The sequence below is a fragment of the Lagenorhynchus albirostris genome, chromosome 13 (genome assembly GCF_949774975.1).
Source record: "Lagenorhynchus albirostris chromosome 13, mLagAlb1.1, whole genome shotgun sequence".
Lineage (NCBI taxonomy): Eukaryota > Metazoa > Chordata > Mammalia > Artiodactyla > Delphinidae > Lagenorhynchus > Lagenorhynchus albirostris.
This window is the reverse complement of record NC_083107.1, coordinates 13,106,429-13,158,459: the sequence shown is the minus strand read 5'-3', so window position 1 is coordinate 13,158,459 and position 52,031 is coordinate 13,106,429. Positions and strand designations below refer to the sequence as shown.

The window sequence follows — 52,031 nt, the reverse complement described above, 5'->3', positions numbered from 1 at the left end:
TGTTCTGATAAGGTTGAGACTCAGTTGAAGCTAAAGCACTGGGTTTGATGCTCCCTCTCTCCTTCTGACTTGTGGCAGGTAGAGTTCCTCCTTGACCCTGGCTTGGGCTGAACCTGTTCCAGGGGTATAAGTGTCTAGAGAAGAACGACACCATCCCTGCCAGGCTGAGCTGCTAGCTCCCAAGGGTGGACTCTGGCTGTTGCCAGGCAATGTGGATGCAGCCATTCTTTTGAAACTAACTAAAAGAACTCCTTTTTAATCATTTTTTTCCCCTGAGAGCATGTGATGTTTACTTTTGGGGGGCACCCAGTTTTAAAGGTCTTAACGTGTTTTGGTCTTTCGGATACATCAGAAGTCACTGAGTTATCCTCTGGTTCCAGGGGCTATGCGTTATGACCTAAAAATTGGGATACGTGGTCTGACAGAGGATTCTGCATCTGCTTCCAAGAGTCAAGTCTCAGGAGATGCAATTTGGTTAAAGACACATCAGAATTTCTAGCATATCTTGATGGTTTGGGGAAGATAACGTGACAGAATAAATAAAATAAATTTGCTATCATTTAATAAGTTCTGTACTAAGTACCAAGTGCTGTGCTATGTCCTTTGTATATATTATCTCATTTACCAGTGAGGTAGAAATTATCACTCTTGTTTTACAGGTACTATCTCAAAGTTGTTCTAGTAGGCTCAAAAGTCAAACACAGATCTATCTGACTCAGAAGCCAGTGCTTGTAGACTACTACACTCACAGAAACCCGGAGCACAGAAATCTGTACACAGATGCATCCCTGAAACTAAAAATATTACCTTGAAGGTAAGCCATAGCTCCAGATCTGCAAATGTCTTTCTTTTCAACATCAGTGAGAGCTGCCTGGAGATCGAGATGAGTAGCATTTAGTTCAATAGAGATTTTAGAATAATCCTTCCAATGTCCTCATTCCTGGGAAAGAACAAGGTATTGGTATTTTTCTGGCAGCGGACACCCATTTAAGGGAGATTTGATAGAATGATAGACATGAGGGTTTTCATTTTCAAGGCCTACCCCTTCTCATAATACAGCCTGAGTAATACATCATCAGGGAACGCTCAGACCTCCATGCCCCAGGTGGGGATGTTGTGGGAGCCCCAGGTAATACTGGAGAAGAGGGATGTCCCTTGGAGCCTAAATAGTACTGTTATATACACGGCAAAGGGGTCAATTTAGCATCTGCTGCTCTCTGCCAACAATCTACCCGTGGGGGAGGGAGTAGGGAAACAAGGGGCCCATCTGACTTGAGAAAGTCCAAGCCTGACAGCTGAAGGGTCCCAGAGCAGCAAGCATCACCTCGCCTCTTCTCTTGGACCATGTCAGCTGTCTGCTTTGGATTGACAGAGGCATCTGGCTTCTAAAAATACCCTACTGACCAAGGGCTGCCTATTCCAACTACAGCTGGGCATGACTGCAATCCAGGACTTCACGACTCCTTGCAAAGGAACTTTTCCAAAGTTTTCAGGCCCAATTTGAGAAGCACACCAGCCCATGGTCATTTTCGACTTTGTCAGTTTTGCTGGGCGGTGAATGGGACCCTTCCCAGGTCACTGTCCTCTGGCCTGGCCCATCCCCGTCTCCAGGAAAAGAGGCAGAGGGGGGGTGAGGGCCCGGTGGCTGAGAGGGGGTAGGGAAGGGGAGGTGCCTGTCCATTTATAGTCTTGCTGTTGGGATGTTGAAGGTGCTGAAATAGCAGCGAGGACAAGGGACTTGGCTCAGTGTTAAATATCTGCCGAGCTGCCCGAAGCTTCTGAGATGACAATAGGGGGAATGGAGAACGTGGAGGTCTTCACTTCTGAGGGCAAAGGCAGAGGTCTGAAGGCCACTAAGGAGTTCTGGGCTGCTGACGTCATCTTTGCTGAGCGGGCTTATTCCGCAGTGGTCTTTGACAGGTACGGAATGTGGGTTGTCTTCTTTTCTCCCATTGGTTTGGCCGGTGCCGCATTCTCGAATACTTTGCTCTCAAAATCAGCAGGGAAAGGGATACAATCCATGTGACCATTGATAACGCAGGGCACTCGGACAGCTAAGTGTTTGCTGGCATGACTGTTTCTGCAAACAGTCATGGCCAATGGGGTTCGCTCTGGTGCCCGGGAGGGTTGCAAAGGTGAGCAAAAGCTTTGAGGCACGCTCTCAGAACACCAGTGAACTTGGCCGAGTGGGAGTGCTGTGTGTGGAGAGGGTGGAGGGACAGGGAGTGGAGAGGTGGGTGTGTTGCCCTAGGTAATGTTCTTGTATGGAAGCCTCCATGTTTTTAGTTTCTGAGGTGTAATAAATATATTAGAGGATTAAGTCATTGCTAAGACTTTAAAAAAGTAATTGTAAATACACAAGTAATCTGGAATCCACTTACCTTTAAAAATTAGAATATCTCCAATGAACTGGAATCCCCTTTCACCTTTCCCACCCCATGTCCCCGTCCCCTCTGTCTTTCCTCAGAGGTAACCCTTGTTATGATTTTAATGTGTTTCCTTCTAGAATGTTCTTGTACTATTACATATATCTCTGTCTATCTATCTATCTATGTATCTATGTATCTATCTATCTATCTATGTACCTGCCTGCCTATGTATATCCGTACTTATCAAGAAGTATGGCTGTCATTTGTCTGTTTTTTCTTTTTAACAGAAATGGTGTCATACTTCTTTTTTCTTCTGGCTGCGCCATATAGCTTGGGGGACCTCAGGTCCCCGACCTGGGCTTGAACCCGGGCCGTGGCAGTGAAAGCCTGGAATGCTAACCACTAGGCCATCAGAGAACTCCCAATGGTATCATACTTTGGATGTCATTCTGGAAATTGCTGTTTTCACTCAACGACATGTTTTGATATATATCCTTATGGGAATTATAAGTCTATAGCCACTTCTTTTAAATCCTCGAAGATCTGTGTTTTTCCTGCCACACGTAGATCTATCCATGTTGATACATGTGCTGTATGGACTGCTGTGGATTTTAACTGCTGTGGACTGTCTACCCTATAAATACATGAACTTTTGAAAATCTGTTCCCCTATTGAGAGACATTTGGTGGTTTCCAATTTTTCATAAAAACAAACATTTCTGTGATCAAAATCCTTGACTGTGTCCACTTGTATACATGTGTGATTATTCTCTAGGATAAATGGCTAGAAGAGGAATCACTGTGCCATAGGGTGTGCTGTTTTCCATTTTAATAAGATCTCCAAAGTGGCTCTATTAAATTACATCTCCATTTCCCCACAATCCTGTCCATACTTGACCACCAAACTTTTAAAGTAGTACTAAATCTTTCTTTATTAACAAAACAAAACAAAACCCTGCACTGTGATAAAATCATGACAGTATCCTCTGAGCCCCAGAACTGGGGTGACCTGCCTGATGTTGAAGTGGTCTGAATTAAGATGGCCTCTGATAATCTAGGCTTTGTGGTTGGCTCACTGTATGACCATCCTGAGAACAGGCACGGCTTTTCAGAGATAATTTGAGTAGCATTCAAATTCTCATTTCTTCCAGTTTACCAAGACCTTCAGGGAAAAGGCAGTGAACAGAGTATACGGCTAGCTACAGCTGAAGAATTTAGGGGGGCTAAGATGACAATAATACCTCTTCAAGGGGAGCGTGTCTTTATTTAGTTGTGTGTGTGTGTGTTGGGGGCAGTTGAGGAGTCAGTTGGATTCAGAATTAAGACATAAAAAGCTAGAAACACAGGAACTCTGAACAATGATCTTGTTACTATTGCTGACTTGCCACTTTGCCTTTTATGGAACACCTCTGTGGGTGTCTCCAATTCCCTAAAAGCCAATATAGCCAATCACGTTTCGTTTTCAAGAGCGTTTGGAATTGAGCAGGTTTTCTTTCCATTACAAGAGTAAAACTTAGGAAGAAAAAAAGTGTATCTTCACGCGAAGCTAACATTAACAGTGTTGTCTATTTCCTTCCAGCTTATTTTAAAACATAGGTTTCATTTGTACTATTAGCTGGGATCTTATAAACTATCGTGGCTTTTCATTTAATGATTTAAGTACCTTCTGCGTTACTATACTCTCTTCATAAACATAGTATTTAACGGCTGCGTGCTTTTTGACCACTCCTTTATAACTGGACATTTAGGTTGTTTACCTGTTTTTCTTACTATAAAGAATTCATCACTCATTTGAAGTAATAACTCTAAAAAACTTTAGTGTATGTTGTGGATAAGATTCTAATAAAATCTTATATTATTGTTACAACACTAATAAAAATTAGGATGATTGGAGTAAACAATCTTTAAAATGATTAAAAACAATCTAAAAGACTATTTTAAAAAGTGATTTACCCAGCACACCTGAAATTAACACAACATTGTTCATCGACTATATTTCAATAAAAAAGAAAGATAGATATTCAAATTACTGTTTCACAATTTTAAAAAAAGTGATATACTCAAACTCATCACTGCACAGATGAGGGAACTGCTCGGGCGCACCTGAGACAGCCCAGAGAGGCATCAGAGGAAAGCTTTGCTCATCCTGTCTTCACTCCAATTTTAGGCTCCTGTGGAGACTCAGCACTGTAGAGGAGAAAACTGACTGGAGAGGGAGGACCAGGTGACCCACAAAAGTCACTCTATAAAAGAGGCACCTTCTAATCCATGTTATTGCAAGCCATGTTATTTCTGCCTTACCCTCCAAACACAAACGTGAAGAAAGATTTTATCTTTAGCTGAGTACTGCATTAAATGAAAATCTCTTCTTGCAAACGATACATGACATGTACATGTACGTATATATGTATGTTATGAAGCATTACAACAAAGGAACCCCTGTGAAACCACCATCCCACTTAACTAGAACATTCTAATACGTGCATCTTCCCTATCTTTCCCTATCCTGTCTCATACTTGTTGCAAAGGTAACTACAGCAGTATCCTGAATTTTGTGTTATTTATTCCCCTGCCTTTTGAATACTAGTTTTATCACATATGTACATAGTCCTAAACAATATACACTTTAGTTTTTATAGTTTATTTTTCATCTTTTCTATATAGCTTTTTTTTTAAGATTTAATTTTATTGATTTTTGGCTGCTTTGGGTCTTCGTTGCTGCGTGCAGTCTTTCTCTAGTTGTGGCGAGCGGGGGCTATTCTTCGTTGCAGCGCGTGGGCTTCTCCTTGCAGTGGCTTCTCTTGTTGCGGAGCACAGGATCTAGGCACGCAGGCTTCCGTAGTTAGCATGCGGGCTCAGTAGTTGTGCCTTGCAGGCTCTAGAGCACAGGCTCAGTAGTCATGGCGCACGGGCTTAGTTGCTCCACGGCATGTGGGATATTCCCTGACCAGGGACTGAACCCGTGTCCCCTGCATTGGCAGGCAGATTCCTATCCACTGTGCCACCAGGGAAGTCCCTATTTATCATCTTTTAAACCATGGTATAATGTTATATGTGGTTTTATGCCTCTTTCACTCAAATGTAGTTCTATTATTCATCCATATGGTTTTGTGTTACTAATAAAACGAATAAGCTCTGTGTGTGTAGGTACCACAATTTATTTTTCCATTCTCCTGCAAGTGGTTGCTATGGCCATTTTTGTTTGTATCTCTTGGTGAACAGATACATGAGGTGAGTATCCTAGGAGTGGAATTACTGGTTCATAATATATGTGATATTCAGCTTTAAAATATAATGCTGCTGGGCTTCCCTGGTGGCACAGTGGTTGAGAGTCCGCCTGCCAATGCAGGGGACGCGGGTTCGTGCCCTGGTCCGGGAAGATCCCACATGCCGCAGAGTGGCTGGGCCCATGAGCCATGGCCGCTGAGCCTGCGCGTCCGGAGCCTGTGCTCCGCAACGGGAGAGGCCACAACAGTGAGAGGCCCGCGTACCGCAAAAAAATAAATCAATCAATAAATAAAATATAATGCTGCACTGTGTCATGCTGACTTACAAGTTGAATTGCGTCTTTGCTAGAATAGATGGGGCTTAGCATTAAGAGCAACAATCCAGGACTTTATAATATAGTCCTTAGTCTGGTTAGGATCTCTTTAATTTTGCTTGTTGGAAAAACAGCTGGTCTGCTTAAACATAAAGGAGCAAGAATAAAAGAAAGATAATCCATTCAGACCTGGCAAATGTGTAGCACTTGGGCTACCATGATCCCTGGCAGACATGGCTAATCAATCAGGCAACTCCTTTCTTCTGAACTCCAATTTGTACTCCAGGGAGTACTCCAGGGAGCCACTGCTAATCAACCAAAACTGTTATTTAAAAGAAAGCCTATTTGCCGTCCCTTTTAGGTATTTTGGGTCGGGTGCTGGAAAGGGATGAAGGCGAAGTAAGTGGGTAAGGTCAATTTACCAAGGAGTTGTTTTACATGGATTTGGTCTTTCAAAATGGATGAGACCCCAGGGGTGGTGAAGGGGCTGTTCAAGGTTTCTCTCTGTCCTTCTAGCTCTGTACTTTGAGGGTTCCCAGTTCCAGGGAGGACAGAGAATAGGAGCTCCATGATTCCTTAGCCTGACTGATCTTGCTTATTTCTGCATGAGGTGGGGCTAATATGGAAATTCATTATGCTCTCGTATAGATTTTTTTTAAAACTTATTTTAGAAAATATAGGAGAACCAAAGTAAGAAAATAAAAATTCTCTGCAACCTTAGCATTTACAGAAAACTACTGTTAACCTTCTGGTATATATCATTACAACTTTTTTTTTCTTTAAAAATTGAGGTATAATTGGCTTCTTACAATTCTTTTATGCAAATATGATGCATATAAAATATTTTCTTGATCCCAGCGATTTGTAGGTGGAGGGTAGTGGTGGGAGAAACACTGTATTAAATGTATACCTTGATCATAAAATGCTTCCCTAAATTCAAGATATTAAAATATTTGGGGGAGGTTATTTTACAATGAAAGGAATGTGACACAATATAGTATTTTATCAATTCTAGAATACACGTTTCATTTTAACACCTCTGAAATCATGATGTATCCTAAAATCTATGGCTCATTATGATTTAATTGGGAGCATTTTGATGCTGTTGTTTCTTAATGGTAAAAAAAAGTAGTGCATTTAATAATTGATGATATCTTAGATTCAATGTAATTAACATATACATTTTTTCTTTACACGAAAGTGGAAGTATTGTGCAACTTGTCTTCTTTACTTCACGATATATTGTGAGCAACTTTCCAAACCTTGATTATCCTTTCAAAGCATTTTTAATGACTGTATAATATTCCTTTTGTTGACTGTTGTCCATCAATTTGACAAGTGTTATATTTTGGATATCAAGGTTCTTTCCTACTTTTCCTAGTAGATCTCTCCTTATGTCTCTGATTATTTATTAAAAATGAACTAGAAATGTATATATTTTGGATTCAAAAGACATTTTTAAGTCTCTTATTATAGATCTCCAAATCACCCCACCAGAGGGGATCAAACCAGTTTTCTCCATGAGTAGTAGAGCATTTGCCTCTCCTTCCCAACTCTGGCCAGCATGGAAAGTTATCTTTTACTTTTGTATTTTCCACCTTAACCTTTAAAACTTATTTTAGCATTATTTTGTTTTGAAATTTTTTATTATTATTAGGGAGATGAAAGGTCCTTAAAAATATGTTTATTGGGGAATTCCCTGGACGTCCAGTGGTTAGGACTCCAAGTTTCCACTCCTGGGGGCTCAGGTTCAGTCCCTGGTTGGGGAACTAAGATCCTGCAAGCTGCACAGTGTGGCAAAAAAAAAAAAAAAAAAAAGTTTATTGGTCGTTACATTTCTTCTTTTGTGATTTGTCTATTTTATATTGATGCCCTCATTTTAAAATTATGTGTAGTTCGTTTGTTTATTACTTCTTAATGTTCAAGACTTCTAAATTTTCTGAATTCTTTTGCATCATTTTGGTTTCTTAGCTCATTGGATTTCTTTTCTTTTTTAATATTTATTTATGTGTTTGGCAGCACTGGGTCTTAGTAGTGGCAGGCGGTGTCTTTAGTTGTGGCATTCAAACTCTTAGTTGTGTCATGTGGGATCTAGTTCCCTGACCAGGGGTTGATGCCAGGCCCCCTGCATTGGGAGTGTGCAATCTTAGCCACTGCACCACTAGGGAAGTCCCCAGCTCATTGGATTTCAATTCTTTTATAGTCCTCAATTAGTTTTGACTTTCTTTAATTTTTCATGTCTTTTATATTTAAAACTATCCATTTTTCTCATTTTACATGTATCTTTTAAAATGATGTCTAAGCTTTAAGTTTCTTTTTTTTTAGTTTACTTTTATTCCAGTTACTTATTGTCATTGCATCTTTCATTTTCCTTTTTTAGCTTATTTAGTTCATTTTACATCAAATGGAATGAGAAGATAAATGGTTTTAGTCTTAAGTGTGACTCAGGCCTCAGCAAGGAGATTGGATCCTTGTCTTTTCTGTGCTTGGTCTTGGAAGGACCCTTCCAGCCCTCTGAAGTACAACCTCCATCTTTTCCAAACTGTAAAATCAATCAGTTGGTTAACCCAGTTGACCCACAGACTAAGGTCCATGGGGCACAATTTATTACAATATGAATAAAGTCACATCATCACCATCACCTTCAAACAATACCCACAACCAAAAGATACATGCTCAGCCTGGAATAGATTCCAAAGAATTCACCAGGGGCATGAATTTGAAGCATGTTTTACAGGAACATTGAAAAACTTCTCCTAATAGCCATCTACCGATAACAAACTGTTATTTGCAAGAAAGAGGGTTCTGAACTTTTTCTTTTTTAATTGACAGAAGAGTAAGAAATGGGCACCTCGAGCAGAAGATACGGAGTCATATTTCAGGTCAAAATGGGAGAGATAAAAAGTCCTAGCCAGAGCTCAAGCCATTTAAGAAGCTCTTAGATATCCTTACCTTTAGAGACACCAACTCACAACATGTCCAAGTGTAGTTTTGCTTACCACTTCTGAATGGACTTTCATAACGCTGCTTTTGAAATTGTTATTAAATTCCAGTTTGCATTTTTGTTTTTGTTTTAAAAAAAACTGGAACTATTAAAAGGTGTTATCAGTCCCAATCCTTTTCCTGGGGCTCCTGCAAGCTTTTAGGCCTTTGACACTGAGCTTCTATTGCCTGATAGGTAGAACAGGGCTGTTGGCACAGTCTGGAGATGGAAAGCGCTATTTTCAAGGTTGTATATTTCCTGGTGACAACCTGGCAGAGATGATGTACACGAAGAGTCGGGCCATAGAGGGGAATTGAGTCATATGACCCTGAGGATCTCTTCCAGCCTGAGATTTCTGGGTTGCACCATTTCTTCAGTACATGCAAAGGACTCCAGTTCAGGAAGAGAAGGGTGCTAAGCTAATATAGGAATAAAGCTTGTTCTGATTATTATTCTATTTTAGCATCATATACAAGATATGGCATAGGAAATGTGCTTGTGGGCATCTCTAGAAGCCAAAAATACGATTTGATTATTCTTTTTTTAACAGTCCCAGATGTCTTGAATTTAGAGTATATCTAGCCTACTGGTTCCTAACCTGAGTCCACGGATCCTTAGCTAAGGAAACACCTATAATTGGAGGGTCAAAGTTTATGTGGATGTGCATGCATGCTTTTTATTTCTGGGGAGAAAGTTATCTCTTTCAAAACGATCCTCAACCCAGAAGAAGGTCAAGACCCATTGAATTCATACAATCGTCTCTTACAGATGAGGAAACTGAGGCTTTCGCCAGGTCACAGGAGTGAGTCATAGGGCAGGTATGAATCTCCCAGGATCTCGTCTGTCATCATTTCTCACTGCCTCCCATGCCCTGACACACAAGTGGGCCCAGCATTGCCTACTTAATTTTCTTCTGTTCTTGTCAGTCCAATGAATATTATTTAGCCTTAATAAAAGAAAGAATACACACCCATCAATTTCAGAAGAATAAACATCTGGTTCTGGGGCTTGAGAATGGTTAGATCCAAAAACTCATAGGTAAGAAATAGAACTATACATGTGATTATACAGGAAAAAAAAGTGTTTATAATAACAAACCAATGTATTAGTTTCCTACTGTTGGTGTAAAAATTACTACAAATTTAGTGGCTTAAACAACACATTTATTATTGTACAATTCTGGAGGTCAGAGATCTGAAATGGGTCCACAGGACGTTTCCTAGACTTTTCTAGCTTCTACAGAATGCCTGCACCCCTGGGTTTTATCTTCAAAGCAGCTACGTAGCACCTTCTCCTCCTCTGACCTCCTGCCGCCTCCTTATTAGGACGCTTGTGATTACGTTAGGCCACCCAGATGATTCAGGATTATCTCCGCATCTCAAGGTCCTTAATCTTAATTATATCTGCAAAGTCCCTTTTGCCATGTAAGGTAGTTCGCAGTTTCCAGGATTAGGACATTGACATTTTGGGGGGGCTATTTTACAGCCTATCACAACCAATCATATGAATTTCCTATTAATCCAATTTATCACCAAAGATGTTAAGAAGTGGCAAGGATAGTGGATTTTTTTTTAAAGTTCTTGACTAGCTCCTAAATGATTCTGTTTAAAGAGTTGAAAGTGCCCAAGAGAATATGAGAATATCTATCTATCTATCTATCTGAGTAGGGAAAAATAAAGATGAGAACATGAGAAAAAGAAAGGTATTTTAAAAGAAATTACTGTCAGCCGGACTTGTTTGAAAATCAAACCGACTATGAGCTTCTTCAGGTCCCGTGGAGAGAGTTGGGCTTTCAGCCCATGTAATTCTATGTGGGCCCATGGGAACACCAGAATTAACCATGGCATATGCACAAACACAAGTGTAGCCTTTAATCTGGTAACAGCTGGTGGGTAGGTGGTGGGGGATAAATGATGCTATAAATGGAAATAATTTAATAAAGGGATTAGAGAAATTCCTGAACAGATAGTTCAGAAAATGAGTAACTGTGAAAGTATTCAGGTTACAGCCTTAAACATTGGCACTTGATTTTAAGGGTAACCACAGTAGATTTAGAAATATGCTTTTAATTTGGTGCTTTAATTTAGCTGTGGAGGTCAGACGTGTTGAAATGTCATATGACCCGTTGTGAGCTGTGTTGCTAAATTTTGTTAACTAATCCTTAAATGCAGAAGTTTGGGGATAATAGCCTTTTAAACATAGATTAGGTCAAATGCCATGTTGTCCCCATAACAATGTCACCTTCACTCATTTGCCTCTAAAGATGTGTTCTGAGCCCGGGAAGAGGGGTTTGGTCTCAGGTAGAATGTGGGAGATGCGTCCAGGTCTGAGTGTGGCGTGTGAACCTTGTCCTGGGAGTCGCGGCAGAGCAAATCTTGCGAAGTGCTATTTTAATGAAAGAGATGTTAAAAATAAATAGGTAATCCCTAGGTCTGACCTAGGGATGCAGTACCACCTAACTTCTTCTGCTAAGGTAACTAATCATGCAGATGTGAATCCAGTGATAACCCTTAAGTGTTGACGCGGGCCGTTTAAAAAGGACATTAGGTAGATGCCATAGGGAAAAGAAAGTGAGTGTACCAACTCTGGCCGTGTTTCTCCTTTTTGCAGAAGCCTCCAGTGGCTTCCTTCTGCTGCAGAATAAGGACTTGCTACTGAGAGTTGCATTCCAGGTCCCCCACAGTCCGGTCATTTTTCCAACATCTTTTCCCCATACGGTGCATCCTATGATCTGGTCAAATATCTCCTCCTGTCTCCTCTATGTGCCTGCCCCGACTCCTCCCCCCATGGAAGCCTTTGATTCGTGCCAGTGCCTCTCCATGGTGGAAGAATTTGACCTTCTGAGTACAGCTCAACTCATCTTTACAGGGTCAGAACAGTGTGTTGCCCCCTCCTCGGTGATCACCTTACCAGATTCCTCCCTCCCTCACCTTGAACCCTGCAGCAGGTTCCCAGCATTCCTGGATGGCATGCCTCACCTTGCTTATATATGTTTATGCCCCAGCCCAGCCTTGGGACTGCTTGAAGGCAAAGTTTGTATCTTCTTTGTCTTTAAGGCCCTCTGTCACCTAGCTCAATGCACAGCACATAATAGAAGCTCAATAAATATTTTTTAATAAACTTAAAAATTTTTAATTTACTTTTTAAAATTGAAGTATAGTTAAAAAAGAATATAAATAAAAACAAAAAATTAAAAAAATTGAAGTATAGTTGATTTACTGTATTAGTTTCAGGTGTACAACTTATTGATTCAATATTTTTATAGATTATACTCCATTTAAAGTTATTACAAAATAATCTATATTTCCCTGTGTTGTACCCTTATGGCTTATTTCTTTCTTTCTTTCTTTCTTTTTTTTTTTGTGGTACGTGGGCCTCTCACTGTTGTGGCCTCTCCCGTTGCGGAGCACAGGCTCCGGATGCGCAGGCTCAGCGGCCATGGCTCACGGGCCCAGCCGCTCCGCGGCATGTGGGATCCTCCCGGACCGGGGCACAAACCCGCGTCCCCTGCATCGGCAGGCAGACTCTCAACCACTGCGCCACCAGGGAAGCCCGGTTTATTTCTTTATAGCGTATTTATTTTATACATAGTAGTGTGTACCTCTTAATCCCATACCCCTATCCTGCCCCTCCTACTTTCCCTCTGCCCACTGGTAACCACTAGCTTGTTCTCTATATCTATGAATTTGTTTCTGTATTGTTATACTCATCCATCTATTTTATTTTTTAGGTTCCACATATAAGTGATAACAAACAGTATTTGTCTTTCTCTCTCTGACTTACTTCACTAAGCATAATACCCTCTAGGTCCATCCACATTGTTGCAAATAATGCCCAATAAATACTTGTAAAAGAAGAAAGAGGGGAAGGAACAAGGAAGAAAGACAGAATTGAAAATATTGTAAAGTTCTCTGGGTACTTGAGGGATGTGATGTTCTTTAAGACATGTGCCCTCCCCCTCGATTTTGGAGGGGAGACCACTTTGCAGGATGAGAGTTTTTAAGCAGCCCAGGAAGCCAGCACTGCTGGTCCAGTTCTCTCTGGTTGTGCTCTTGGAGGACTCATCCACCTTGCAGACACCTTCTATTTGCATTTATCTGTCCAGTAACTGGTTATTTCCATACAAGGAGCTGAGCAACAGCTGCCTTTCCATCCCACTTGACTCTGACAGATGACATAGCCCAGGGCTGCAGAGCAAAAAGTGAGCGGGGACCGCTGGCTGGGGCAGGGCACACTCAGGGCTGCAGGCAAAGCAGGTAGGCTCGGTGGCTTCCTCTGCCTTCTGTGCTGGGAGCAGTGCCAGCCCTCAGGGACCCCTATGAGAATACTATCCCTGTGAGGATAGCGATGACCTGTACTCTAAAGGGTTGTTGTGAAGGTTTAACGCAAGAGAACTGTAAAAAACATCTCTTTCAATTGCAAAGCATTGTGTGAATGGGACTCTTGTGGGGACTGGGAAAATGAGACTAAGGAGGGGAAATGAGACTTGGTGAAGGTCACTAGCTAAGCTGGCTGGAAGAAGCACTCTTTCTCCTGTAATCTAAAAAGTGGTTTTAAGTGGGAGAGGGATAAATTGGGAATTTAGGATTAACAGACACACACTACTATATATAAAACAGATGAACAACAAGGACCTACTATATAGCACAGGGAACTATATTCAATATTTTGTAATAACCTATAATAGTAAGGAATCTGAAAAAGAATATATATTATATATATGTATGTATAACTGAATCACTTTGCTCTATACCTGAAACGTATACTATACTTCAATAAAATAAATACATTTAAAAGTGGTCTTAGAACTTTAATTGAGGTATAGTTGATGCATGATATATGTTACAGGTATACAATATAATGAGTCACAATTTTCTAAGTTGATACTCCATTTTTAGTTATGATAAAATATTGGCTCTATTCCCTGGGTTGTACAATATATCCTTGTAGCTTATTTTATACCTAATAGTTTGTATCTCTTACTCCCCTACCCTTATATTGCCCCTTCCCCCTTCCCTCTCCACATTGGTAACCACTAGTTTGTCCTCTATATCTGTGAATCTGCTTCTTTTTTGTTATATTCACTAGTTGGTTGTGTTTTTAAATTATTTATTTATTTATTTATTTATTTATTGCGGTACGTGGGCCTCTCACTGCTGTGGCCTCTCCCGCTGCAGAGCACAGGCTCCGGACGCGCAGGCTCAGCGGCCATGGCTCACGGGCCCAGCCGCTCCGCGGCACGTGGGATCCTCCCGGATCGGGGCACGAACCCGCATCCCCCATGTCGGCAGACGGACTCTCAACCACTGCGCCACCAGGGAAGCCCGGTTGTGTTTTTTTAGATTCCACACATAAGTGATATCATATAGTATTTGCCTTTCTCTGTCTTATTTCACTTATCACTTCCCTCTAAGACATCACGTCTTTTAGATGCTCTCATGGTGGGGAAATAAAGAAGGGGTGGTATTTCTATCACGGAAGTACCCTTGGCCCCCTACCGATAGGTTCTCTTCCAGTTGGGAAGTCGTCCTCTGTGGCGGCTGCCTGGGAATTAGTGGATGCTGGAAGAGAGCAGGTGCTCAGAGATCACCTGGCCCAACCTCTGACACCTACTGAGGACTTGGTCTGTGCCAGGCTCTTAGCTGCTACTTTACACGTTGTTTCATTTAATCCTCGAATCACTCTGAGAGTGGGAGAATTTTGGAACTTCTTTGTAATTTTCTTCTTGCTTGAGTTTTTTAAGATACCAAGTACGTTTCATTAAAAAATAATAGTTGGACTTCCCTGGTGGTGCAGTGGTTAAGAGTCGACCTGCCAGTGCAGGGGACATGGGTTCGATCCCCGGTCCGGGAAGATCCCACATGCAGCAGAGCAACTAAGCCCGTGCGCCACAACTACTGAGCCTGTGCTCTAGAGCCCGTGAGCCACAACTACGGAGCTCGCGCGCTTAGAGCCCATGCTCCACAACAAGAGAAGCCACCGCAGCGAGAAGCCCACACACCGCAACAGAGTAGCCCCCGCTTGCCGCAACAAGAGAAAGCCTGGGTGCAGCAACGAAGATCCAACACAGCCAAAAATAAATAAATAATTTTAAAAATTTAAAAAAGGTAATAGTCATTTGTCTAAATGATATCAAGATCTAAGTGTTGCTATTCTCATTTTCACATAAAGAAACGAAGGCTCAGAGAGGTTAGGGTACTTGCTTGAGGTCACACAGTCAGTAGATACTGGAATCAGGGGCTGAACTCAGCTCTGACCTACTGCAGGTCTGACTTTCTGTAATACCCATCCCACCACCAACAAAAAGAGATGGAGACCAGAAAGACAAGCTTTTTTTTTAAACTTCCTCTTCCTGCCTACCTGATACTTCCATACATACTGCCCCCCTCCCGCCTCCCAAGAAAGGGTAGAATTTAGGTTATCTCTCATATCTACATTCATGCTACTTAAAGCTGCAGCATCAGTATCACCTGGGAGCTTGTTAGAAATGCAGAATCTCAGGCCCCACCCCAGACCTGCTGAATTAGAACCCCATGATCTCTGATGATGTGCACACACACTAAAGTTTGAGGAACCCCTCTCTGCATCAGACCCACCCTCTTCCTTCTTCCTAGTTCCAGCCTCGTGGCTAAGCCTTAATGGTAGGTGGGGTGATGGAGAGAAAGGTCAGCCTCATCTCAAGGAGATCTAAATTAGGAGATAGCTCATAATACTTCCTGGATTTCACCAGCTTTTAAAAATTGACTCTAAGTCCTAAAAAAATTGTGGAATGAGATTTAAACAGGTGTGTGAGCCTGTAGAAAATACTTTGGTGGTTAACCTTTGGAACCCACTGTGTGTTCACTAGGAGAAAAATCATTTCAGATTGATCACGTTTTCTTTTCATGAAAAGTAATTAAACGTTTATTATAGCAAAGTGATTGTAAAGACTCTCATGAGACAATATGAAGGTGAGATATTATTGAACTGATAGTTGCATTGAGTCAAGCCTCATAAGGGATTATACGCATGACTGTCAAGGTCTCTCCGTCACCCAGACTGGGGTGAAATCTATACTGCAGCATCTTGGGGCTCTGTCCTCAGCCTTCTCCTGGTCAAAGCAGCAGTAGCAGCATAGCTATGATGCGCTGCGGATTCTGTGCAACTGTAAGTATGTCAGGGTAATTCTACTCTTCCTCTCTCGTTGGGAAAGCTTAAGGGAATGCAAGGGAGAGAGGAAGACATTATTATGGGAATAACCTTGCATCTACTGTAAGTTATAAATAAGCACTAACCTTTTATGCCCTTGAGTACTTTATGACTAGTAACAAATTACTATCATCACACCTCACAGCAGATGGGGACACAGCAGTTTGTGGAGTTGGCCACCCATCACTTCCACTCTCTCTCTGAGACAGGAGAATACATCAGATAACATCTGTGACATCAGTAACCTTGTCCATCTTTACTCCTGCAAAACACGCAGAACTATGACATACATCATAACGTGTAGACTTCATTTTGTGTAAAACATGCCATGTTTCATGTCCCATCATATCGTAAGTAGTTACGATATTTTTATTCTTTGGGGAAAGGGACATTCCATTTCAACAATGAGAAGAACATGTCGCACAGTATGCCCTCTCCCGGGCCACGGTGCCAATGACAAGTGACTTTTGGCAAGAGGATTGGGAGCAATTTCCAGCCACTCCCTTGACTTAGGAGACTTCCTTGGTTCCTCCGTTGTGATCCAGGAATACCCTGTGGCCCCCCTATTGTAGTGGGTGCTCATGCTGCATGGTGATCCCAAGTTCAAGTGTTCATCCAGCAACTTGTGGTATTCCCGGTGGCTAACGCATAAAGGTTGTAACTCTACGACCTCTTGCTGAATTAAATTGAAGGGCTTATATTGAAGGGCTTAAATTGAAGAGCACAGTAGAGTTCCCTACATTGGTTTCACTGAAAAATATCTGCCAGAAGCGTAGCTACAGCTAGAGGGGATCTTTGGAAACCCAAACCCCTTATTTTGAAAAATGAGAATCTGAAGCTTAGAAAGACAAGGACAGCCAGTACCCGAACCCCAGTCCCCCAAAAGCCAGTGTGGTGTCCTCCAATCACAGGTTTTCTCCCTCCATTTCCAGCCTTGTGAACGTTGTGTGCCACACTTGCTTCAAGAGGCAGGAGAAGCTCCACCGCTGCGGGCAGTGCAAGTTTGCCCATTACTGTGACCGCACCTGCCAGAAGGATGCTTGGCAGAACCACAAGAACGAGTGTTCGGCCATCAAGAGATACGGGAAGGTGCCCAATGAGAACATCAGGTCAGAGCTGGGCCCCGGGGTGGAGACTGGGATTCCCAAATGTCAGGCGGGGGATGGCGGCAGGGACAGTATGCCCAGGTCCAAGCAAGCTGGGATGAGTGCAAATCAGGAAAGAGTCCCAAAGAGACAGGATATGGTCCCTTCTTCCGTGCTCTCCCTTGGTCTGGGAAGCCCATCTATGAGGGGATCTCCACTGGTGGAGCTGGTTGCAGACTTGTTCCGTGCGGCTCCCCAGTGTTTAATTTTTTTAAAAAATTTTATTTTATTTGTTTATTTAGTTTTGGCCGTGTTGGATCTTCGTTGCTGTGTGTGGGCTTTCTCTAGTCACGGCGAGCGGGGGCTACTCTTGGCTGCGGTGCACGGGCTTCTCATTGCAGTGGCTTCTCTCATTGCGGAGAACAGGCTCTAGGCTCACGGGCTTCAGTAGTTGTGGCTCGTGGGCTTAGCAGTTGTGGCTCGTGGACTCTAGAGCGCAGGCTCAGTAGTTGTGGCGCACGGGCTTAGTTGCTCCTCAGCATGTGGGATCTTCCCAGACCAGGGTTCGAACCCGTGTCCCCTGCATTGGCAGGCAGATTCTCAACCACTGCACTACCAGGGAAGCCCCCCAATGTTTACTTTTTAAAAATTGATCTGCCTGTGTCAAAAAATTAATGAGTGGCAGAGAGTCACCAAAGTGTCCCTTGGTCACAGGCTTTATCTTGTGGGCATGGGCTGCCTAATGGTTAACAAGTGGGCCTTCTCTGCCCTCAGAGTGAAGTAAGGCCCTCTGTCTCATACTCAAAGTTCTGTACTTTCTATGCTGTATAGCACGGGGAGATCAGCTTTGTGACGACCTAAAGGGGTGGAATGGGGAGGGTGGGAGGGAAGCCCAAGAGGGAGGGGATATAGGTATAGATATAGCTGGTTCACTTTGTTGTACAGCAGAAACTAACACAACATTGTAAAGCAATTGTAATCTAACAAAGATGTAAAAAAAAAAAAAAAACTCCCCCAAAAACAAAGTTCTGTGCTTTCTAGGGCCCTCCCTCTTGTCCCACGTTAACCACCCCCCTTCTCCTCCAGAGCCCTTTGCTCCTTCCAGACGAGGCCTTTCTTGCCCCTGCTCCCTGCATGTGCACGTTTGGGGCTGCCTCAGGGCCTTTGCTTATACTGTTTCCCCTCTTAGATTGTCTTCTCTGCCTTCTCTCTATCTAATCATTAAGAATGTGAATGAGTTCACACATGATGTCGACATCCACTACCTCACTTTGTCTCCTAAACACCTCTGTGTTGGAGGAGGGCATTGAGAGGAGGACACGACCTGCAAGCTGGACCCAGGTCTTTATCCCCTCCCCTGTCCTTGGAGTGTGCTCGCTTGCCTTCCCCGCCTCCCAGAAGCTGCCCAAGAATGTGGCATTGAGATAGCAAAACCCAGTGAAGGCCTCTTTATAAACTCTAAAATTTGGCTGGCAGGGGCCAAGATCTTTTTTGTGTGTGTGTGTGTGTGTGTGTGTGTGTGTGTGTGTGTGTGGTACGCGGGCCTCTCACTGTTGTGGCCTCTCCCGTTGCGGAGCACAGGCTCCGGACGTGCAGGCTCAGCGGCCATGGCTCACGGGCCCAGCCGCTCCGTGGCATGTGGGATCTTCCCGGACCGGGGCATGAACCCATGTCCCCTGCATCGTCAGGCGGACTCTCAACCACTGCGCCACCAGGGAAGCCCCCAAGATCTTTTTATCTGTGGCCGCCCAAGACAAGCCTCCTAAGTAAGTCCCCTGCTGATTCAAACTGACACCCACCAATCTGGAGTGGTCTGCCTCTCTTCCTGCCCTCTGTGGATGGGGGCCAGTTTGTGAACCAACACTCTGCAGGTTAGCACGGCAGGGGCTACATATTATCCTCACTTTACTTGCCACTGGAGAGGTTCAGGGAGGTCAAGTGATTTGCCCAGGGTCACACAGTAAGAAGTGGAGTCGTCAGACTCCTTCTCCAGTGCTCATCTTAGCCGCACAGTCAGGAGAGACCCAGGCTGCCGCACCTCCCTGTGTCCCCAGGCCCCTTCCATGATTACCCAGACCCACGTGACCTGGCTTCTGCCCACCTCTCCACCTTTATGTGATTTCCTCTCCTTGCTCCCTAGCTCCAGCACCTTGCTGTTTCTAATCGTGCCAAGCTCTTTCCCTGTTCCTTTGTACTCGCTGCTCTTTCCCCATCTGCACAGGGCGGGCGCTTGTTCACTCCGCTGGCAGCCAGGGGGTGCCTTGTCGAGCCTCCCCCCATCACCTTGGTTTCCCCTTCCCCAACCGCTCCCTATCAGGTCACCCTGTTTGATTTGGGGCATAGCACTTAACAGTACTTTAGATTATCTTTTCAACTTAGGTCTCCCCCACTCTGAGAAGCTTCATGCTACAAGAAATTCCATCCGTCTAGTTCAAAACGGTGTCTTGGGCCCGACCCTGTGCCGGGCGTGTACTAGACTCTCAGCAAGCGTTTGTCGAATGAATGAGCGCAGCGAGGCCTCTCTAACCCCGCCCCTCTGCGCAGGCTGGCGGCGCGCGTCATGTGGCGGGTGGAGAGAGAGGGCGGCGGGCTCACGGAGGGCTGCCTGGTCCCCGTGGACGACCTGCAGAGCCACGTGGAACACTTCGAGGAGGAGGCGCTGAAAGAGCTGCGGGGGGACGTGGACACTTTCCTGCAGTACTGGCCGCCCCAGAGCCAGCAGTTCAGCATGCAGTACATCTCGCGGATCTTCGGCGTGGTAAGATTTCTCCCAAAGTGGCCTTGGGGCTGCGCTGGCGCCTGGGATTGTCCGACGAAGGACCTTCCAGATGCTGCCAGGTCCGTGTGGAAGGGGAGGCCAAGAGAAGTGCTGGACGGGGGAAAGAGACCTCACGTGACGAACTTTTACCCAGTTCTCCTTCTGGTCTTCCTTTACTCTGAGGTCACGCCTGCGTGGCTGAAGTCAGCACCCCAAGCGTAAACTACTCATTAGCTCTGAGCGGTAGATTTTGCTGGTGATTTACCTTCTCGTTCATCTGCACTTCCTATATTTTCTCTTCTCCACATTGAAAACGAAGACCCCGTCACTGTCCCTTCTTGCCCACCAGTCACTTTGGAAGTAAGACTCTTCCTTTTCCCACATCTGATGTGCTGATCATGGGCAACCAGGGAGAGGAGAGTAGGGGCTTTCTGGAGGGCACTGCCTTGAGCAACCTATCCAGGCCTCTTGAAGCCATGAGGGTCCGGGAGGACGGGGTGGGAGCCCAGGGGGTCAGCAGTCTCAGGCCGTGGGCTATGGGGGCATGTCTCCCATCTGGCAGGCCCGGACCCTTGTGGGGTGATGGTGAGTGGGCTGAGGAAGGGGTTATTGTGATAACAGTAGCATGATCACATGCAGCATCTCTCACCATGTGCCAGGGCTTCTGTAATAGTGAGAGTTCTCCAGAGAAACAGAACCACAAGGATGTACCGTGTGTGTCCATGTATATGCATATATATATATAGTATATTATACTCTACGCTTTATATTATGGATAGCATATATATATTATATATGGAGAGAGAGAGAGAGAGAGAGAGAGAGAGAGGGAAGGAGATTTATTTTAATGAACTGGCTCTTGTGATGGTGGGAGCTGCTGGTAGGCCATCAGGCTGAAGACCCAAAGAAGAATTGCGGTTCAAGTTCAAAGGCAGTCCACTGGCAGGATTCCTTCTTGCTCAGGGGCAGTCAGTCTCTGTTCTGTGAAGGCCTTCAACTGATTGTATGAGCCCATCTCCATTGTGCAGGGTAATCTGCTTTACTCAAAGTCTACCAATTCAAATGTTTATCTCATCCAAAAAACACCTTCACAGAAACATACAGAATAATGTTTAACCAAATATCTGGTCACCACAGCCCAGCCAAGTTGACAGAAAGATAACCATCATAGCCTTCCAGATATTATTTTGTGCAGTCTTTACAAAACAAGATGAAGTCCGTGGTTTTAACATTCCTATTTTATAAAACAGAAAGCCTAGGGCCAGAGAGGTTACAGGACTGCCAAAGGTCACACAGTGAGCTGGTGTCCAAGGAAGGTCTAGAAGCAGCCTGTCTGATGCCAGAGTTTCTACTCTCACATGTGGAGTTTCTATGCTCCACAGCCTTGGTGTGAATGGGTGTCATAGACTATCTTGAGTATCTCTAAGGTGGTCTGGGGACTACAGCCAAGGATGCTGTAATCACCAAGGCGTAGAGCTGAAAGGACCCATGAAGATCATCTAGTCTAACTTATTTAACCTACAGATGGGAAAATAAGAGCTCAGAGAAGAAAGAAATTTGCCCAAGGTAACACAGCTTATTAGTGGTACTGACGGGCTTAACTTCATGTACTTGCTGAATGACCAATAAGATTGATGGAGAAAGTGACTGTCCTCTAGTATCAATAACAAATAGCTATGTGCTATACAGATCAGTATATATCAATAAATGTATATTGTGTTATAAATATTATGGATAGCATGTATTTATATATATGATTTTTACATTTGGCAGAAACTTGTGTGCAGATATTAATGTATCCTAGGTAATATTTATTCTTATACATTTTTTTATACCCTGAGAGCAGACATTTGGAATCTATTTCTATAAAAAAATAACTTTTTTTAAGGAAAAAGAAAGAAATCAGGTGCCGTATAAGCAGTAACCAATTTGATATGCCTGGCATTCAGAGATAAATGTTGCACTCATCAGATTTTAAAATTGTGGACAGGGAGTACAAGGTATCCACCAGACACAAAATCATCAAAAACAGATGTTAATTTTATTTTATGAATAGTTATAGGAGTTGAGAGTAGTCAAAGGTAACAGAGGAGATACACACACACAAAGCAGAGAAGGGCACAGAGAGAGAAACCAAGATAGACACTGGGGAAGACTCGTGAGACCCAGATACAGGAAAAAGGAGAAACTTCTCAGAACCAACATTTCCATCTTGGGCCTTTTTATTTTTATATTTTATTTTATTTTTTGACTGTGCCACACGGCTTGTGGGACCTTAATTGCCCGACCAGGGATTGAACCTGGGGCCCCAGCAGTGAGAGCACTGAGTCCTAACCACTGAACCACCAGGGAATTCCCATTTTGGGCCTTTTTAGAATACAGCTACCCAAAACTTTCAAGGTGGTGGTGCATTTTAGCAAATAGGAGACTCTCCCACGGTGCTAATCTTGAGGGTCATTTGGAGTCACACAGAGAACAGGAGACTGACTGTCTCGTTTCCGGACTCTCTAAGCATTTCCAGGATGAGACCAGGTTTTCTATTTTTTAAAAAACTTTCAACAGCTGGAGGGTGTTCTGCGCCAAGTCTATGTTAGCTGACTCTCCTCTTTTCCCCTGGGTAGATTAACTGCAATGGTTTCACGCTCAGTGACCAGAGAGGCCTGCAGGCAGTGGGTGTGGGCATCTTCCCCAACCTGGGCCTGGTGAACCATGACTGTTGGCCCAACTGCACGGTCATATTTAACAACGGCAAGTGAGTATGTCTTCAACTTGGGTTGGTATGTTGGGGATGGGGAGACCTTACGGTATTGTCTCTACCCTTGATTTAAACCAAAAGTAACCTGTTGAACCTGAGCTAGCATGGATTCCAAATGGACAGAAAATAGAAATTTTATTCTAGAATAACTGTGAATAGGAGAAACATAATGAGGAAGATGGCAAAGAATTCCACATGAGTAATTTTGGAGTCTGTATGTTTCTTGAGGTTGCCTAGATATGTTAGATAAACCTCTAACTACTACATAATTTAGAACTTGAAGCCTGAGATTTTCTCTCTAGAGGTCATTGCAGAACATCATCCACTGAGAAGGCGCTTGGCAGGAACAGTCAAGTTCCCAGCAGAAATCAGAAGGCACACGCAGGGGTTACCCTAAGAGAAGTTAGTAAGAGCACAATTGACGGAAGTGTGGGTAGAGTCGAAGAAATTGACAAAGAATGGTGAAATGTCCAGGGTCTAGTGACAGAATGAAACCATTACCACCTTTTGACCTGGAGGGGCAATGGAGGAAGTACGGTTCTTGCAGCTGGTGAGAGCTGTAGCCATAGGAGGGGGCCCTTTCTCCCTGCCCACCCCCGCCACTCCAACAGCTTGGCTGTACCTGTAGAGAAACCAGCCACTGCTAGAACCGTGGTGTGGCAGAGGGAGAGCCAAGAGACTAAATACCCCAACCTCTTTCTCCTCCCATCTTCTGATCTCCTCCCATGGGCCAAACCCCAACCAGAAGCCAGAGGGCCAAGGAACCTGGGTGATGAAGCCCTCAGAGGTCAACCCTGCCCCCCTGGAAGGCACAGGTCAGGGGACAGAAGGGCAGAGAATGGAATTTGGGGTGGGGCGCAAATGGAGAAGAGTCAGCAAACAGGATGAGCCCCTCGTTGTCCATGGCTTAGGCTGGGGGGCTTTGGGGAGATGAGGCCTAAACAATATTTCTTTTGCTCTTAGAGACGAGCTCTTATGACAGGTGCCAGTTGACTCTAAGCCATCCACAATGAGCAGGCTTCCCCCCAAAGATAATGGTTTCTGGTTCTCAGCCAAGAGTCAAGCTTAAGTTCCAATAGAGCAAGGGCTCTGATTTCCCTTTTCCTTCCTATTTCTGGAAGCAAGGGCGTGCATGACAGTAGCACTTGAGAAAGTCACTCAAGACAGGACAGTTCATTTTGCACCCAGATGATTATCTTTCCCCAGCATTTCTATTTCCCTTTGTAAGCCTCTTGGGGTCACTGGCCTGGACCTCATGGAATCCTCCCCAGAGGAGCTGGTGTCTGGAGTTACCCTGAGAAGATCAGATTCACATGTGGGGCTGGTCTTTCTGGACACCGCTCCCCTAAGTGGTGGTGACCCAGAGCTCTTCTTGTCACCACATGTAGCAGCCACAAGAACCCGGGGGCCCTTTCTTCAGATCATCACCAGTGCCCGCTCTGGCTTCCACGCATCCGCTAATTTCGAACAGCCACATTGTACCCGAGCTTCTTGGATGTTGTGCAAGAGGTGACTGCAGTCACTGTCTAGCTGCCTGCCATAGTGGAAAGAACACTGGACGCGGTGTTAGGAGCCCAATTCTAACCCCAGTAATTTCTGCATACTTCCTGTGTGATGGGTCTCCAGACACAGTTCAAACTGTTCCCGAAATAGACATTCAAAGAGGCCACCCTTATTTGTCCAAGATGCTTGTTAGTGGGATAATAATAGCCTCCCATGTGTTTTCTTAGCACTCTACTTTTATTTTATTCTTTTGGAAAAGAATGCCTGAAGGAAGGTTTATTTCGGTAGAAGAGAAAGCTGAGCCAGGGTTTGAATCATCCAAAGATCGCCTGATGCTGCTTCTTGGTGGCCACACAGCTGGGGACTCTAAGTTGAAGCCCTTATTGGTGTACCACTCAGAAAACCCCAAGGCTCTGAAGGGGTACTCCAAGCCCAATTTGCCCACGATTTGGCGCTCAGACAGGACTGGGCAACCTGGAGCATCTTTCATGAATGGTTCACATACTTTTTGTGCCCTGCCATTGAAAAATACCGTAGCACTCTACTTTTAAATGCGTTGTCTCGTGACGGTCTCATTACCAGGTTACAGATGAGAATACCGAGGCCCAGGGAAGTGAAGCAACTTGTCCAGGGCTGAATCCCTTTGAACCCAGAACTTCTCATTCCAAATCCAGTGCACTTTCCACTATAGCAGGCTGCCTCTTGTCAAGGGAGCCCAGCTAGGAGCGGCTGGGATAGAGATGGTTGTGATGACCAAAGCTTTGATGGCATAACCTGGAGTGCTGTGCGCCCTTGCTAGCCATACGGGATAAGCCAATGGTAATGATTTCCATTTGGGTGTCTGTTTTGTTTTTCAGTCATGAGGCAGTGAAATCCATGTTTCACACCCAGATGAGGTGGGTCAGTCTTTGGAAACATCCCTGCTGCTCTGACCCATCTCCCTCACTTGCCTGGTTTGCTGGGGCTGCCCCTTCACGAGACTCCTTGGCTGTCTGTCCGTAATGTCCTTCTGCTCCCCAGAATCTTGTCTTTGCTGGATGCTGTGTGTTTAATACATTTATATTAATCATTTTGTTCCTCACCCACCCACTACCTGCTGTGCCTATGCTTCCCTCTCTTACTCCTCATTTCTCTCTCTCCTCCAACCTCAAAGCGTGAAGGTCCTTTCCAGTCCACATCATCTTAGCAAAAACCCACACTCTCCCTTTAAACCCTGCTTATCGTGAAATGAGCACTGTTGATATAACTGACCTACTAAAGGACTCTGTGTTTTTTGTTTTTTTTTTTTGCGGTACGCGGGCCTCTCACTGATGTGGCCTCTCCCTTGTGGAGCACAGTCTCCGGACGCTCAGACTCAGCGGCCATGGCTCACGGGCCCAGCTGCTCCACGGCATGTGGGATCTTCCCGGATCGGGACACGAACCCATGTCCCCTGCATCGGCAGGCAGACTCTCAACCACTGCACCACCAGGGAAGCCCAAGGACTCTGTGTTTGTTTATAACCTCCAACTTCTCACTCAGACTGGTTCTGAAAATGGTACCCATAACTGTGATGTTTTTGAAAAATATTTATTCATAGTATTCTCTTTATTGCTTCTGGCCAACTATGAATTAGTGGCTTAGGTTAGATTTTACTTGGGACTTTTCTTAATGACAACTCCACAGCCCCAGTGGGCCTTTTTCTCAAGGTGGGCTTGAAAGTTCTTGAAATGATCTTCGGATTAACAACAAAATGCTGTGTGGAAGTTTGGGCCTTGGGAGGGCAGGGGTAGGAGTGGTCAGTGCACCTGAGTCTGCGTTGATGTGCGTTGCGAGGGACTTTGGACGATTCACATCATCTCCTGGGCGTTTGGTTCTACATTTGTAGAGCAAAGGTCAAGGTGAGAGCGTGTCTAGGGACCTTCCTAATTCTAAGTCTCTGTGGCCCTGGACTCTGCTCCTAACCTCTCTACAAGAAATACTTAAGTTGCCTACTTGTGGCTCAATTAGCTGAACTGTAGAACTGCAGAGCATTAGAGATGGAAGAGGTCTGGGATCCAAAACAGAATAGTGGTCACTATTCCTCCCCTGATTCCCAGTGCCAAGTTAGGTAAAGTGGGGCATATAAGTATGCATTTCTTATACCTAAGTGACTTGACATTAATTTGGTTTTGAAAACTCTCTCATATCATTGAAATAATTTGAGATACTCTGAGACCTTGTGAGAATTGGATTAACCTTGGTGCGAAGCAAAGCTACTGGCCAACTCAACTGGCCACTGATTTACTGTTGAATGAGGACATGTCAATATAGTGAGCTGCCTCTGTGAAAGGGCTAGTGGGAGCAGAATTGCTTACTTATCCTGTATTATCACATATATTGGGCAAGGCAGTGTACCCCACTTTGAGAGAAGGTTCTTTAACCTTAAGTGGTCACCTCAGGGGCCTGGACATGCAAGTCACTGCTGTTCCTCGCTTGGCTGTCACCTCCGAGCACGTGGAAGGGGCTCCCTCTGACTGGGACCTTTCTCTGGTGCTGGAATCTTCTCCTGCCTTTCACGTGGCATCTGAATCAGCCTCTCTGGGAGGTAAAGGAAATGACCATGGACTTCTCTGTAGATGCTTTCCCAGCCCTCTGCATCCTGCCCCTCACTCTCTGGGTGATGGGTTCCCTCTGGGCAGGGAGGCCCCCTGATGTTGGGGGGATACAGGAGCATAGCTTAGGATCCAGCTTGCCGGGCTCACCACTCTTTCTGTAGTTTCTGGACTCCTGGGTGGAAGATGCATGGCTGAGAGGCCCACAGGCTGGTCTCAGCTAGTTTGGCTTAGCTGGGTGTCAGTTGTGCAGTGGGATTTTGTCTTCAGTACATTCTGTATCTATCACATGGTGAGGTGTGTAGTGCTGTAAGTAATTGGAGGGTCAGGTCTAGGCTGGAAGGGGGTTACAATGTCATCTGCTCTCGCTAACCACCTTCAACCCCAAAGCCATGTCCCCCAGTAAACACAAAAGTGAACAATGCAGTGGGCTAATAAAGAGCTAGCCTTTATTTGCCTCAGAGATCTCCAGGCATAAGTCTCCTCACATAAATTAGGTCTGAACCATTGGACCAAAGGTTAAGGTAAGAGGGGGCTTATAATTAGACACAGAACGGGCCAAGCTTCTGGGTAACTGAATGTGCGTGTTTCTGAGAAAAGCAGTCTCCAAACTAACCAGAAATGACTGTCAAGGCTTCTCTTGTTTGGAGTTTTTGCCTTATTATTTCTCCATTCCTTTGTTACAGACAATCAGTAGCTAAATGCACTGGGAGACCTGCAGGCGTGGAACCTTTGTATGCTTTTATGATGGAGCCCAGACCTCTACTGGGAGTCTATTTGAGCTGATTTCAGAGCAATTAGCTGAATGGAGCAGATTTGATTGTTATAATGAGTAGAGTAGAACTCTCCAGAAAACTGTCCTTTACACCACATCTCCCCCTTTGGGGGGGAATGGAGTTTTCTCAGTGTTAGTGGAGGTCGTTGTCTTTGAGACTCAACTTCTTGAAACCTTGAAGAGCGTACATCCCACCCCGGATCTGATGGACTCTTCTCCTTTACCCTGCTCCAGAATTGAACTCCGGGCCCTGGGCAAGATCTCAGAAGGAGAGGAGCTGACCGTGTCCTATATCGACTTCCTTAACGTCAGCGAAGAACGCAAGAAGCAGCTGAAGAAGCAGTACTACTTTGACTGCACGTGTGAGCACTGCCAGAAAGGGCTGAAGGACGACCTCTTCCTGGGTGTGAAAGACGACCCGAAGGTACAGGCAGCCCCACCACTGGGGTGCTTCTGGGCATCTTCCCCAGGAGCCAGGCGAGGGCAGATTCCACAGCTAACCAAGGCGCCACTGCCCTGGTGGACAGAGCGGGTGGTGGACAGAGCACGCAGATGGGTCCCAGCTAGCGTCCTGGTACCACTGCTTGCCAGGTGTTTGACTTTGGGGAAGTTACTCTGTTTTCTCATTTGTAAGATAGGAATGATGGCACCTGCTACAGGGGTTGTTATGAGGATTAAGCAAGATGATATATGTAAAAGGAGAGGCATAGAGAGTAGACACTGAAGGAGAGGCATAGAGAGTAGACGCTGAAGGAGAGGCATAGAGAGTAGACACTGAAGGAGAGACATAGAGAGTAGACACTAAAGGAGAGGCACAGAGAGTAGACACTGAAGGAGAGGCGTAGAAATTAGACACTGAAGGAGTGGCGTAGAGAGTAGACACTGAAGGAGTGGCGTAGAGAGTAGACACTGAAGGAGTGGCGTAGAGAGTAGACACTGAAGGAGAGACGTAGAGAGTAGACACTGAAGGAGAGGCATAGAGAGTAGACGCTAAAGGAGTGGCATAGAGTAGACACTAAAGGAGAGGCATAGAGAGTAGACGCTAAACGAGTGGCATAGAGAGTAGACGCTAAACGACTGGCATAGAGAGTAGACACTAAACGAGTGGCATAGAGAGTAGACGCTAAACGAGTGGCATAGAGAGTAGACACTCAGTAAATTTAAGTTGCTCTTCTTGCCCCTTTGCAGGTTAAGTGATGCTGAGAATTCCATATAGAGAGACCAGATGGGCAAAGAGATTTGTTGTCGGGTTATCACAAAGATATTCCTAGTCCCATGGAAATGGGCAATGGGGAGATGGGGCAATGTTTGGATTGCTTAATATGCTTAATTCCTGAGCAACTGTTGCCTAATTGATGGTGGGACCACTGAGCACTGAAGTCTTACCAAGGGGGATGTCCCCCAGCGCCCCCTTCACAATAAGCAGGCCTTCGTAGAGGCTCCTGAAGAAGACCACAAGACCTCAGATAATCAACTATACTTCAATAAAAAAAAAAATAAAAGAGAGAGAGACTTAGGAACGAAGGCACCTGGTCCAGGAATGCAAATATGCGAAGAGCATGACCTGCCAGGGGACCTGAGTCCTTGGCTGCATCTCCCTTCACAGACTGCGGTGCTCTGGCCCTGCACCAAATCCCCTGTGGGGAGGGCAGCTTTCCCCCCACCCGTGAGGCCTGCCAGGGAGAGCCTTTGGAATTGCCTATGGTCAGGTCTGAAAAATCACACGTAGGTTTTTTTTTTTTTTTTTTTTTTTTTTTTGCGTTACGTGGGCCTCTCACTGTTGTGGCCTCTCCCGTCGCGGGGCACAGGCTCCGGACGCACAGGCTCAGCGACCATGGCTCACGGGCCCAGCCGCTCCGCGGCATGTGGGATCTTCCCGGACCAGGGCACGAACCCGTGTCCCCTGCATCGGCAGGCGGACTCTCAACCACTGCGCCACCAGGGAAGCCCCACACGTAGGTTTTTAACCGGGAGCCATTCTCCTCGGGGAGGCTAACCCAGCACTTCTATATAATTCACAGTTCACCAGAGCATTTAAGATACAAATATACTTCTGAATTAACTTCTGCATCCTAAGTGTGGGCAGAAACTTGTCTCTGGTTAGAGCAAAGGTTACAAGCAAAACTGACTTCTAGGTTCAGATGGAGGGACCCCTCTCAATGACTTCATTACCCAGTGGTGTCAGTGCTACTGTCCAGATAGCTCTGTTCCCCCACTTGATGCACCTCTCTTTCATTTTCGGGCTATTCGAGGCTTCTTTTGCCACTAACTTATTTTTACTCTCAATATATAATATTTTTTACTCTTTGGCCAAGCAGTTCTAAGAATTTACCCTGCAGATATACTTGCGTATATGCACAGGAATATATGTGTAAAGAGATAGTACATTATGGCATTGTTGGGAACAGCAAAATATTGGAAAAAAGCTAAATAACCACCAATAGGGAAATATTTAAGTTAAGAAAATAAACTAATGAGGTAGATCTTTGTGTACAGACATGGAATGAGCTCTCTTTCTTTTTTTTATTTATTATTTTTAAAAATTGAAGTATAGCTGATTTACAGTGTTGTGTTAGTTTCTGGTGTACAGCAAAGTGACTCAGTTATACATACATATATATATTCTTCTTCATATTCTTTTCCATGATGATTTATTACAGGATTTTGAATATAGTTCCCTGTTCTATACAGTAGGACCTTGTTGTTTATCATTCTACATGTAATAATTTGCATCTGCTAGTCTCAAACTCCCAATACTTCCCTCCCCCATCCCCCTCCCCCTTGGCAACCACAAGTCTCTATGTCTGTGAGTCTGTTTCTGTTTCATAGATAAGTTCATTTGTGTCACATTTTAGATTCCACATATAAGTGGTATCATATGGTATTTGTTTTTCTCTTTCTGACTTACTTTGCTTAGTGTGATAATCTCTAGGTCCATCCATGTAGCTGCAAATCACATTATTTCATTCTTTTTTATGGCCGAGTAATATTCCATTGTACCACATCTTCTTTATCCATTCATCTGTCGATGGACATTTAGGTTGTTTCCATGTCTTGGTAATTGTAAATAGTTGAGCTCTATTTCTTAAGGGAAAAGAGTTAAGGGGCTGAACATTGACATATGAATTCGTTTCCTAGGGCTGCCATAACACAGTACCCCAAACTGGGTGGCTTACAATAGAAATGTATTGTTTCTCAGGTCTGGAGGCTAAAATCTGAAATCAAGGTCTTGGCAGGGCTGGTTCCTTTTGAGGGCTGTGAAAGAAGGATCTGTTCTAGGCCTCTTTCTTTGGCTTGTAGCTGGCCCTGAGCCTTTTCACATGGTCTTCTCCTCATGTGTCTTTTTCTCTTCACCTGACATTGTTTTTTTAAGAACACCAGTGCTGTTGGATTAAGGGCCCACCCTACTTGAGTATGACCTCATCTTAACAAATTACATCTGCAATGACCCCATCTCTAAATAAGGTCAGATTCTGAGGTACTGGGGGTTAAGACTGCAACATAGGAATTTAATTTTGGGGGGATGAAATTCAACCCATAACACTGTGTATGCTACCATTTCTGAAAATTAAAATTATTAAATTATTTAAATTAAAAGGGACACATGCCCTGACACAGATTCGCTCACCCCACCTGGGTGTGCAAGCAGAGTCAGTCTCCAAACAGACAGAAGTAGGAGGAGGAATCTGTAACCAGTGGATCAACGATGCCTAGTGTGGAGAAGTTGAGAGTCATCCCTCCCAGGCAGGATACAAAGCAGGAATGTGTTCCTTATAGGAACAACCCCATTTTCACAGAATCAAAGGTTCTGTTTTCCAGGAAATGTGTACTGACACTTATGTGTGGGGCACTGAACACAGTACCACAGGAGCTACAGAAAAGAATAAGCTACTGTGTCCACCCTCACCCTGACCTTCCAGAACCTGCAGGATAATATGTGTCTTATCAGCAAGCCAGCCAGCCTTCCCTCCTGGTGCCTGGCCCTGAGTATTTTTTTCATAACTTGCTTCCACCACTACCTAATTTTTCAAAGAGGCCAGACCCTCTTTTCTCCCTTCAGAAATTAAGTGAAACAACTGTGTAGTCATTTCTCTAAATTTTTCAATATTTACCTGGCAACTCCAATAGTTAAATAGGTGATGTGTGGCTGTTAGCTCCTGTCCCTTCACTTTAGATACGCTCACCAGCTGGTGACTGTATGCCCACGTCTTTCAGTCTGAATTAGCAGAGCTGACATCTCTCTTGATATAAAAACATCGATGATTTCTGCTTGAACCGACCTTGATTCAAAGCGAAAACTGTCTATTATTTTTATATCACATTGGGTTTCTCTGTTAAAATAAAGAAATAACTCAAAATTAAAATGACTCAACCAAAACAAGCAAGCAGAAAAAAAAATTGAGTATAACTTTTTAAAGGCAAGTGCATCTGAAGGCATAATAAAAAGCCATTATATTGTAGTGGAAAGAATACTGGAGAATTAGGAGGCCTGTGTTCTAGTTCTGGCTGTGACCCTGAATGTCTGAGCTTGGGCACGTCTCTTCCTTGTGGGTCTCAGTTTCCTCATCTGTAAAGTGGACCATTGGACTAACTTATTAACAGTTCCTTCAAGCTTTTCTATCTACGATGTCATCACAGTTGCTCTTCTTTCTTCATTTAAATAATGCTTTATCCCAGCCTGACAAGCTCCTTTCTATACACCAGCCTTTGTGACTCATCTTCAAACCTTAAATTGGCATCAAAATTGTGTCTGACTCCTATGTATATATTATAAATAACTAAATAAATATAATAAAAACATACACATATAGACCTGCATAAAAATAAAAACCAAATTTTTAAAAAATGAGAACATAACACCAATTTCCCCCGATTGTAGCTTTGGACCCTCCTTGTTTAGGCTGTTTGGTCCTCCTCTCTCTCTCTCTCTCTCTCTCTCTCTCTCTCTCCAGCCTTCAGCTATGGTTTTTACAATAGGAATGTTCCAGTTTCTCAAGGTTGGGGAGCTAATGTCCCTCTTTCCTTCCCCTCCTCTTTTGATTCCTCCTCTGGCTTCTACCCCTCTCCTCCGGTTCCTTTCTCTTCCTCCCTGTTTTCTATTAGTTGTGGTGTGCTCCTCGAGAGGGGAGCCTCTCTCTGTGGGCTTCCTTACATCCTATCTGCAGATCAGGTTTTCCTGCCTTTACTCCGAAAAGGGAGCCAAGTGGAACCGCCCATTTTCCTTCTCCGAATAGCTTTATCCCATGTTGCATGTGTCAGTTAACAACCTTTCAGCCAGGTTGTTTTGAGAACATTGGCAGTTGCCTCCTTGAAAAAATTTAATTCCCTTCCAGAGCTTAAAGTAACACTCTTCCTTACAACATCAAACTGAGCAAGGCTTTCATTAACACCTAACAGCTTGGTATTCCCTGAATTTACCCTGCAAGATATTGATTACCCCAGAAGATTCACTAAGTATTTTGAGTTTTAAAGACAATGGAACGTACAGTGGGTTGGAGACTAGTGTGATTTTATGAGCCAACACTTGGGCAACAAACTATAGGTGAAACTAAAGATGTACGTTTGATGGATGGGTGACACACCTCCGAACCACCAGTCACAGAACTCTACACAACCAGGCAAGATATGGACTCCTCTCACTAATGTGCTTGATTCCACCGGGCTAAGGAAAGCAGACGCACGCTGAAATGACTGGTCTTGGGACCAAGGCATGGTCTGCTAACTAGCAGAATGCTGAGTAGCGCTCGGGCGGGAAGCCAACATTCGGGTCGTCAGGCAGGAAGGCAGCCAGAAGCCAGGAATCTCAGACAAATCAAAGGTCAAGGTGAAAGTTAAGTCAGGAGTGAGACCTGCCAGAAGAACTCAGAGCATTGATGGATGCATCAGATGCTGGAGCCGGGCTGTGAGACAAGTACAGAAACAAATACAGAAGAATTGCAGGGAGGCCCAGATACAGAAGGATATGGAAATGAAGGTAGTCAGAATTTTAGGGATGATCAAGAACTCTGCAGAAGCCAAAGTAGGTGAAGTGGGGAGAAGCATAAATATAATCCCACTTCCTTAAGTGATCTGGACCCTGAGGCAAGCTGTCCTGGGTTCGGGTTCTCCTATTACAAGATGGACACTGTGGAACTGGCTCAAGACAGCTGGGAGCCTGAGGGAAGACCCTTGATCTCCACGTATTAGGGGGCTGTATTTTTAAGGGAACAGATGCCCATTCTCCTGTAACTTTTTGGTAGTTTAGTGACGGTGACCTCACAAAATAATGTGAGCAGCAGATATAAACACAGCTGTTGATCCCAATTCTTTGTGGTGAAAAAATTGGATGACCAGAGAACTGATTAAATTGTTCTAGTTTTGTACAGTGGAAAACTCTAGTTACTAAAAAGGCGATATAGGTATTTTTATATTTATATGCGAAAATATCCACAATCTACTGAGTGAAAAAAAGTAGGCAATAGACAGAAATATGTTATTATTCCAGTTAGAAAAAGATTGATGCTATTGACATATACACCCTCATGCATGTGTGTACATGCAGGACTGCAATTCAGCCAGAACACACTGATACAGTCATACAGACATACTCTTTGTTGATGTGTCTGTGCCTTTGATAGGTCGGTGCCTTTCCTGTACCAGTTGTTACATAGTTTAAATATTTTTCCTCTGTATACTCACTGGAAAATACTCCTCAACGTGCTGTGTCCATCTTCGTGTGGGTTCTGGGCATTTCTACTGTTTTCTCCGTACTTTTTCATAATGTTTTAATTTTTTACAGTTTGCATATGTTAATTTTACAGTCAGAATAAATAATAAAGGTATTTTTATTTTGGAAAAAAGTTAGATTTGCCCAAGCAAAAAAAAAAAATCTTTTTTTCAGAAAAAAACTTCTCTTTCTTTAGTTTTTTTTTTTTTTTTTTTTTGCTGTTGAGTTTCTTGGGTTTTTTTTTTGCCACGTGGTACACGGGATCTTAGTTCCCTGACCAGGGATCGAACCTGTGCCCGCTGCAGTGGAAACGAGGAGTTTTAACCACTGAACCGCCAGGGAAGTCCCCCCAGAAAAGAGCTTCTGATATGAATAAACATAGCAAGCAAACTTTTCCTTTGGTCTTTGAGAAATTTGGCACTTTTTCTTCAAAATTATCGTGCCTTCACGGGAACTGGCTTCTTAATTATGGTACCTCAAATATCAAAACCTCATTTTTTTTTTTTTTACAAGATCACTAGACTGCTTAGGCAAACATAGGGAGCCTGGTAGGTCTAGATTTCACGGCTGACAAGTTCTCTCATGGATATCCTTTTGGTCTAGACAGGGAAATAGGGACTGGTTGCAGAGACACTTGGAAGGGTTGACAGCCCATAGCCACAGGGCCCTCTTTAATGAGCTCCAACGGCAAACTGGAGTATGATATTTTTTGGTCAAGTCCCCGGCCTCTGTCCTCAACCACTGGACCACCAGGGAAGTCCTGAGCTATAGGGACCTTGCATGGCATTTACAGAACTGAAGCATTCAATGAAGAAGGCATTAATCTTGTACTACAGTGAATGTCAAAGGGGGCAGCTGTTCAAAGATGCAGTGGGTTGCCTCACAAGGGGGTCTCCAACTGAATGTCCCTCCCTTTCCCAGCCCTCTCAGGAGGTGGTGAAGGAGATGATACAGTTCTCCAAGGATACGCTCGAAAACATTGACAAGGCTCGCTCTGAGGGTTTGTACCACGAGGTAAGAATTCATTTTTCTTTTTTTGCGGTACGTGGGCCTCTCCTTGTTGTGGCCTCTCCCGTTACGGAGCACAGGCTCCGGATGCGCAGGTTCAGCGGCCATGGCTCACGGGCCCAGCCGCTTCACGGCATGCGGGATCTTCCCGGTCCGGGGCACGAACCCGTGTCCCCTGCATCGGCAACTCACTGAAACTGGGTTTGAGGAGAGCACAGGCAGCCTGACAAATGTCCTGGGGCTGGGGGTGTCTGTGATATCAGGGATGGAGGAATGGAAATGGCAGTGGGTGTCTTGCTTTCTCGCGTCCTGGCTACAGTGTCCAGATCTACTAACTGTGCATTCAACCCTGGCTCTAGAAACACCAGGCGTTCTCAACTGGCTGTACACAAGAATCATTGAAAAAATCCTGATGCTCAGGACAATTCCTCCAGAACCTCTAGGAGTGGGACCCAGACATCAAGATTTGTAAAGCTCCCGAGTGATTTCAACAGGCACCTAGAGTTGAGGCCCATGGCCAACACTGACCTGCAGAGCACGTGTCTGCAGTGAATTCACAAAGGCAGCTTGTTGGAAGTACAGATTCCCGTGTCTCACCCCCTAAGGTGTGATTCGTCTAGTCTGCAACAGAACACAGGGGCCATGAATCAGTATTTTTTCCCCCAAGCTCTTTAGACAATTTGGTAGCTAGGTTTGGATGGCACTAGGGCATGGCAAGGTGGGAGATTAATTTCTGTTCGTTTCTATCTGCTTTTCTCTGATCTTCATTCGCCTCCTTTCCTCACTCATTCTTTGCCCACTTTTGAGCCCTTACTGGGGTGACCAACACACGACATGCTCCTTGCCTCCCGGGAGTTCTGTCAGGTTGCGGGGAGAGAGTCCCATGAACAAAGTGTTGCTGTACAGTACGGAAAATCTATGGCAGAGGCTCGCGGTAGGAGCTGGAGCTCCGGATTCCATTCCTCTGTCGTCTTCTTCGTTTGTCCTCTTCTCTGCTCAAGCTTGGTAGGGTCGGGTGCAGGGCTGGACGCTGCCCATGGGCTTACAAGGATTGTCTTCAGGAAGGATTGTTTGCTAGCTCACAGTTTGCCACGCCCCTACCCAGCTGCCTCATGGGCCTCTGGGAGAGTCTCAGAGAAAACTGGTTTCCACGCATTTGAAATGGAAAGAATTGTGTGACATTTCTCCCGTGAGAGTGGCAAGGGAAGGAGGGGAGAACTGTGAACCACTAAAATCTAGAGACCATCTGACTCTGTAGGGTGTAACTGAAGATACGTCTACACATGAATCAGTTGGAAAAGCCCGACCGTAAAGCCGCTTGTGGTCGGGCCCGTCTTCTTCCTCACCAGGACCCATGTGGCCTCCTCCTGATGGGTCGCCTGGCCTCTCTCTCTGCCAATCCCTCCCGTACACTTCGAGCAGGGCATGACTGTCCAACCTCACTGTGCATAAGGGCCACCCAGGGGCAGATGTGAAGGATGCCATGGTCCTTCCCCCTGGTATTCAGTTTCAATTGGTCTGGGGTAGGACTCAGATGTCGGGATTTATAAAAGCTCTCCAGATGACTCCAGAGCACAGCCAGGATGCAGAATCATGGGAATGATGGTTAAGATAAAGCTCCACTGCTTGATTTGAATACTTGCTCCATTGCTCACTTTCTGTGTAACTTTGGCAAAGCACTCGCCGCTCTGTGCTTCAGTTTCCTCGTCTGGGAGAATGGGAATATTAGTAGTGCCTATCTCATTGCGTTGTTCTGAGAAGAAGTACATATATATGTATGAACATGGCTTTCATAACTCCCTACTGACTTCTGTGATAACCCCTCATTCTGCCATGTCAGCTGTGTCTCCCACTGTTACCCTTGCCATCCCTACATCTTAGCCAAACAGGGCCATTTTGCTATTCAGATCACAAACTTGTGCTTTCCCTTCTCTGCCGGTAGTTTCCTCAAGCTTCGAAGAGTGAGTGTCCAATGCCAGCGTGATGCTCCCGTATGTGAGTCAAGCATGTGCTCTGGTGCAGGGATAACAGACAGGGCCTGTGTCTCCTAGGTTGTGAAGTTATGCCGGGAGTGCCTACAGAAGCAGGAGCCAGTGTTTGCCGACACCAACATCTACACGCTGCGGCTGTTGAGCACCGTTTCCGAGGTCCTCTCCTACCTGCAGGCCTTTGAGGAGGCCTCACACTACGCCAGGAGGATGGTGGATGGCTATATGTAGGTGACGATCCTGGGTCTCAGGTAGTCTCCTAGAAACGTGTCTATTCCGGGGATGGCAAAGAGATGGCGTGCCTGTCGCTACCTCTCCCTCCTGCGCCCACAGCAGGCATCAGTAATTGATACCTATCCTCTTTATAACTGAGTCTTTGTTTCGTGGTGTTCTGAGCAATAATGTCCAAATAATCAGATTTGCTACCTGCGATGAAATCTATTTGTCATCCCCGGTCTTCCCCAAATCCTCCAGCTTGTCTATCATTTGGGAGGCATCTTCTGCTTGTGGTTTCCTTAAGGCTAAATCTGGCTTGATTTTAAGTGCTTAGAAAAGTTTCTCCCCCCTAACAATCAACAGAGGCAATCTTGTCAGCTTTAGATTTTATTTAAAAAAAAAAAAGAGGGACTTCCTTGGTGGTCCAGTGGTTGAGACGCCTCGCTTCCACTGCAGGGGGCATGGGTTCCATCCCTGGTTTGGGAACTAAGATCCCACATGCTGCACAGCAAGGTGCAAAAAAAAAAGAGGTGTCAGCCATTCTTGCCTATCAATTGTAAAAGGCAGCTCCTTTGCCTTCCCTCTGCTAATGTCCTCTCTTGCCTTATGTGTCCACATGGGCATGTGGATTTGTATTTCCGGCCTAATGAATATGTTGGCATAAGAAAGTTGCATTTTTTTGAGTGGATGTTACTCATAAACAAAATCTGGGAAACCTGTACACCATGCGAAAAGGAAGTCCTGTTAAGAGAGTGCCAAGGAGGTGAAGATACAACCCTGTCCCGAGAAGGACATTCGAATTATTTTTTTTCCCCTGAACTTCCTAGCCCGTTCAAAGGAGGGCTGAAGGCTCCCAGCTCCTTGTACTCAAGTTCCAAGTACAGTCATGACCCCGTTTCCCCATTAGGACTTGGCTCAGTAGCTAGGTCGGAGTCTCAGCTCTTGCAGCCTCACCGCGTGGGGTGTTTGGCATCTCAGTGCATCTCTGTGTGCCCTAGTCTCCCCTGATGGTCGACGCCTCACAGCGCTGGTGGGAGAGTATATGGACTTCATCAGTGAGGTCACTTTATAAGTTGTCAGATGTTGTGCAGATAAAAGGTAGGTTGGGAATATGTGTCATCATTACTTGCTCTGCCCCTGCAGGAAGCTGTATCACCCCAACAATGCCCAGCTGGGCATGGCCATCATGCGGGCAGGGCTGACCAACTGGCATGCTGGCAACATTGAGGTGGGGCACGGCATGATCTGCAAAGCCTACGCCATTCTCCTGGTGACACACGGACCCTCCCACCCCATCACCAAGGACTTAGAGGCAAGTGGCTTCTTGGGGCGAGTCTGGGCTCTCTGAAGATGGAAGCTGAGGGCTAGACTCTGCTTTTGGAAAGACCCTAGATTGCCTGCTAGGCCAGAAGGGAATTCAGAAATGCTTAGTCCGCTTCCCCTTGTTTTACATCTGAGCCAACTGAGGCCCAGAGAAGGGGAGTAACCTGTCCTTTGTCACAAAGCGAGTGGACGGCAACGTTGAGGCTTGAACCCTGGGATGCTCCAGGCCTGGACTGAGAAAACCTAATGGTGTGCATGTGTGTGTAGCACGTACATTAGAAAACGTGCCACGTGGAGTAGAGTCAGGGAGCACAGGCTCTGGGACCAGACTGCTGGGATCCAATTCCAGTTGGACCACTTTCCAGCTTTGTGGCTACAAATATTGAGTGTGTGGGCCTCAGTCTTCTCATCAGAAAAATGGAGAAAAAAGGGTAAGATTGTGGCAAAGGTTCAATGAATTGATGTGTGAAAAGCGCTCAACAGTGTCTGATGAGTGGCATGCTCTTCATAGCTGCTGGCTGGCTTTGTGCTTCGAGGGCTGATTTATTTGAAAGTGACGGGGTTCAGAGGACTGTCCTCAGGCAGTAGTACAGGGAAAGAGGACAGACTTTGGTGTCATAGAATGTATGTCAGTACATTAAGCTTGTCGAATACAAGTGTTTGTCATTGTATTCACTGCTCTAACCTCAGCCCCTCAACGAAGCCTGACCCTTGATAAATATTTCTTGAATTAACATATGGGAGAATGAGGGTTTTTCTGTGTGTCACATAGAAATAGTAATCTTCCCGGCCGTTGTAAAGTACAAGGGAATCTCACCCATTTCGTGTATGAGGAAACTGAGGGCTGAAGGGATTAAGTCCCTTGCCTGATGTCCCACAGTGTTGATGGGACTTAAGTTAAGGAACCAGGGTTCAAATCCAGGTCCCCACCTAGCAGTTCCTAAGAACAAACATTCTCCGCTGAGAGCATTCCCTCAAGCTACTCTCTCAGGGGTCTGACTCCCTCTTCCTAACAAACGGAGTCCACGGCCAGGACATTAGACTCGCAGTGTATGAGTGTGTGTGTGTGTCCTCTGGGGAGGTACAGTTGAATCTCAGTGGCTGGGAGCCACTTACCCCATAGTCTGTCATTTCCAAAAGGGCCAAGGTAGGTCAGAAACCAACACATCCTGGGGGTTTGTCCTCACTGTTTTCGGTGTATCCGCGTCCCACAGGCCATGCGGATGCAGACGGAGATGGAGCTGCGCATGTTCCGACAGAACGAGTTCATGTACCACAAGATGCGTGAGGCCGCCCTGAACAACCAGCCCATGCAGGTCATGGCTGAACCCAGCAATGAGCCGGCGCCGGCTTTGTTCCACAAGAAGCAATGAGGACCTGCCTGGTGGGAGAGGGGCGCCGTGGCTGGGGAACTGGGGAGACATTCTGGAGGTGGTGGGTTTCTGGGGAGACCCTTGATGAGGAAATCAGCGTAACGCTCAGCCTTGTTCCGCGGGAATGTCCTACTCTTTCTTCCCAGTGTCATTTCGGTTCATTTCAACTCAGTTCAATTCAATTTAACCCTATCCCAGACCAGTCCAACTCTTCCTACAAATATTTATTGGGATAAATATTTATAGGGATAAAGAAGCTCCAAAGGTAGCTGGAGAGGCAAAATGTAAACAATTAAAGCACAGCGTGATGATAAATGCAATGGTAAACTCTATGGAGAGAGGGGTACAGTGGAGGGCATGTGTCTGGTGTGTGTGTGTGTGTGTGTAGTGGTGAGGGTGTCATGGAGGAGATGACATCTGAGCTAAGGGTGGCAGGTACCTGGAGTCTCAGGTGGCCGCTCACCTATCTGTGCAGGTGTCTCTGGAATATTCGGGATTTGCTGACTGGGATGGGTGATGTTCAGTTTCCTCAGGCGAGTGTGGAGTTATGAAGAAGAGACTGTCTTTGGGCCTTTCAGGTCCCACTCAGAGAACTGAAACTTCTTCAGAAGGGCACGTATGCAGAAGGAGGCTTTGCCCAAACCACTTGAGGCCTCAGTTTAAAGTCTGGGTTCCCAGCATGATTCTGAAACGACTTCTAGAACACAGAGGGGGAGTGTTTCCTTTCCACACTCTCCCTGCCAAGCCTTGTGATTCCCGTGACGGGGGGCTACTTGGATAATAGCTGAGATTTTTCTGGCCATTGGCCTCCTAGGATTGGAGAAGTCTCTTCAGGGTGAAGTTGAGGGAGAAACTTGGAAACCCACATACCTGATGATCATGGGTCCAGCGAATTGGCCTTTGCGTCTTTTATTTTGTCACGTGTGCCTGGGTGGCCTTTACCAGCTTAGAGTTCATCACTGGCCCCCGGTAAATCTCCATTTTTTAGTAAGGAATAAGTATGACTTCTCTTGCTTGATTTCTTTCATTGTCCATTCCCTGGGTCCTCTGCTTTCCTTACCAGAAGGAATGTCTAGTCTGGACTCTGCACACCTAGGTGAGGACCTCTCTGGGAGTGTGACCAACTTGCCCTCATCTCCTGGGAGGCTGCTCTGGTTTCCACCCAAGAGTGTGGGTCTTGGGAATCAACCGATCTAGTTGTCCCATTGGCCTGTTATCTTCTGGGATCCCAAACTTCTCACGAATGTTTTGGGGGATCCTGGACAAAAGCCCCCCCATTTGAGAGTGTCACCAAGTCTTCTCTACTCTCTGGGGCCACCCTTGACCCCAGAGCTCTAGCTAACATCTTGAGGTCAGGTGATCCCATCAGGCTCCATATTTGTCATCTGTACCTAAAGTGTCAGTTCCTCCATCCCCACCCTTTCGTCCTCAGAATGATCCACTGCCTCCCTTGTAACCTGACCAACAGCTCTGCCAATGCGCCAAAAACTTTGTCCAAAAACTCTGCAAAGGTGCCGCCTCTGTGCGGAATACTGGTACCTGGCACCTGGCTCTTCATTGAGGACACCTGCTGCTTCAGAACTTTCACAGGGAGACTGACAGTTCTTCTAAGCTCACGTAAGGATGGCACCAGCCCTCTGCCAGGGACCTAACTTTGCCAGTTCAAATGGTCTCTCTTCTATCCTCATATGAAACCTTCCCCCAAACCTCTTCCCTTCTTTGTCACTGTCACCTGCCACACCGCTGGTCATTCCCCCACATTCAAGGTCTTCTTTTCCGTCCCCTCTTCCTCAGATTCGGTGTCTTCGAAGTCCACTTTCACAGACCATCGAAACCACTTGTTTTACAGGTTCTTCATTTACTCAATTCCAGGTGTCTTTCCACTTCCCCCATTAAAACCCTCTCTTAGTTACACCCTGGACAGTGTCATCCCCCATAATTCCTCCATTTTTTGGCCGCCCTCTGTGGCATGCGGGATCCTAGCTCCCCGACCGGGGATCGAACCTGTGCCCCCGCGCAGTGGAAGGGCGGAGTCTTAACCACCGGACCGCCAGGGAATTCCCAATTTCTTCATTTTTGATGTCTGACTCTCTGGTCATTGCTTCCCATCTGTTCCTTCTCTTTTTCCTCCACCCCTGATTGCTAGATGGCATCGTATTTTCTCCAGTGTGTCCCCCCTCCTCCTGTCTTCACATCCTTCCAGATAACCAGGGCGTCAGCCTCTTTTCCTATTTGCCCATCCCCCCTTCCTTCTCGGCAGAGTCCAGGCCTGGATGAATTCAGCTGTCTTGTTGTTCCTCTGTTGCACCTGGAGGTCTGAGCACAGCCAGGAAAATGGTACCTCTCAGCTCAGGCGCACCACGGCCTCTTCTCCAACCTCAGCTGGCCTTGGGGTGCAGCCCAGGCGTGCTCCCTGTGCTTCTCCCTTTGCCCAGTGGTTATTTCAGGTCCTCACTCCTGTCCTCGAGCGAGTCCTCTGCTTTCAGCAGAACCTCATCTCCTGCTTCACCCAGAGGCCAGGAGATGGGGTTCCTCAGTTTCCTCTTCCCGCGTTCACACATGTTGTGTCTGTGCTCATCCTTCCCGCTTCCGTCTCACACCAGTGGACTGAGAGCCCCTCTCCTCCAAAGCCAAACGCTCCACCTGCGCTTTGGACCCCATCCCCTCCTAGGTCCTTGGGGCCTTGCTTCCCGTTTATTCCTTCTCACCCTGGATTCTTCACATTTCTCTGTCTACTGGCTTCTTCAAAGCAGTTAATAGATGTGCTGGGGAAACTCTGATCATAATCTTCAAGGCTGAGTTGTTTTTTTTGTTTTGTTTTTTTTGCGGTACGCGGGCGTCTCACTGTTGTGGCCTCTCCTGTGGAGGAGCACAGGCTCCGGACGCGCAGGCTCAGCGGCCATGGCCCACGGGCCCAGCCGCTCCGCAGCATGTGGGATCTTCCCGGACCGGGGCACGAACCGCGTCCCCTGCATCGGCAGGTGGACTCCCAACCACTGCGCCACCAGGGAAGCCCAAGGCTGAGTATTTTTAAAAAAGGCTTTGTCTCCCACAGTTATTATCTGCCTTCCTTTACTTTCCATTTCTTCCTGAACCCACTGCAGCCTGGCTTCCTGAGTCCATGAATGTGGCCCTTCCCACGGTTCACTCTTGGGGGGACTTTTCAGCCCTCGTGTGATTTGGCTTCTCTGCCTCAGTTGGCATCACAGCCCATGATTTCTGGGCACCACATCCTTTGCGATGATCCTCTAATGAGGTTTCTCCTCTGGCCCCGTTCCTCTCCTGCCCCTGGCATTTCCTGGAGCTGGTTTTGTTCATTCGGGTCACTCTCAGTTTGTCCTCATCTCTCTCTGCACACCCTCCCCCATGAGCTCGGCCAGGCCCTTCGTTTAATCACTGCCGTGAGGCTGATGTCCTTAAACCTGTATCCCTTGACCTTGGTCCGCATACCCTCAGCCCCGCATACCCTCTTGAACATTCTGCAGGCCCATCAAACTTGGCGTGTCCAAAAGGAAGCTCTTTCTCTTTCCCTTCTCTCCACCCCGACACCTGTTCCTGCTCAGCGCTGCCCTCTTCCACCCCTGAGGAGAACATCTGACTTCTAGTCACTTCCTGAGTATCTACCGCATCGGAGACATTAGTCAGGTCCCTTCAGTCACGGGTCCCTGGGTGGCCCATGTTCTTCTGTGCCTCTCTGAGTTTTGAAACATTCTCTCTAAAATACCCGAAACCTGCCAACTCGTATTCGTCGTTCAACACCCACTTTGGAAATCACCCCTTCTGTGAAGTCTTCCCTGAAAGCCTCAGAGTCAGCTGGCTGCCTGTCGGAGTCTGTCCTATTATCCTTGAGTCTCCCATCATCACACTCCCCTCATGGCCCTATAATTGCCTTTTCACTTGTCTGCCTCCAGCGTCAGATCGTGAGGCTCCGGAGGGCGGGAGCTTTGTTCCTTTATTCATCTTTCTATCCCCAGAACCTAGCACAGGTCCTGGGACCTAGTAGGTGGTCAGTTAATGTGTATTGAATGAATGAATGAATAAGTGAATGAATTCGCTTAGATCAGAGCAGAAGAGACATGAAACTGTGTATCTCGAGTTTTTATGTTATTGCAGTCCCCAGAGGCCATTAAATTTTCTGTATTTCCAAGCAAATGAGTGTGGCTTCTTTCCTTCTGACAGTCTATTCATAGAACCCTCTGTCATGATGGAAATGTGTTCTATCTGTGGCCAATACAGTAGCCACTAGCATCATGTGACAATGGAGAACTTGAAATGTTTCTAATATGAATGAAAAACTGAAATTTTAATTATTTCATTTCAATTATAATAGCTAATGTGGTTAGTGGTTACTGTATTAGACAGTGCAGTTTTAGAGAATACTTCAGTGTAGTTCTCAAGATTATGGACACTGACACAAATTAAGTTCAGATCAGCTCTCCTGATATTAGCTAGATGACCTTGGACTGGTTATCTCATCTATGCCTCAGTTTTCTTATTTCTGCTTATCACATAGTGTTGCTATAAGAATTACATTTTTGGGCTTCCCTGGTGTTACAGTGGTTAAGAATCCACCTGCCAGTTCAGGCAACACGGGTTTAAGCCCTTGTCCAGGAAGATCCCACATGCCGCGGAGCAACTAAGCCTGTGTGCCACAGCTACTGATCCTGTGCTCTAGAGCCCGCGAGCCACAACTACTGAGCTCACGTGCCACAACTACTGAAGCCTGCGTGCCTAGAGCCTGTGCTCTGCAACAAGAGAAGCCACTGCAGTGAGAAGCCCATGCACCACAATGAAGAGTAGCCCCTGCTCACCGCAACTAGAGAAAGCCCACACGCAGCAACAAAAACCCAACGCAGCCAACAATAAAAAATTAATTAATTAATTTTTAATAAAGAATTACGTTTTTAAAATGTAAGGCTCTTAGAACAGTGCCTGGCCCATCGTAATTGGTCCATGAGCATTCCAACCATGCTTCTATCAGGGTGTCCCTTCTCCTACTAAGAAAGTGGAGGTGAAGGGTAGAGACAAGCAGTGGTATGCTGGACCAGCTCGAGACAGCCAACCGCATACACTTCTTCCCACCTCTGCATCTATCAGCATCGTGTTGATAGCCCGCCATTAGCCACAGTGGGAATATTTACATCATGGTAATCAGTTTAACTCTAGAAGAACACATTAATTTGTAGTGTTGTCAATCTATAAATATGGGGTTTGCTACATAACTGTAGCAGAACAGATACTTAGAAAGACCATTAAAGAAATCTTTACTTCAGCTGGGGTGAGCTCTGCATTCTGAAACCTCTATCCCGCAGGGCCTCACAAACAAGTCTAAGACTCTGATTACTACCCCTCAGACTAATCCACTTGTTCACTGCCTCACCAGTGTATTGACAGACACGTGTCTTAAAGGCCAGATATAACCACTGCTTGGGAAGATTGCTCAGGGCTTACTTCTCAAGGATGCAGAAGGGAATCTGTATGGAGGCCCTTGGGGAAGAATCTGTTTCTTGTCTTTTCCAGATTCTAAAAGCTTCTTCTAGAATGCCCACACTCCTTGGTTTGTGGCCCCCAGTCAACAACACACCACTCCTTCTCTGACCCTCCTGCCTTCCTATTTACTGACAAGAATACTTGTGATTCCACTGGGTCCACTGGGATAATCCAGGATAATCTTCCCTTTTCAAGGTCTTCGCCTTAATCGCATCCGCAAAATCCCTTTTGCCACGTGTCACTGGTCTGGGGGGTAGCATGGGGACATCTCTGGAGGCCATCATTCTGCCTAGCACAGCAGTCTTGTCATCAAGCCCTCAGACCAGTCATGCAGACACAGCAGCAAGTCTCTGAGCAGAAGGCTTGGGACTCGCATCCTGATCTCCAGGCACCAGGAGAATGAACCTTCCTTCCCATCCATCACATTGACAGCCATGTCCAACTTACCTTCTTTCCCTTCCTCATTCACCCAGCTTGAACCTATGATGGTGCAGCATTTCCCGACCCACAATGGTTTGCTGGTAAACATTCAGCAACTAAGTTAAGAAGAACCCTGATTGGTAACGTTTGCTGATTTTTCTCAGTGTAACTATTCTCGCCATGGCCAGTGCCAAGCTCCCAAGCTGTATGTTGAGTCAGGAGCTGCTCCTAGCTGCCTCCAGTACCCCATGCGACCCATGCCAGGCAGTCGGCCCCTTGCTGGGGCCCTTCTGAACTGGAGAAGGAGTCCCTGCCCTTCTCTGGGAATAAAACCTCTCGGTCTGTGACCCTAGAGATGCTGGTAGTCAGACTCACTGCTGCCTGGAAAGTTCTGGGAGAACACAGCTGGCATCGAGGGAGAAAAAGGAGTTGACAAGGAGAGAGAGAAGTATTGATGACGTTCTTGTAAGGCTTTGGATCCACTCCTGCTTGACAGTTACCTGAGTCAGTGAACTACCCCGTCCCACCTTTAATTTTGGCCTAAGCCAGTTTATGTGGGTTTCTTTTTCTTTTTTAAATTTTAATTAATTTATTTATTGGCTGTGTTGGGTCTTCACTGCTGCGCGCAGGCTTTCTCTACTTGCGGCGAGAGGGAGCTACTCTTCGTTGCGGTGCGCGGGCTTCTCATTGTGGTGGCTTCTCTTGTTGTGGAGCTCGGCCTCTAGGTGCGCGGGCTTCAGTAGTTGTGGCACGTGGGCTCAGTAGTTGTGGCTCACAGGCTTTAGAGCGCAGGCTTACTAGTTGTGGCACACGGGCTTAGTTGCTCCACGGCATGTGGGATCTTCCCGGACCAGGGCTTGAACCTGTGTCTCCTGCCTTGGCAGGCGGATTCTTAATCACGGCGCCACCAGGGAAGTCCTAAGCGGGCTCCTTTGATTCGCAGCTAAAGGAATTCCCATTGTGCTAGTCTGTCTCCATCTTCCCTTCCCTACGTTCCTTCTCCACCCTTCTCTGCCCGGCTCTGCGCTCAGGAGGGCTGACTTCTGCTTTCTTGTTCAGCCAGTGGGAGGCACTGGCAGGAGATGGGATGGTAGAAGGAAAGAGAGGTGGGTGTTATTCCCCACCATGTTCCCTCTTCCCTGGCCCCTCCCTGTTGGGTGGTTGTCTGTTGGGTGGTTCTCGAAGGGTCCCAGCTCTCACTGAGCTCCAGTAATGCTGTCCTCCAGGTTGCCACTTCAGGCCCATGGGTGGTAATGGTTTTCTGTGGTTGCGGGTCCCTGGGTGCCTCACCTACCCCGTAAGCTCCCCTTATTCAAACCACACCTTTGTATATGGTGCTTTCATTAAATTCTCATCAGGAAAACCCTTTTGAGTGAGGCTTATTTCCTGCTGATACATCCCTGACATGTATCTTTCTTTTTTAAAAAAAATTCAAGTATAGTCGATGTAAAATATTATATAAGTACAGGTGTACAATATAGGGATTCACTAGATAGGGAGTAAGTTTTAAAAGTTATACTCCATTTATAGTAATTGCAAAATACTGACTGTATTCTCCATGTTGTGCAGTATATCCTAGTAGCCTATTTTATACATAATAGTTTGTACCTTTGACTTCCCCATTTCTATATTGTCCCTCCCCTCTGCCTCGTCCCCACTGGTAATCACGAGTTTCTTCTCTCTGTGAGTCTGCTTCTTTTCTGTTATACTCACTAGCTTGTTGTGTTTTGTAGATTCCACACAGAAGTGATGTCATACAGTATTTCCCTGACATATATCTTTCCAATTTACTTCTCACACCTAGTCACTAGATCCCATTGACTCTAATTCCTAAATGTTCGTGAACCTTTCCACTCTGCTCCATCCTCACAGACACTGCCTTGGTTCAGGTCCCCAACATCTCTTGCCTGGACCATCGCCGCTGTCTCTTCATAGTCTGTCTGTATTCAGCCGTTGGCCCTCTCTTTGATCCTTGACACCATGGCCAGGATAATTTTTCTACAGTGCCTTTAGTATCATGTTCCTCTTGCAGCTGAAAACCCTTCAATGATTCCCTACGGTCTCCAGGGTCAAGTCTAAACTCCTTACGAGAATATTCATGACAGAGACTCTGTGTCCTTCTCAGCCTCATCTCTTGCCAAGCCGCCATTTATACCACACCTCCCTGCCAAGCAAACACACTCAGATGCTTTGAGGGTCGGCTGAAACGTCACTTCCGCTGAGACATTTTCTGAGGCAGACAGGCTCTGGTGATTGTACACGTCAGCATCACGGCACGGATCATACTGTCGCCGTGTGGATTATGGGTTGGTCTCCCTGCTAGACATCACGTCTCCCAGGAATTACTGTCTCCTCAGAGCTTAGCATTGGCCAGCCCTGGTCTGGCTGAATGAGTCTAGGTTGTAGAGAAGATACATGTAATTCCACATCTCTGTGTTTTACTGGTAAGAAATACTAGAAAATCATAGGATGGTCAAGATGCCTCTAGTATATGTAGAAAAAAAGGTCTGAAGATTGAGTATGAGCTGTTATATTCAACCCCCCAACCCCCCCACAAAAAATCACTTTCTTTATTCTAATGACAATCAGTTGAAACAACAAAAACAGAAATGTCTACTTTTGTGTGGATATAGACACCAAAAGCGACTCTTTACAAGTCAATCCGCCGTCACAGGGGAAGAGCCGTCTCTGGTAGTGGGATGCCCACAGGACAGGCGGAGGGAAGAGGGAGGGGTCAGAAGAGACTAGGGGTCCGATTAAAAATAGCTGATACCATCAACAGCCGTTTATTCAATTTATTTAAAGCAGGCTTCGGGCCCAGATTTCTCTAGGCACCTGTACGAAATCCAAATTCAGCATTTAAAATGAATTCTTCTTTTCAGGCAAAAACATACAAACAACACCCTCCTAAATCCAGAGCTGTTCCCAGTTAGGAGGAGACTTTGGGAAGTTTGTCAGATCCCTAGAGGCTTTGCTGAGGAGACTTCATTTCTACTACTTTCTGCCTCCTGTGTCTTAAGAGTCAAAGAACCTCAGTTGTACCATTTATCAGCTGGGTGGTCCTAAGCAAACCTCGTTTCCTCTCTGTGCTTCATCTGCTCACAGAGGTTAATTTCTCTGGGCAGTAACAGAGCTTCTGCTACTAAAAGTCTAAATGTCAAACCCAACTGCAGTTCCCTAGGAATCCAAGTGGCAATGATGACATGTTTTATTTGCATGCTACTGGCATCATTTCATGGGATCCTTACAAAAGCTATGACAGAAGGTGTTGTATTGCCCATTTTACAGATGAGAAAACTGAGGTCCAAAATCATGGATTAGTTAACTAGAACTGTGCCTTCAAGCCCACTATTTTTACTTGAAATCATTTGCTTTTTAAAAAGTCATTGCTCATTTAAAAAAAGTAGTTCCACAAAATTAGTTCCTTGTAAAAGTTTCAAACAATAAAAATAATGCAAAAAGCTCTCTTGACCTCCCACCCAATTCCTGTTCCTGCCACAGAAGTCATGGCTATTATCTGGTGTTCCAGCCATCCATGGTCATAGACATATCTGTATATCTATATAAATAGATAATTTTGTTTCATATTTGTTTCATGTTTGTTGATATTGTTCTGAAACTTACTTTTTTTTTTTTTTTTTTAATGCTCGGTCTTAGAGATAGTCCTATAACAGTACATATAGATCTACTCGTCCATTTAATCTACCAAAGGTTATTTCAGAGTGTGGCCATAGCGCAGTTTATCTAATCCTTTTTTTACTGATGGACACTTGTTTCCAGTTTGGAGCTGCTGCATTTTTTATATGCTTCTTTGTGCATGTGTTTAAACACAACTCTAGGGCGATATACAACAGTGGCATTGCTAGGTGCTAGGAAATTCGCATTGAAAATATTAACGGATACTGCTAAGTGGTGCTCCAAATGGGCTGTACCAGTTTACGTCTCCACCAGCTGATGGGAGAGCCATTCATCACATCCTTGCAAACACTGGATGTGGTCAATCTTTTTACGTTTTACTAGTTTGATTTGTAAAATGATACTCATCTTACATCCCTCCTCTGTGATTAACAGTGAGACTAAGGATATTTCATATTGTGAATTCCCTGTATATGTCCTCAACCCACTTTTCCATTGACTTGTTGGTCTTATTGATTTGGGGGAGGTTTTTATATTCTGTCTATTAACCTCTGTTATGTAAGCCACAAATATATTCTCCCACATTATTGCTTCTTTTTGGAAACTGTGTTTACAGTGTCTTTCTTTCATATCAAATTTAAAATTTGTAAGGTGGTAAAATGAATTAATCTTTCCCTTCATGGATGTTGCACCTCGTTTAAGATGGTCTTCTATACTTCAAGTTATTTGTCTATCATCATATCTATTTCTAATATTTCATATTTATTCATTTAGCTCTTTAGTTCATCTGGAATTTATTTTGTGAATGGCATATTGTAGTCTCCTATTAGTTGTATTTCCCCCTGTATCTTCCAACTCTGAGTTCTTACTGAAACTCTGAAGCACTTTCCTTAAGTCTGCCCTAGTTCCTGAAATAATTGTCTCCCATTTTTTCCCCCAAGATCCTGCTCCATATGGAAGAAGGAGGGCTAACATATGAGGAAAACTATAGAGCAAGGAAGGAAGAACTTCATCCAATAGATTGGTGCAGATAAAAAGCCAGAGAGGGAAAGAGTACTTTCAGCTGTGCAGTTTAGGAAGCCTTCTTGGAGGAGGTGGCACTGAAATTATGAGAGGAATGAGAGGTTGTTTAACTCGATTGCAGTGTATATTATAGGAAGGGTGTAAAGCTAGATAAGGTGGGACAGGACATAATGGAGCAAAGTTCGGCAACCTGTGGTCCATGAGTCAGATCCAGCTGCCACAGCGTGCAGGAATCTTAGTTCCCTGACCAGGGATTGAACCCGCACCCCCTGCAGTGAAAGCGCGGAGTCTTAACCACTGGACCCCCAGGGAACTCCCCACCTGTTTCTATATGGTGTGCGAGCTAAGAATGGTTTTCCATGTTTAAATGGTTGAAAAAAATCAAAAGAAGAACAATATTTTATGACATAGGCAAATGATGTGAAATTTAAATTTCAGTGTTCATAAATAAAGTTTCATGGGAACACAGCCATGCCCACCTGTTTGGGTATTGTTCTGTGGCTGCTTCAGTGCTACAACAGCAGAATTAAGGAGTTGTGGCAGAGCCTGGGTGGTCCACAAAACTGAAAATATTTTCTTTCTGGCTTTTTACAGAAGAAGTTTACTGATCCCTGTTACGGAGCCTTGAATGCAGGTTGAGGAGTTTGACTCTTATGTGTAAGGCAATGCATTATGATCAGTGCTGTTTTTAGGGAAGATGACAATTTGTGGGGTGGAGATTTGCAGGTGAGAGAGAGAGGCAGGGAGATGACATAGTGGCCTGTGAAACAATGCAAGTAACGAGTAACGGGGTTTCAACCCCAAAAGAGGGAAGGTGGGAAAGGTGACAGATTCATTCATTCATTAAAGCATCTTTGTTGAGAGCTTTCTGTGGTCTGGGCACCGTTCTGAGAGCTGAAAGATATAAGGTAGAGATGCTCGAGCTTGGTAGCTCTTTGGGTATGGGAAATGAGCTCTGTGTTCATTTGCTAAGGATGCTGTAACCAAGTACTACCGACTGGGTGGCTCAAACAACAGACATTTATTATCTCAGAGTTTTGGAGGCCAGAAATGTAAGATCAAGGTGACCAAAGCTACGCTCCTTCTGCAAGAGGTAGGGAAGGATCTGGTCCAGGTCTCTCTCCTAGCTTCTGCTAGTTCCTCGGCTTGTGGTTGCATAACTCGTCTCCACATGGCAGACTCCCTGTGGGCGTATGTGTTCAAAAATTTCTCCTTTTTATAAGGACACCAGCCATATTGGATTAGGGACCCACCCTACTCCAGTATGAGCTCATTTTAACTTAACTGATGACATCTGCAACGACCATGTCTGAATAAGG

The 52,031-nt window shown here is 45.4% G+C and overlaps 1 protein-coding gene across 2 annotated transcripts; it reads left to right on the top strand.

Annotated features, from left to right (window-relative positions):
* Nucleotides 1-1,654: 1,654 nt before the first annotated feature.
* On the top strand, nt 1,655-44,295 carry SMYD1 (SET and MYND domain containing 1). 2 transcript variants are annotated; one of them, XM_060168630.1, is made up of 10 exons: nt 1,655-1,920; nt 17,013-17,189; nt 19,710-19,923; nt 22,545-22,675; nt 25,039-25,077; nt 27,764-27,953; nt 35,157-35,249; nt 37,295-37,458; nt 38,591-38,759; nt 39,985-44,295. In XM_060168630.1, exons 1-10 carry the CDS (start codon nt 1,784-1,786, stop codon nt 40,141-40,143), a joined length of 1,473 nt encoding a protein of 490 aa, XP_060024613.1. In that variant the 5' UTR covers nt 1,655-1,783; the 3' UTR covers nt 40,144-44,295. The 2 variants fall into 2 exon arrangements, with proteins under 2 accessions (XP_060024613.1, XP_060024614.1); XM_060168631.1 differs by lacking the exon at nt 25,039-25,077 and having other exon boundaries at nt 1,659-1,920.
* Nucleotides 44,296-52,031: the final 7,736 nt, after the last annotated feature.

Excerpts from the sequence above, each read along its gene's own strand:
- SMYD1 (XM_060168630.1), top strand. The coding sequence starts at position 1,784 with ATGACAATAGGGGGAATGGAGAACGTGGAGGTCTTCACTTCTGAGGGC. Across the intron at positions 22,676-25,038 it reads GTCATATTTAACAACGGCAA|TCATGAGGCAGTGAAATCCA; the intron begins GTGAGTATGTCT and ends TTTGTTTTTCAG. Across the intron at positions 25,078-27,763 it reads ATGTTTCACACCCAGATGAG|AATTGAACTCCGGGCCCTGG; the intron begins GTGGGTCAGTCT and ends ACCCTGCTCCAG.